This window comes from Molossus molossus, unplaced genomic scaffold (genome assembly GCF_014108415.1).
Source record: "Molossus molossus isolate mMolMol1 unplaced genomic scaffold, mMolMol1.p scaffold_m16_p_6, whole genome shotgun sequence".
NCBI lineage: Eukaryota > Metazoa > Chordata > Mammalia > Chiroptera > Molossidae > Molossus > Molossus molossus.
Genome location: NW_023425399.1, coordinates 20,380,824 through 20,450,104, shown reverse-complemented (window position 1 = coordinate 20,450,104; position 69,281 = coordinate 20,380,824). Strand labels below are relative to the sequence as shown.

Here is a 69,281-nt window from a genome sequence, read left to right as displayed (position 1 = left end):
GCCTCCAAACTTAATTGTCTTAAAGCCTGTTCACTGAATACCTACTATGTGTCAGAAATTATGTTGGAAATGCAAAGGGAAGAAGGAAAGAAAGAAACAGAAAAGGAAGGAAGGAAGGAAGGAAGGAAGAAAGGAAGGAAGGAAGGAAGGAAGGAAGGAAGGAAGGAAGGAAGGAGGGAGGGAGGGAGGGAGGGAAGAGAGATAGAGAGAAAGAAAACTAATATTTAAAACATACCTACTATATGTGTTTCAGACACTATCAATTCACGTCATCTCAACAAAGAGGCATAACATAGGGAGTTCAGAAACCAGCAAATAAATTATCACAGCAAAATGGAATGTGTGCAATTACAAATAAAGGCATGTGGTCAGTAAATTTAATTTATACACCAAATATTTGTTGCACACTTACTTTGTGCGGGCACTGTCCTAGGAATTGGGGATACGTTTGTGAACGGCTTGTGCCTTCTAGGGCCCAGGATCTAGTGGAGGAAGACAGATAACAAGCAATTACAATTCTGGCTCCAATCCACACAAGCATCGTAACCTTGAACAAGTTACTTAATTTTCGGAAGCCTTAACTTGCTTATCTGTAAATGGAGGAAAAAATAGTATCTACCTCAATGGATTGTTCTGAGTCATATATGAGATAAAGCACTTAACACAGGCCCTGGCATAAAGACAGCACTAAAAAATTAGCTATAATTATTACATTATTTTTATCACATGTTTTTTCATCAAAATATGTAAAATTCAAAGGCTTAGCCCTGGCCAGTTTGGCTCAGCGGTTGGAGCGGTGGCCTGCGGTCCGGAGAGAACTGGGTTCAGTTCCCGCTAAGGGCATGTGCCTCTGTTGCAGTTTGTCCCCGGCCCTGGTTGGTTGTGTGGGTGGCAGCCACTTGATGTGTCCCTTTCACATCGATGTCTCTCTCTCTCTCTCTCTTCCTGTCTCTCCCTCCCACTCTATCTGAACAAAAAATGTCCTCGGGTGAGGATAAAAAATTAAAATAAATAAAAATAAAAAAGTAAATAAAAAAACAAAGGCTTAAACTGGCATTTTTAAGGCTTTACACAAGCCACCTCTATCCCTAGGTATTCAACCCTAATTCCCACAGTTCCTCCCCATTCCCTTTATGTTCCAGGCAGACTGAAATCCTTAGAGGACCCTGTCTTGCTGAGGGTAACAGTCCCCAACTCCTGCAAATCCCACATTTTAAGACTAAGTTCCTGCCCTTTTCAGAACTCTGGAAGCATTTCTGGTCAGACTCTTACAACTTAACCCTGGCTCACAAGCCTTTTTAGTATTGTTTTGTAATTTATTCTAGTAGTTTCTTTCCTTCCTGGATAGATTGCATCTAATAGAAGGATAAAGCAGTCAGATTTTCCCCTGTTAACACAGATATATTTCAAAACACACTCAAAGCCTCATTTCCATGAATTGTATCATTATTTTAATAAGGTGCAAAGGCTTGATTCCTTTTTGAAATTCTTTTGGAAAAAATCCACAAAATGTCTCTCTCTCTCTTTTTTAATCATATTTTTATTGATTTTTAGAGAGAGAGAAAAAGGGATAGAAGTAGAAACATCGATGAGAGAGAACCATCCATGGGCAGCCTTCTGCATGCCTCCTACTGGGGATCAAACCCACAACCCAGGCATGTGCCCTGACCAGGAATGGAACCGGGACCTCTCAGTCCATGGGATGACGCTCAATCTGCTGAGCCACACCGGCTGGACCACATAATGTCTTTTAAAGAGAAAGAAAAATTGAAGTAAAAGCCGCTGCCTTTGAGTCTTTACTACAATTCTTTGGAACCTCCTCATAGGTGATAAATTTAATTTTTCTGGTGAAGTCTTACAAATAACCCAAAGTCCTTCTGAGCAGAGCTTAATAAGTAAGTAGATGATTAATACCATTTTTCTGGGTTTTTTTTCTTTTTGACTTTTTATTTGAAATAATTTTAGATTTACCAAAGAGTTGCAAGGATAGTACAAACAGTTCCCTTACACCCTTCAGTCAGCTTCCCCAAACATTAACATCTTACATAACCATCATTTTTTTGTTTGTTTTTAAGCTGCAGAACAAGGAAAAGAAATCCCAGACTGCTTGCTGTGTTTCCATAGTAGAACCCAATCAAACAAATTAGAACAGACTCTATGAAAAAAAGAGAATAGATTCCAACCAGGAATTAATATCAAAAATTTAAAAAGGGAACATCATTTCAAAGGATTCTTAAGCATTAGGAAGATCATAAGAGGATATAATGAACAATTTTGTGCCTATACATTTGAAAATTTATATAGAATGGACACATTTCTAGGGGACATAAGAAGTTATAGAAAACTGGAATAATCCTATATCTATTTTAAAAATTGAATCTGTAATTTAAAAACCTTCCCACAATGAAAATTCTAGTCCTATATGGCTGTGAAATCTACCAAACTTTTAAGGAAGAAACAATACCAAAAATAATACCAATACACAATTTCTTCCAAAGGCCAAAATAAGAGGTAACATTCCCCGAATGACATTACAAGGCCAGCATAACACTGATGCCAACACAGAAGATGGGGTGCAACAAAAATCTTGAAAGTTACTCAGCCATAAAAAAAGATGAAATACTGCATTTGCACAACATGAGTGGATCTCGAGAGTATTATGCTAAGTGAAATAAGTCAGATGGAAAAGGATAAGAAGCACATGATTTCACTCATATGTGGGATGGAAAACAACAAGTGACAAACAAACGAACAAAATAAACAAACTCATTACTCAGACAACATGATGATGGCTATCAGAAGGAAAGGAAAGTAGGAGGAGGATGAAGTGGGTAAAAAGGAGTCAAATATGTGGTGACAGAAAGAGACTAGACTTTGTGTAGAGGTACCACACATCTGCACAAAGGTAAGGATCTCTTACCCTTTGCAGGTGGTAAGCACACAATACAATATATGGATGATGTATCATAATATTGTACACCTGAAATTTATATAATGTTATTAACCAATGTAACCTCAATAAAGTTTTTTAAAAATCTTTAATTTTATTTCACTTAATTCAAACTGCTTTTATTAAGGTCTCATCAATTTGTTGCAACAATGTTGGAAATATCTAGTACCCTGTTTCTCAAACTTGAGCTTACAGCGAATTGCCTAGAAAGCTTGTCAAAACATGTATCGCTGGCCCTACTCCTAGAGTTTCTAATTCAGAAGGTCTGGGGTGGGGCCCAAGAGTTTGCATTTGTAACATGTTCTCTGGTGATGCTGATGCTGCTGGGCCAGGGTCCACATTTGAGAAATAAATCTAGTGGCATATATGGTATATTGAAATCTTGCTGCCATAGCAGTAATGTCATTTGGAACACTTGGATAGTCTTGAAATGCTGAACACTTTTCTCAAGAACTTCCTAATTAATTCTCTAAGTGTTAAAAAAGATATCAGCCCTGGCTGGTTTGGCTCAGCGGTTAGAGCGTCAGCCTGCAGACCCAAGAGTCACGGGTTTGATTCCCAGTCAAGGGCAGGTACATCGGTTTCGGGTTCAATCCCCGCCCCAGTTGGGGTCGTGCAGGAAGCAACCAATTGATGTGTCTCTCTGACATCTATATTTCTCTCTCTTCCTCCCTCCCACTCTGTCTGAAAAAAAAATCAATGGAAAAATATCCTCAGGTGAAGATTAAAAATATAATAATAATTAGTAAAAGACCTACTCAGAAAAAATAGAAATTGGAAACAGAAATAGAGGAAGCTACAAACAAGTGGAAGCATATACTGAGTTCATGGAGTGGAAGAATTAAAATTATTAAAATGTCCATACTACCCAAAGCAACCTACAGATTCAATGCAATTCCCATTGAAATATCACCAGCATATTTCACAGATCTAGAAAATATATTCAAAATATTTTTATGGAACCAAAGAAAAAACCCCAAATAGCCACAGCAATTTTGAGAAAGAAGAATAAAGTTGAAGGAATCACAATCAAACTATACTACAAGGTCATTGCAATCAAAATAGTCCAGTACTGGCACAAGTATAGGCATATAGATCAATGGAACAGAACAGAGACCCCAGAAATTGACCCACACCATTATGGTCAATTAATTTTTGACAAATGAGACAGGCATATACAATAAAGACAGTCTCTTCAATAAATGGTGTTGGGAAAATTGGACAGATATGTGCAAAAAAATGAAACTAGACCACCAACTTACACCATACACATTAATAAACTCAAAATGGATAAAGACTTAAATGTAAGTCACAAAACCATAAAAGTCCTAGAAGAAAACATAGGCAGTAAAATCTCAGACATCTTACCTAGCAGAATTTTTGCCGATACATCTCCTAGGGCAAGAGAAACAAAGGAAAAAAAATAAACAAATGGGACTACATCAAACTAAAAAGCTTCTGCACAGCAAAAGAAACTATCACCAAAATGCAAAGGGATAAGGAGTTAATTTCCAAGAACTTAAAGAACTCATCCAATTCAACAAAAAGAAGACGACAAACAATCCAATTAAAAAATGAGCAAAGGACATGAATAGACACTTCTCCAAAGAGGACATACAGATAGCCAATAGACATATGAAAAAATGCTTAATGTCACTAATCATCAGAGAGACACAAATTAAAACTAAAATGAGGTTTCACTTCACACCTACCAGAATGGCTACCATCAATAACTCAACAAGCCCTGGCCGGTTTGGCTCAGCGGTTAGAGCGTCGGCCTGCGGTCCTGAGAGACCCGGGTTCGGTTCCCGCTAAGGGCGCGTACCTCGGTTGCAGTTTGTCCCCGGCCCTGGTCGGTCGTGCGGGTGGCAGCCACTCGATGTGTTCCTTTCACATCGATGTTTCTCTCTCTCTCTGTTCCTCTCTCTCCCTCCCACTCTATCTGAACAAAGAATGGAAAAATGTCCTCGGGTGAGGATAAAAAAAATAAATAAATAAATAACTCAACAAAAAACAAGTGCTGGTAAAGATGTGGAGAAAAGGGAACCCTACTACACTGCTGGTGGGAATGCACACTGGAGCAGCCACTATGGAAAACAGTATGGAATCTCCTCAAAAAATTAAAAATGGAACTGTTGTTTGATCCAGCAATCCCACTTCTGGGAATATATCCTAAGAAGCCCAAAACACCATTCAGAAAGAGTAGATGTACCCCTATGTTGATAACAGCATTATTTACAATAGCTAAGATCTAGAAACAGCCCAAGTGCCCATAGATAGATGAGTGGGTGAAAAAGCTGTGCTACATCTACACAATGAAATACTACATAGCTGTAAAAAAGAAGGCTCTCTTACCCTTGCAACAGCCATTTATATGTGGAATCGAATGGATAAAATAAACTGATGAACAAAATATTTTGGTTCAGAGCCTGGGATGCATGGAACAGACTGACAGATCTCAGAGGGGAGGGGGGCTGAGGGGGACGGGAAGAGATTAACCAAAGAACTTATATGCATATATGCATAGTCCAAAGGCACAGACAATAGTGTGGTGCAGGCCTGGGGTGTGGTGGATGGTGGGTGAAGGGGGAAAGTGAAGAGAAAATAGGGAACATCTGTAATAATGTCAACAATAAAAAATAACAACAAAAGATATCAGTTAAATAGCTCAATATTGTTATTCAGAAAACAACTTAAAATTTTTTCCAAATGCGATTGCTTTTTAGCTAGAAAACTAAGACTTTCATTCTTGTATTCTTATAAATTACTTTGGACGTTTCTTTAAGAGCACCAACTGGCTTTGATATGAAAAACTAAGTAGTGTGGTAAGTTTTAATCCTGGAAAAGGTTTTTTCAAGGAATTGGCTTTTTTGTTGGCCAAATTATACGGTCCCCCCCCCCACCAAAGTATACATGGATTTCAGCAGGTTCTCTTTGTTTCCCAAAGATTAATAACATATAAAAGAGTGTGTGAAATAACATTGGTTTTAGATGCTTTTAACAATTTTTTTTTAATCCTCACCCGAGGACATTTTCCATTGTTGTTCAGAGAGAGTGGGAGGGAGAGAGAGGAAGAGAGAGAGAGAGAGAGAGAAACATCAACGTGAAAGGGACACATCGAGTGGCTGCCACCTGCACAACCAACCAGGGCTGGGGACAAACTGCAACCGAGGTACGTGCCCTTAGCGGAAACCGAACCCGGTCTCTATGGACCACAGGCTGAGGCTCCAACCGCTGAGCCAAACTGGCCAGGGCTGCTTTTAACAATTTTTAATTAACTTTGTTATATTTTCTTTTTTTAGACTAATTTATTTTTTTTATTATTTTTTAACTTTATTTTTGTTACAGATGTTTCTCCTTTTTTACCCCATTGACACCTCCTCCCCATCCCCCGGTTCCGTCCCCAGCTTTGTTGTCCATGTCCATTGGTTATGCATACATGCATATAAGTTTTGTGATTTATCTCTTCCCTCCCCCCACCAACCCCTCTTCTGGGATTGTCAGTCTATACCCTACTTCCATGTTTCTGGGTCTACCCTATTCCTCAGACTGTTATGTTCATTACATTCCATGAATAAGTGAGATCATGTGGCATTTGTCTTTTTCTGCTTGGCTTGTTTCACTTAGGATAATAACTTTCCAGGTCCCTCCATGTCATCTCAAAGGATAAGAGATCTTTCCTTCTTACAGCTGAATAGTATTCCATTGTGTACATGTACTACAGCTTTTTTATCCATTCATCTACTGATGGACACTTGGGCTGTTTCCAGATCTTAGCTATTGTGAATAGTGCTGCTATGAACATGGGGGTACATATATTCTTTCTGATTGGTGTTTCAGGCTTCTTAGGGTATATTCCTAGAAGTGGGATCACTGGGTCAAATGAAAGTTCAATTTTTAATTTTCTGAGGTAACACCATATTGTTTTCCATACTGGCTGCACCAGTCTGCATTCCCACCAGCAGTACACTAGAGTCCCCTTTTCTCCACACCCTCGCCAACACTTGTTGTTTGATGATTTGTTGATGGCGGCCATTCTGACAGGTGTGAGGTGATACCTCATTGTTATTTTAATTTGCATCTCTCTGATGATTAGTGATGTTGAGCATTTCTTCATATGTCTCTTGGCCATTTGTATATCCTGTTTGGTAAGGTGTCTATTCAGCTCCTCTGCCCATTTTTTAATTGGGTTCTTTGTCTTCCTTTTGTTGAGTTGTATGAGTACTCTATATATTTTGGAAATTAACCCCTTATCTGATGTATCACTGGCAATGATGTTCTCCCATACAGTGGGTTGCCTTTTCATTTTTATGTTTGTTTCTTTTGCTGTGCAGAAGCTTTTTAGTTTGATGTAGTCCCATGTGTTCATTTTTTCCTTTGTTTCAGTTGCCTTAGGTGATGTATCAATGAAAAGTCTGCTGCATATGATGTCCAAAATTTTGTTGCCTACATTTTCTTCTAGAATTTTTATGAATTCATGGGTCACATTTAAGTCTTTTATCCATTTTGAGTTTATTTTTGTGTATGGTGTAAGTTGATGGTCTAGTTTCTTTTTTTTGCATGTAGCTGTCCAATTTTCCCAACACCATTTATTAAAGAGGCTGTCTTTACCCCACTGTATGCTCTTGCCACCTTTGTCAAATATTAATTGAACATATTGCCTTGGGTCCATTTCTGGGTTCTCTATTCTGTTCTACTGGTCTATATGCCTGTTCTTTTGCCAGTACCAGGCTGTTTTGATTACAGTCACTTTGTAGTATAACCTGATATCTGGTATTGTGATCCCACCTGCTTTGTCCTTCTTTTTCAAGATTGCTGTTGCTATTTGGAGTCTTCTTTGGTTCCATATGAACTTTTGAAGTATTTGTTCTAGTTCTGTGAAATATGTCGTTGGTATTTTGATGGGTATTGCATTGAATCTATAGATTGCTTTAGGTAATATGGACATTTTAATGATGTTAATTCTTCCAATCCATGAACAAGGTATGTGCTTCCACTTTATTATATCTTTCTCTATTTCTTTTTTCAATGTCCTGTAGTTTTCTGCAAATAGGTCCTTTACTTCTTTGGTTAAGTTTATTCTTAGGTATCTTAATTTTTTTGCTGTGATGGTAAATGGGATTGTTTTTTCAATTTCTCTTTCTGTGAGTTCATCATTGATGTATAAGAATGCCGTCGATTTCTTGACGTTAATTTTGTATCCTGCTACTTTGCCAAATTCATTGATTAAGTCTAGTAGATTTTTTATGGAGTCTTTAGGGTTTTCTATGTATAATATCACATCATCTGCAAATAATGACAGTTTCACTTCCTCCTTTGCAATTTGGATCCCTTTTATTTTTTCTTCCTGTCTGATTTCTGTGGCTAAGACTTCCAGTACTATGTTAAATAAGAGTGGTGAAAGTGGGCATCCCTGTCTTGTTCCTGTTCTTAAGGGAAATGTTTTTAGTTTCTGCCCATTGAGCATGATGTTGGCTATAGGTCTTTCATATGTGGCCTTTATTATGTCGAGATATGATCCCTCTATTCCCACATTGCTGAGTGTTTTTTTTTTTTTTTTTATCAGAAATGGATGCTGGATTTTGTCAAAGGCTTTTTCAGCATCTATTGATATGATCATGTGGTTTTTATTCTTCATTTTGTTTATGTCCTGTATCACATTTATTGATTTGCGAATATTGTACCAGCCTTGCATCCCTGGAATGAATCCCACTTGGTCGTGGTGAATAATTTTTTTGATGTATTGCTGGATCCAATTTGCTAGTATTTTGTTCAGGATTTTGGTGTCTATGTTCATCAGGGATATTGGCCTGTAGTTTTCTTTCTTTATAGTGTCTTTTTCTGGTTTTGGAATTAGAATTATGCTGGCCTCATAAAACGAGTTTGGAAGTCTTCTTTCTTGAATTTTTTGAAATAGTTTGAGGAGAATGGGTGTTGGTTCTTTTTTGAATGTTCGCTAAAACTCCCCCAGGGCCTGGGCTTTTATTTGCTGGGAGAGTCTTGATTACATCTTCAATTTCCTCAGTTGTTATTGGTCTGTTCAAGTTTTCTGTCTCTTCCCGGTCCAGTTTTGGGAGACTGTATGTTTCTAGAAATTTGTCCATTTTGCTTAGATTGTCGAATTTGTTGCCATATAATTGTTCATAGTAGCTGTTAATGAGCTTTTGTATTTCTGTGGTGTCAGTTGTTACTTCTCCTCTTTCATTTCTGATTTTGTATATGTGGGTTCTCTCTCTTTGTTTCTTGGTGAGTCTAGCTAAGGGTCCATCAATCTTATCTATCTTTTAAAAAAACCAGCTCTTTGATTCATTGATCCTTTGAATTATTTTTTTGGTTTCTATGTCATTTATTTCTGCTCTGATCTTTACTATTTCCTTCCTTCTACTTGCTCTGGGGTTGTTTTTGTTTGTTTGTTTGCTTTCTAATTCTTTAAGTTGTGAGGTTAGACAGTCAATTAGAAATTTTTCTTGTTTCTTGAAGTAGGCCTGTAGTGCTATGAACTTTCCTCTCAGAACTACTTTTGCTGCATTCCATAGATTTTTGTTGTTGTATGTTAATTTTCATTGGTTTCCAGGAAGTTTTTAATTTCTTCCTTAATCTCCATGGTAACCCATTCATTGTTTAATAACATTCTATTTAGCCTCCATGTGTTCAAATGTCTTTGCATGTTTTTGTTGCAATTGATTTTTAGTCTCATGCCATTGTGATCTGAGAAGATGCTTGATATGATTTCAACCCTCTTAAACTTGTAGAGATTTAATTTGTGTCCTATCATGTGGTCTATCTTTGAGAAAGGCCCATGTGCACTTGAGAAGAATGTGAATTCTGTAGTTTTGGGCTGTAATTCTCTGTAGATATCTATTAAATCCATTTGTTCTAGTGCTTCATTTAGAGTCTCTGTTTCCTTGCTAATTTTTTTGTCTAGAGGATCTATGCGGTGGTGTCAACGGGGTCCCCTGCTATGATTGTATTGCTGTCGATTTCTCCTTTGAAGTCCTCCAGAAGATTTTTAATATATTTTGGTGCTCCTATATTGGGTGCATATATGTTTATCAAGGTTATATCTGCCCTGGCCAGTTTGGCTCAGCGGTTAGAGCGTCGACCTGCGGTCTGGAGAGACCCGGTTCGGTTCCCGCTAAGGGCACGTACTTCGGTTGCAGTTTGTCCCCGGCCCTGGTTGGTCGTGCGGGTGGCAGCCACTCGATGTGTCCCTTCACGTCAATGTTTCTCTCTCTCTCCCTTCCTCTCTCTCCCTCCCACTCTATCTGTACAAAAAATGGAAAAATATCCTCGGGTGAGGATAAAAAAAAAATAATAATAAGGTTATATCTTCCTGTTGGATAGATCCTTTCAATATTATGTAGTGGCCTTCTTTGGCTCTAGTTATGGCCTTCATTTTGAAATCTATTTTATCAGATATGAGTATTGCTACCCCAGCTTTTCTTTGCTTTCCATTTGCTTGGAAGATTTTTTTCCATCCCTTCACTTTCAACCTATGTGAATCTTTTGTTGAGAGGTGGGTCTCTTGTAAACAACATATAGATGAGTCATGCTTTCTTATCCAATCAGCTACTCTGTGTCTTTTTATCAGAGCATTAAGTCCATTTACATTTAAGGTGATTATTGATAGGTACTTATTTATTGCCATTTTTGTTTAGTTTGGTTATATTTTTCTTCCTTTTTCTTCTACTAATTACAGCAGTCCTTTTAAGATTTCTTGCAGTGCTGGTTTGGGCTAATGTATTCCCTTAGCCTTTTTTTGTCTGGGAAGCTCTTTATTTGACCTTCTATTTTGAATGACGGCCTTGCTGGGTAGAGTAGTCTTGGATTCAGATCCTTGTTTTTCATGACCTTGATTACTTCATGCCATTCCCTTCTGGCCTGTCGTGTTTCTTGTGAGAAGTCAGCTGATAGCCTTATGGGGGTTCCTTTGTAGGTAACCTGTTGCTTATCTCTTGGTGCTTTTAGGATTCTCTCTTTGTCTTTAATTTTTGGCATTTTGATTACTATGTGTCTTGGTGTGGGCCTGTTTGGGCTCTTCTTACTTGGGGCTCTCTGTGCTTCTTGAACTTAAATGCCTTCTTCCTTCACCAAATTAGGGAAGTTTTCTGTCACTATTTTTTTTCGAATATATTCTCTAACTCTTGCTTATTTTCTTCTTCGGGGACTCCTATGATTCAAATATTATTACGTTTCCAGTTTTCCCACAGTTCTCTTAAACTGTCTTCCTGTTTTTTAATCGTTTTTTTCCTTTTGGTTTTCTGATTGGTTGATTTTTTTGACCCTGTCTTCTAATTCACTGATCCGGTCCTCAGCTTCCTCTACTCCGCTGTTTAGACCTTCCAATGTGTTCTTTATTTCTGATATGTCATTCTTAATTTCTTCTTGGTGGTTTTTAATTTCCAATTGGTTGATTTTCAGCATCTCTATGTCCTTACTCATGCTGTTGAACTTCCTCAAGATCATGGCTATGGCCCTGGCCAGTTTGGCTCAGTGGTTGGAGCGTCGGCCTATAGACCAGAGAGTCCCGGGTTTGGTTCCTGCTAGGGGAGTGTATCAAAAAAAAAAAAAAAAAAAAAAAGATCATGGCTCTGAATTCTAGCTCTGTTAACTTGCCTAATTGCTACATATTTATCTCATCTTCGGTAGAGGTCTCTTGTTCTTTCATTTGGCTTTTGTTTCTGTGTTTCACCATTTTGGCTCTCACAGTGGGCTTTGGAGCCTGCCAAGTTTTTCCTGTGGGTGTTGGTGTTCTGCTGTTTGTGGCTCCCTCTTCTGGGTTTGGATGAGCGAGGGAGGGCCCACGTTAAATACCACTGTCAAGTCTTACTTTCCTGGTTAGAGTTACTAGCCCAGGAATGGTACAGTTATCCTCTAGCTTTTTGCCTGGAGGCTATTAGCAGAGGTTACTTGAAGAGTTTTGGGTTGTCAGTTGATTGAAAAACTCCCTCAGGTGCTCAGGATTTCCCAAGGGCGGGGCAGAAGCTGGTTGTTAGTGAGCCTCAATTTGCATTTCAATGGCCCACCAGGTGGGGTTGAATCTCTGAGGGAGGGGCCGCTGCCTCTCCCCAGAGCCCTGGGAAGGAGCAAGATGGCCACCGTCCTGTGTGGCTAGAACTCAGCAAAACCTCTGAGCACCCTCCAAATCCCGAGTGTCCCCACACAGTTCCAGTCCAGTCCGCCCTCCCTCTGCCAGAGCCCAAGGTGAGTGGCTGTGGCTATTTTAGCATCTGTCCCGGCTCTACGCTGTGGAGCCACTTGGGAGTTCAACCCGAGGGTGCTGCTCACAGCTAAGGCTGCTGCTGACTGTGGGTTCCCAGCCCCCCTCTCGTGCCTCCACAATCCTACCAGGATTGAGTCAATGCCCCTGGTTATATGATTCTCACAAGCTACTTTTCTGTTGCTTTTTCCCGTTGATTTGTCTGTGTTTTAGTTGTAATTCCAGTTTGGTCCTGGGAGACGGTCTGTGTAGCTTCCATTCACTCTGCCGCCATTTTGGAACCCTAGACTAATTTTTATTGACCAAATTACACTTGACAGTTCTGCAAATATTATTAATCCAGTTTTGTTTAAGGAGGTTAACCAAACACATAACAAGACTCTCCTTTAAATGGCTTTACCAGTCATATCAGGCATAAACTAAGTGTGCAGTTTTCTCAAGTGGGATCACAAAACCTATACCAGACTGTAACAACATAACAGGCATTGCTTCAAGTTCTACAAAAACAGTGCAGACTCAAGGAGACATTATGTTATTGCTATGACTATATTGATAGTCACTGATTTACCATTAAGGACTGTACATAACAAAATCACTCCAGAAGAAAATTTTTTTCTCAGGAGCCATGTGAGCAACTTTCTCTTTTGGCACAAAATAAGCAATCCAACCCAACAATAATAAGGCATTCTCATTGACAGCTATATCACGTCTCAGATCATTTGCCCATCACATTATAAATATTTTTTCTGTTTTTGAAAATGTTCAAAGGACTAACTCATAATACATTAGTACATGTCATTTTGTTGCTTTTGCACATTTGATAAAACTATATTTTTAAAAAGCTGTCTTGCCTGGCTGGTGTGGTTAAGTCGTTGAGTGTCAACCCATACACCAGGAGGTCACCAGTTCAATTGTCCGTCACTGCACATGCCCAGGTTGTGGGCCAAATCCTCAATGGGAGGCATGCAGGAGGCAGCCAACAGAGATTCTCTCTCATCAATGTTTCTATCTCTCTCTCTCCCTCTCCATTTCTCTCTCTATAAAATCAATAAAGAAAAAAAATCTGTCTTATGCTTCCCTTTCTTTATAATGAGGCATAAATAAAATCACTGCTGATTAATGTCAATACTTTCCCCCAAATCACTATTCACTCTTCCCATATTTTTCATCTTCTCTTCCTTGTTTTTTGTAGCACTAGAACAATCCATTTAAGGGCAATCTGAACTAATTCAATTAAAGTGCTACATTTCTCATGCATTCAAGATTTTCCTGATTATGAACTCTGAAAAACCACACTGCAGATCCCTGATCAACTCAGTTGAAAATCATGTTGATGTTGCCAAAAATGAATAAGATTCTCCCACACTTTAGTTCACAACTAACTTCATATTATGTTGATACAAAATTAAACAACATGCAATTGAAACAAAATTAAACAACACTTGATTCTCCCATTATAGGGTGATGGTCATATTGATAATCATATAACAAAAAAATTAAATTAGCCCTGGTCAATTTGGCTCAGCAGTTAGAGCATCAGCCCATGGACCAATGAATCTCGGGTTTGATTCCAGTCAAGGGCACGTACTTGGGTTGCAGTTCATCTCTGGCCCTGGTGGGGTCGTGTGGGAGGCAACCAGTATATGTGTCTCTCTTACATGTTTCTCTCTTTTCTTCCCTCTCATTCTATCTGAAGATAAACAGAAAAATATCCTTGGAAGAGGATTAAAAATAATAATAATAATAATAATAATAATAAAAAATTAGATGCCAGGGTGCTGAATAAAACAATCTGCTTTTAGTCAATATGTATGTTTTTTACATCCCTTTTTCCCCCACAACATGATGCAATAAACCTCAGCACTGTGCCAATGTCCTTCGTCCTTGCCAAGAATTCACATCATACACTCTAATACTTTCTAACCCATTCTATTTTATTTTAAAAGTTAGCTGTGACACATTACATTTATTTATTTATTTATTTATTTATTTATTTATTTATTATCCTCACCCGAGGACATTTTTCCATTTTTTTTTTTTGTTCAGATAGAGTGGGAGGGAGAGAGAGAGAGAAACATCGACGTGAAAGGGACACATCGAGTGACTGCCACCCACATGACCAACCAGGGCTGGGGACAAACTGCAATCGAGACATGTGCCCTTAGCAGGAACTGAACCCGGGTCTCTCTGGACCACAGGCTGACGCTCTAACTACTGAGCCAAACCGGCCAGGGCTACATTTATTTCTTGACCCAATAAAGGGTCATAAGCCAAGTCTCAAAAACACTGCTCCAAGGCACTGAACTGTTAATACAGCCAAAATGTTGGTTTAAAAAATACATAAACAGAATAATTTAACTCTCTGCATGCAGAATGTTTCATCTGGTAAACTGATTTCTCAGGTATGGAGTTAGACCACACTGTGCCTACACACGGCTGCTACCTCATGAGGTGATGTGTGTGTCTGTTCTTTTCCTTTTTTTTGCCTGTATTTTTAAGGCAAAATTCATTAAGATATAATTCATATGCCATATGCCATAAAATTCTCCCTATTAAAACATATAATTCAGTGGTTTTTAATATATTCACAAGTCATATAACCATCATCACTATCTAATTCTAGACCAAATCACACACCAAAAACCCCCAAAACACCTATACCCATTAGAAGTACCCCCCCCCCCATTCCTCCTCCCCCTGGTCCCTGGCAACTATAGACTTTCTTTCTCTACGGATTGGTCTATGCTGATGCCTCATATAAAAGAAATAATACAACCCTGGCCGGTTTGGCTCAGCAGTTGGAGCGTCAGACCAGAGAATCCTGGGTTCAGTTCCTGGTAAGGGCACGTACCAAAAAAAAAAAAAGAAAAGAATAATACCGTATGTGGTCTTTTGTGTCTGACTTCTTACACTTAGCATATATTTTCAAGGTTTATGCATGTTATAGCATTTATCAGTACTTCATTGTTTCTTGTCATTGAATAATATAATCATATTCCCTGGTATGGATATACCACATTTTGTTACCCATTTGTCAGTTGATGAACACTTGGGATTTTTCCACTTTGGGCTATTATGAATAATGCTACTATGAATATTGGTGTACAAGTTTTCATGTGGACATGTTTTTATTTCTCTTGGGTATATACAGAGTGTCCCAAAAAATGTATACAGGGTATCCCCAAAAATGTATAAAGGGTGTCTATAGATTCTATTACATTTTGAAAATAAAATGTATTTTAATAAAACACTGGCTTTTTAATTATTCAAAGCCATGCATGCATTTTTGTGGGGATTCCATATATATATATATATATATATATATATATATATATATATATATATTCACACATACACATACATACACACACACACCCAGGAGTGGAACTGGTGGGTCATAGGTTATTTTGTTTAACTTTTTGAGGAACTGCTAAACTTTTTCAAACCAGTTGCTTCATTTTACATTCCCACCACCAGTGTATGGAGGTTCCAAATTCTCCACATCCTCAGTAACATTTATCCATCTTTCTGCAATGGACTGAATATTCTCCCCAAATTCACATATTGAAACCCTAACACCCAAGATGATGCTATTAGGAAGTGATCAATGGGATTAGTACCCTTATAAGAGGCCCCAGGGAGCTTCCTCATCCCTTCTGACTTGTGAGGTTATAGTGAAAAGTCTAGAAAGCAGGCTCTCACCAGACACAGAATCTGCTGGCACCCTGATCTTGGACTTACCAGCCTCCAGAACTACAAGAAATAAATTTCTGTTGCTTATAAGCCACTCAGTTTATGGTATTTTGTTATAGCAGCCCAGGCAGACTAAGACACCATCCTAGTGAGTGTGAAGTGATACCTCATTGTGGTTTTCATTTGTACTTCCCTAATGACTAATGATGTTGAACATTTTTTTCATGTGCTTATTGGCCATCTGTATACTTCTTTGGAGAAATGTCTATTTATCTCCTTTGCCCATATTTGATTGGGTTGTCTTTTTATTGTGAAGCTGTAAGAGTTCTTTATATATTTTGGACACTAGACCTACATCATATATTAGATTTGAAAATATTTTCTCCCATTCTATAGGTTGTCTTTTCACTTAACTGATAGTGTGGTTTGAAGCACAAAAGTTTTTAATTTTGAGGAAGTCCAACTTTCTGTTTTTCTTCATTTGCGTGTGCTTTAGGTTTCTTCTAAGAAGACATTGCCCGATCCAAGGTCACAAAAATGTATGCCTATGTTTTCTTCTAAGGATTTTATGGTTTTAGCTCCTACTTAAGTCTTTGATTTATTGAATTAAAATTTTAATGTGGTGTGAAATCAGAATCCGAATCTTTCTTTTGCAGGTAGGTATCCAGTTGTCTAAACAATATTTGTTGAAAACATTCCCTATTAGATCGCCTTGGCATCTTTTCCAAAAATCAATTGACCATAAGTATAAGGGTTTATTCCTGGACTCTCAATTTCCTTACATTACTTTTTATGTCTAGCTTTAAGCCAGTAGCAGTGTCTTGATTCATGCAGCTCTGTAGTTAGTTTGAAATCAGAACATGTGAATCCTCCAACTTTGTACTTTGTCAAGATTGTTTTGGCTTCTGGGTCCCTTGAATTTCCATACAAATTTTAGAATCAACTTGTTAGCTGGAATTTTGAGAGAGACTGTATTGAATCTGTAGATCAATTTGGGTAGTAATGCCATCTTTACAATATTATGTCTTCTAACCCATGAACATGGAAACTTTTTTTTCATTTATTTAGGTTTAAAATTTTTTTTTTATCCTCACCCGAGGACATTTTTTTTCCATTTTTTGTTCAGATAGAGTAGGAGGGAGGGAGGGAGGGAGGGAGGGAGGGAGAGAGAGAGAGAGAGAGAGAGAGAGAGAAACATTGATATGAAAGGGACACATCGAGTGGTTGCCACCAACACGACACAACCAGGGCCGGGGACAAACTGCAACCCAGGTACGTGCTCTTAGTGGGAACTGAACCCGGGTCTCTCTAGACCGTAGGCCGACGCTCCAACCGCTGAGCCAAACTGGCCAGGGCTAAAAAATTTTTTAAACAGTGTTTCAAAGTTTTCAGTATACAAAGTTTTTTGAACTTCTTTTGTTAAATTTACCTCCGAGTAAGTTATTCTTTTTTATACTATTGTAAATGACATTTTTAAAATTTCATTTCTGGATTGTTCATTGCAAATGTATAGAAATCAACTGATTTTTGAGTATTGATCTTGTATCCTGCAACCTTGTTGATCTAATGTTGTCTTCTCATTTGGGAGAAGTATAAAGGTAATGATTAATTTTACATTTCAAATGAAGAACATGTACCAGTTACAATGGTCTGTGGGTGTATCAGTCAGATACCTGACAGGAAACAGGTGGTTCATTGAAATTAGAAAGATTAGAGGAGGGTTTAATGAACAGGCTATTTACAAAAGCGTGGGCAGAGTGTAGGAGAACCACAAGAGATAACTCAGTAATCTGGGGCTAGTAAGAGCAGAACCATCACCATCCCTGAAAAGGCTACCATTGCCTGAAAAGAAAGGGTTGTACAAAGAAAGCTACTGTAAGAGAAACAGTGACCTTCAATAGAGAGACTAGCCAGCCTGAAGCAACCTTGCTGGAAGGAGCCTGGAAAAGAAATATGACCTCACTCCACTCCCTCTCTCCAGTCTGTCTGGACGCCCCATTGGCTGGGCCCAGTTGGTAGCCAGAAAGCAAGTGAGCCCACTGGTACAGTAGTTCATACAGGACTATAGCAGTAGACAACAATTCATCCAATGGGGCAAAGAGGGTAGACAATGAATCCAGAGGTGCAAATGGAAAGAAATAGGCAGACAAAAAAAGTGCAAATGTAAGGGAAAAGGAGAGCAGAGGGAAAGCAGGCCGAAGTGGCTGACCAGGAACCTAAAGATCTACCTGCGGAAAATGGAGAAACTAAAAACAAGGAGAGTCCAATCTCAGATGAAGCAGGAAAGAAAGAAGCCAGGTCTGATGAACGTCATATACCATGTTTTATCAGTGGTCCCGGTCTCCCTTCTTGTACAATCCAGAGGAATATTGTTATCAACCATTTTGTAAATGCAAGTTTTTTAGCAGCTCTAGAAACATTTTTTTTTTTTGGTACGTGCCCCTAGCAGCAATCGAACCCGGGACTCTGGTCCGCAGGCCGACGCTCCAACCGCTGAGCCAAACTGGCCAGGGCTCTAGAAACATTTTTAAGAAGGAGGGAATTCCCCTCATCCCATTTTTAAAAAGTGCAAATGTTTTTTTAAATAGGTGAAATCATTTGCTGGTTGTTTATTTTTTGGTACAACCAGAAAATAGTGGGATATTGAATATGGGAGGTTTTGATTGTCTTGGGTGTCAGCTTAATGTTCCACAGACCAGGGTAGTTTTTATATCCTGTAATACAAAGCATACTAAATGGCAATTTGGAGTCACGCATTTAATCTGTCTTGAACAATTTAAATTACTTCCATTCCCATGTTTTTGGTATAATTGTTTCCTAAAGAAAACCACTCCGTGATCTTGGCTCTCCCTGTCAGAAGATTATGCATTCTGTCAGATCTTTGGTGTGGTAGTCCAGTTTCTGGGTAACTTTGTTAAGGAGCTGTGAAAGATTGAAAATTCGATTAGTATATATGATATTGAATTGTGAATTAGTGGGACTTTGATGTAACAGCTAACAACATTTGAAGATATTGGTACTTGATACTCTATGTTTTTTCAATTTTTATTAATTTATTCTTGTCACAGATGTTTCTCCTTTTTTCCCCTAGACACCCTCCTCCCCATCCCATACTTGATACTCTATTGAAGAAAATTAATCTCCACATTTTAAGCTGAAAAGTCACTGGATAACAGTTTAGAAAAGAATCACAACTACATGACTTGACATTTTTGGTAAGTATATTAAGAATTGTGGCGGTCAAGATGGCGGCGTAGGTAAACACGGTATCGTGTCCTCCCACAACCACATCAAAGTTACAACTAAATTACAGAACAACCATCATTCAAAACTGTCTGAAATCAAGCTGAATGGAAGTCCTACAACTACGGAGTTAAAGAAGCAGCCACATCGAGATGGTAGGAGGGGTGGAGGCTCAACGGGCTGGTCACACACACACACGTGTGGCGGATAAAAATCAGGACACCTCGGCTGGGAAGGTCCTCCCTGAGGACTGAGGGGTCCCTGTCCCACACCAGGCGCCCCACTCAGGGTTCCAGGGCCAGGAAGAGAAGTCCCCATAACTTCTGGCTGGAAAAACCAGCGGGAACTGAGGCTCAGGGAGGCTGAGGCGGCTGGAGCCCCAGGCAGCTCATTAAAGGGCCCGCGCACGGACTTATCGGACTCTCTCCCTCTGAGCTTGGAGGGGAGGCAGCTTGAGGGGCGCCAGAGACATGCAGGAAAGAACTGAGCTGTTTGGCATTGGAGCGAGGACAGGAGAGGGGACTTTCTCCTGGACAGGCGTGCTGTCAGAGGCCTTTGTTCCTTTGGTGAGCCCTTCCCTGGGGCAGCAGACAGCTGCCATATCTGGGACTCCAGCAACCTGGCTCACATTGGTTGCCCCACCCTGGTGATTCCCTGAGGCCCCGCCCCACCCAACTTTCAGGCCCACCTAAGCTGTTGCCAGTTGCTTAACCATAGGATTGTCCTGTTTTGGATCCTGCTTCAGGTTTTTCCTAAATTTTTTCAAACAAGCATCATCTGGTCTCAGCTAGCCCCATACCGCTTGTTAAATAATACATAGAAACAAACACAGGGAGGCAGCCAAAATGAGGAGACAAAGAAACAGTTCCCAAATGAAAGAAAAGAACAAAACTCTAGGAAAAGAACTAAGCGAAATAGAGATAAGCAACCTAACAGATGCTGAGTTCAAAGCTTATAAGGATGCTCAATGAACTTAGTGAGAACCTCAGCGAACTTAGTGAGGGCCTCAAGAGCATAAAAAAAAGACGAGTCAGAAATGAAGAAGGCACTAACTGAAATAAAGAATAATTTACACAGATTCTATAGTAGAGTAGGTAAAGCCAAGAAGCAAACCACTGATTTGGAATATAAGGAAGCAAAAAACACCCAATCAGAACAGCAAAAGAAAACAGAATCCAAAATAATGAGGATAGTGTAAGGAGCCTCTGGGACAACTTCAAGCGTGCCAACATTCGCATCTTGGGGGTGCCAGAAGGAGAAGAGAGAGAACAAGAAATTGAAAACCTATTTGAAACAATAATGGCAGAAAACTTCCCTAACTTGGTGAAGGAAACAGACATACAAGTCCAGGAAGCACAGAGAATCCCAAACAAGATGAACCCCAAGAGGCCCACACCAAGACACATCATCATCAAAATGCAAAAGGTTCAAGACAAAGAGAGAATCTTAAAATCAGCAAGAGAACAGTTAGTTACCTACAAGGGAGTTCCCATTAGACTGTCAGCTGATTTCTCAAAAGAAACTTTGCAGGCCAAAAGGGAGTGGCAAGAAATATTCAGAGTGATGAAAAGCAAGAACCTACAACCAAGATTACTCTATCCTGCAAAGCTGTCATTCAGAATCGATGGCCATATAAAGAGTTTCCCAGACAAGAAAAAGTTAAAGGAGTTCATCACCACCAAACCGTTATTATATGAAATGTTGAAGGGTCGGTCTTTTTGAAGAAAAATATAAAATATATGAGCAAACAAAATGTCAGTGAATACATAGCTATCGACAATGGAATTTACAAACAAAATGAACAGGCAGAACAGAAACATTCTCATAGATACAGAGAACATTTTGTTGGATGCCAGATGGGAGGGGGGTTCGGTGAATGGGTGAAAAAGGTGAAGGGATTAAGAAGTACAAATTGGTTGCTAGACTGACAAACCTCAAAGAGAAAAGGGTTGGGGGGTGGGAAGATAAACCAAAGAACTTATATGCATAACCAATGGACACAGACAACAGTGTGGGAAAAGGCAGGAGGGGGGCGGGAGTGGGGAGAAGGGGGTCAATGGGGGAAAAATGAGGAACATCTGTAATACATTCAACAATAATGACAAAAAAAAAAATAAGTGAAACAAAAAAAATAAAAACAAAAGTTCTAAAATATTTTTTAAAAAAAGAATTGTGGCCCGGCTGGTGTGGCTCACTGGTTGAGCGTTGATCCATGCACCAAGAGGTCACCAGTTTGATTTCCAGTCAGGACACATGCCCAGGTTGTGGGCTCAATCCCTGGGGGGGGGGGGGGGGGGGGATTATGCAGGAGGAGGCCAATCGATGTTCTTCTCCTCAATGTCTCTCTCTGTCTCTCCCTCTCCCTTCCTCTCTCTCTAAACCTCTCTCAATAAAGGAAAAAAAAAAAAAAGAGTTGTATACAGATTGAAATGTCTGTGAACTTTACCTCAAAACAAATAAATCTCAATTATGAAAAATTAAATAAATAAAAACCTCTGGTAAAACTAATTAAGAAAAAAAGAGAAGGCATGGGTAACTAATATTAGGAATAAAAAAGAATAACTTTATTAAAATACATTCCTATAAAATACAACTTTTTTTTTTTTTTTTACTCAGATGTTTCTTTGTAATGAATTGACCATTACATTTCCCAAGTTCTGAAACGGCCAACAGACCATAGAAAGACATTTCTTTAGACTCCTTCTTGAAACCAGCAGCTTCAGCAAACTGCTGGCCTTGATTCAGGGCCAATATAAAATACAACTTTCTAAGTTAGAAAGAGGATGGGCTTTAGACTCTACCGTGTCGACTGATAATCAGGGGTCCATGAATGCGAGGGTTGGCTGGCCTCAGTCCCAAAAGGGCCCTGAATTATGAATGGGGTGGATTATGGCTCTAAGAGCAGCCATAGCTAATGGTAGTTGTTAGTTTTCAGGTGCTATAATTTCCTCAGCTTTCAGTCAAATCCTGTTAAAAGTCACAGCAGTTCTCATCTCTGCTATGGGGAAGTAAGGATAGGTCTGGGTCCCTATTTGCGACTAAGTAATTAAAGAAAGGACAGTAAGCATCCTGCCTACCAAGGTGACTACAGAGGTCTGCCCTAGAACTGCATAAAAAGATCAGAAGTTGAATTAAGAAATATTTTAGGCAAAAATAAAGTTGGCAAACAAAACCAGAGAAGCTCCTAGTTAAAAGTCATCTTCTCAGCTATTTAGAGAAATAGTAAGTTCAAGAATGGGGCAAAGAGCCCTGGCCGGTTTGGCTCAGCGGTTAGAGTGTCGGCCTGGTCCAGAGAGACCCGGGTTTGGTTCCCACTAAGGGTATGTACCTTGGTTGCAGTTTGTCCCTGGCCCTGGTTGGGTTGTGCGGGTGGCCACCACTCGATGTGTCCCTTTCATGTCAATGTTTCTCTCTCTCTCTCTCTCTCTCTCTCTCTCTCTCTCTCTCTCTCTCCCCCTCTCCCTCTCCCTCTCCCTCTCTCCCTCCCTCCCTCCCTCCTCTCTCCTTCCCACTCTATATGAACAAAAAAATGGAAAAATGTCCTCAGGTAAGGATTAAAATAAAAAAAAGAATGGGGCAAGAAATCAGGAAATGAGTAAGATGAGCCTAGAACATCTTGTTACACCAGAAAGCAAGGAAGCTATCAAAGATGACTAGAATTGTATTAACAGGACTCAGAAGAGGCTTCCACTGGCCAGAAATGTGACCATTTGAGCTTTGATAATGACAATAATTTTAATGGACTGTAAACCATCAAATGTGTTTAAAGAGTTCACAGCATTAAAACACACACACACATGCACACACACACGCACACACAAAATTTCATTGTCACCTTTGGACGATGCTAGAGAATTAAATTATTATTTTGAAAACTGGTACATAAAGGGAAAAATATTTATCATGTTTTCCTGTATAAACAATACTTCAAGGCACCCACACAGCTAATGAGGGAACATCTTTCTTTAGAGCAGTATTCTACTCAAATTAGCATATTACTGTTTTGTAACCCCTTCTGAAATAATGGATCTAGGCAATCATCAACTAATGGCTATTAGGATGACTCAGCTTCTGGTCAAAATGGCAGAATAGGTAAATGCGGTATTGCGTCCTCCCACAACCACATCAAAATTACAACTAAACTACAGAACAACCATCATTCAAAACCACCTGAAATCGAGCTGAATGGAAGTCCTACAACTACAAAATTAAACAAGAAGCCACATCAAGACTGCAATCAAGACTCAATTACAACAGAAGAGTGTAAAGTCTACACAAGAGATGCACCTCGAGGGCCCAGCTGGAAGATCAAGGAGGCTGTGCCATGAACCCCACAGATCATCTACTACAATAGGCCATCCTAGGACCCCACAGATCATCTACTACAATAGGCCATCCTAGGAAGCCCAGGACATAGCAACTCTACCTAATACATAGAAATAAACACAGGGAGGCAGCCAAAATGAGGAGACAAAGAAACAGGTCCCAAATGAAAGAAAAGAACAAAACTCCAGAAAAAGATCTAAACGAAATGGAGATAAGCAATCTAACAGATGCAGAGTTCAAAACACTGCTTATAAGGATGCTCAATGAACTTAGTGAGGGCCTCAAGAGCATGAAAAAGGACCAGTCAGCAATGAAAGAGGCACTAATTCTTATATAAAGAATAATTTACAGAGATTCAATAGTAGAGTAGATAAAGCCAAGAAGCAAACCATCGATTTGGAAAATAAGGAAGCAAAAAACACCCAATCAGAACAGAAAAAAAGAAAAAAAGGATCCAAAAAAATGAGGATAGTGTAAGGAGCCACTGGGACAACTTCAAATGTACCAGCATTCACATCTTGGGGGTACCAGCAGGAGAAGAGAGAGAGCAAAAAATTGAAAACCTATTTGAAATAATAATGACAGAAAACTTCCCTAATTTGATGAAAGAAACAGATATAAAAGTCCAGGAAACACAGAGGGTCCCAAATATGATGAACCCCAAGAGGCCCACACCAAGACACATCATCATCAAAATGCAAAAAGTTCAAGACAAAGAGAGAATCTTAAATGCAACAAGAGAAAAGCAGTTAGATACCTACAAGGGAGTTCCCATTAGACTGTCAGCTGATTTCTCAAAAGAAACTTTGCAGGCCAGAAGGGAATGGCAAAAAATATTCAGAGTGATGAAAAGCAAGAACCTACAACCAAGGTTACTCTATCCTGCAAAGCTGTCATTTAGAATCAATGGACATATAGAATTTCCCAGACAAGAAAAAGCTAAAGGAGTGCATCACCACCAAACCATTATTACATGAAATGCTGAAGGGTCTTCTTGAAGAAAAAGAAAATAAAAAAATATGAACAAACAAAATGGCAACAAATACATATCTATCGACAATTGAATCTACAAACAAAATGAAAAAGCAGAACAGAAACATTCTCATAGATATAGAGAACATTTTGTTGGTTGCCATATGGGAGGGGGGTTGGAGGAATGGGTGAAAGAGTGAAGGGATTAAGAAGTACAAATTGGTTGTTAGACTGACCTCAAAGGGAAGGGAGGTGGGGGGTGGGAAGAAACAAACCAAAGAACTTATGTACATACATGAATAACCAATGGGTACAGACAACAGTGTGGGAAAAGGAAGGAGGGGGGTGGGAGTAGGGAGGAGGGGGTCAATAGGGGAAAAATGAGAAACATCTGTAATACATTCAACAATAAAGATAAGTTTTTAAGAAAATGGCTCTTAGTAATAGAGACAACCAGACATATGTGTCTCCTAATTGAATTATACAACACTGCTTAGGAACAATTCTTGCAAAATAAAACACAATTTAAAAATCTGAATCTGATAAAGCCTGTAGAATGAATATATATATATTTGTTTATTTGTTTGTTTATATTTAACAACACCAGGGAAATGAAATAATCAAAACACATAATATGGGAAACTCTAAAAAAACCCAGTTTTTTTAACAAACAAATTGCAATGAAAGCAAGTGAGAATTCAAGAGAAAGAACACACAAGTCACAGACTGGAAGAAAATATTTACAAGACATGTATGATAAAGGACTGTTATCTAAACTATACAAAAATACTTAAAACTCAATAATAAAAAACAAACAATTACAAAATGGGCCAAAGACCTCAATAGACAGCTCACCAAAGAAGATACACAGATGGCAAATAAGTATATGAAAATATTCTCCACATCATATGTCATCAGGGAAATGCAAATTAAAATGAGCCAATTAAACCACAGCACCAAATGCTGACAAGGCTGTGGAGCAACAAGAACTCTCCTTCACTGCTAGAAAAACAAAATGGTACAGCCACATTGAAGACAGTGTGGCAATTTCTTACAAAATTAAATATACTCTTAACATACCATCCAGCAATCACACTCCTTGGTATTTATTCACAGGAGTTGAAAACCTGTACACAGATATTTATAGCAGCTTTATTCAAATTGCCAAAACTTGGAAGCAACCAAGATGTCTTTCAGTGGGTGAATGGTTCAATAAACTGGTACCTCCAGAAAATGTATTAAAAAGAAATTAGTTACCAATCCATGAAAAGACATAGAGGAATCCTGGCTAGTGCAGCTCATTTGGCTGAGCATCATCCAGTGCACCAAAAGTTTGCTGATTCAATTCCCATTCAGGGCATATGCCAGTGTTGCAGGCTCAATCCCCAGTAGAGGGCATACAGGAGGCAGCCAATTGCTGTGTCTCTCTCACATAGATGTTTCTGTCTTTCCTTTTCCCTCTCCCTTTCCCTCTCTCTCTAAAGATCAATAAAAAACATTTTTGTACGAAGACATAGAGGAAAATTTTTTTTAAATTTATTTATTTATTTTTTTGTTACAGATGTTTCTCCTATTTTACCCCATTGGCACCCCCTCCCCACCCCACACCCACCCCGTCCCCAGCTTTGTTGTCCATGTCTATTGGTTATGTATACATGCATGTAAATTCTGTGGTTTATCTCTTCCCACCCACCCCCACCCCCTCTTCTGACAGATGTCAGTCTGTGCCCTACTTCCATGTTTCTGGGTCTACCGTATTCCTCAGACTGTTATGTTCATTATATTCCGTATATAAGTGACATCATGTGGTATTTGTCTTTTTCTGCTTGGCTTATTTCACTTAGGATAATACTTTCTAGGTCCCTCCATGTCATCTCAAAGGATAAGAGATCTTTCTTTCTTACAGCTGCATAGTACTCCATTGTGTATATGTACCACTGCTTTTTTATCCATTCTTCTACTGATGGACACTTGGGCTGTTTCCAGATCTTAGCTATTGTAAATAGTGCTGCTATGAACATGGGGGTACATATATTCTTTCTGATTGGTGTTTCAGGCTTCTTAGAGTATATTCCTAGAAGCGGGTTCACTGGGTCAAATGGAAGTTCAATTTTTAATTTTTTGAGGTAACACCATATTGTTTTCCATAGTGGCTGCACCAGTCTGCATTCCCACCAGCAGTGTATTAGAGTCCCCTTTTCTCCACACCCTCGCCAACACTTCTTGTTTGATGATTTGTTGATGGCGGCCATTCTGACAGGTGTGAGGTGATACCTCATTGTTATTTTAATTTGCATCTCTCTGATGATTAGTGATGTTGAGCATTTCTTCATATGTCTCTTGGCCATTTGTATGTCCTGTTTGGAGAGATGTCTATTCAGCTCCTCTGCCCATTTTTTAATTGGGTTCTTTGTCTTCCTTTTGTTGAGTTGTATGAACACTCTATATATATTGGAAATTAACCCCTTATCATAATATCATTGGCAATTATGCTCTCCCATACAGTGGGTTGCCTTTCCATTTTGATGATTGTTTCTTTTGCTGTGCAGCTTTTTAGTTTGATGTAGTCCCATGTGTTCATTTTTTCCTTTGTTTCTGTTGCCTTAGGTGAAGTATCAATGAAAATTCTGCGTATGATGTCCGAAATTTGTTGCCTACATTTTCTTCTAGAATTTTTATGGATTCACGGGTCACATTTAAGTCTTTTATCCATTTTGAGTTTATTTTTGTGTATGGTGTAAGTTGATGGTCTAGTTTCATTTTTTTGCATGTAGCTGTCCAATTTTCCCAACACCATTTATTAAACAGGCTGTCTTTACTCCACTGTATGCTCTTGCCCCCTTTATCAAATATTAATTGAACATATTGCCTTGGGTCCATTTCTGGGTTTTCAGTTCTGTTCCACTGGTCTATATGCCTGTTCTTGTGCCAGTACCAGGCTGTTTTGATTACAGTCACTTTGTAGTATAACCTGATATCTGGTATTGTGATCCCACCTACTTTGTCCTTCTTTTTCAAAATTGCTGTGGCTATTTGGGAACTTTTTTGGTTGACATAGAGGAAATTTAAATGCATTTTACTAAGTGAAAGAAGCCAATCTGATAGGCTACATACTGTATGATACTCTGGAAAAGGCAAAACTATGGAGATAGTAAAAAGATTATTGATTGCCGAAGATTGAAAGAAGAAGGGATAAATAGGCAGAGCATAGAGGAATTTTAGGGCAGTGAAACCATTTTAAGTCTTTATTTTTTTGTTTAATCCTCACCTGAGGATATTTTCCCATTATCTTCTGATAGAGTGGGGGAGGGGGGAAGGAAGAGAGAAACATCAATGTGAGAGAGACACATCAATTGGTTGCCTCCCACATGACCCCGACCAGGGCCAAGGAAGAACTGCAACCGAGGTTCGTGTCCTTGGTCAAAATTGAACCCATGACTCTTTGGTCCGCGGGCTGACACTCTAACCACTGAGCAAAATCAACCAGGGCTATTTTAAATCTTTTCTTTTTGAAACACATTTCCTTCTCAGTGACCTAGTGTGAGTATAAATAAGGTTGGCCATGAGCTGACTGCCTTTGGAGCTGGGTTTGTTGAAGTTGGGTATTGAGTACATGGGGGTTATTATTCTATTGTCTCTCGTTTATTGTAAATTTTCTATCATTAAAGATTTTAAAACTCACTTCCTCAGAGGCCTTCCCTAACTACCTTATCTAAGGTAGATTACCTCTCCCCATGATGTTCTAGAATAGCATCCTATTTCCTTCCTTCCTTCCTTCCTTCCTTCCTTCCTTCCTTCCTTCCTTCCTTCCTTCCTTCCTTCCTTCCTTCCTCCCTCCCTCTCTCTCTCTCTCTCTCTCCTCACCAGAGGACACTTTTCGATATTTTGTTCAGATAGAGTGGGAGGGAGGGAGAGAGAAACATCGACGTGAAAGGGACACATTGAGTGGTTGCCACCCGCACGACCCAACCAGGGCCGGGGACAAACTGCAACTGAGGTACGTGTCCTTAGTGGGAACCGAACCCAGGTCTCTCCGGGCCGCAGGCTGACACTCTAACCGCTGAGCCAAACCGGCCAGGGCTTCTTTTTTTAAATGTTTGGTTTTTTTTTTTCTTTATTGATTTTAGGGAGAGAGCAAGGAAGAGGGAGAGATAGAGACATCGATGAGAGAGAACATCAACTGGCTGCTTCCTGCATGCCCCCTACTGAGGAGTTGGCCCACAACCTGGGCATGTGCCTTCACTGGGAATCAAATCTGCGACCCCTTGGTGCATGGGTTAATGCTCAACCACTGAGCCACACTGGCCGGGCGCACCCTATTTTCTTCATAGCACTTATCACAAAGGTATTTTATATATTTACTAATTTATTTCTCTTCACTAGAATTTAGTTTCCACGAGAATAAAAACTGTGACTTGTTCGCCACTGAACTGTAGGGCTGGGGCTGGCACACAGGTGCTCATTAAATCTCTGTTGCATGGAAGGACAGATGGATAGATGAGAGGACTAAAGGACAGAAGCACATGAACTAATGAAGAAATACATTTATAACAACACCCTCTTCAAGGATACCAGAAAAGGGGAAACTTGAAAGGAAGGGAGATCCAATTCTCAATCCCTGGGATCTTTGGAGCCAGCAGACTTCAGGTTTAGTTTTTTCCTCAACTGTGTGAGAACAATCAACTAGATTCACAATTGTTTTTAGCCACGAACCCTTTCTTTGAATGAAATCTCCTGAAACAACTCAATATATAAAATAGAAAAACATGATAGTCAAAAGCAGGTTTATTGTTATAGTTTAGTTTCAAAAACAGAACAAGAAAATCATCCAGTGGTTATGAGGAATCCAGGAAAACCTGTCCCAGCAATGCCAACTTCGAGGTAAAGGGCTGACTAGGGCAGCTGAGAAGTGGGATTCTCTGCTTGGCAGGCTTCTTCTCCCTCGCCCTGCTGTGGTTTTCAGGCGAGGAGAATGTTCCTGGCCCTGCTGGGGGTTCCCAAGGCCCTGAGCTAATCGTTTTCTGCACTCTTGACCTGCTCCGTTTGAGAGAATAGAATTCCCTCATCAAGTCTTCCACTTCCCACTGCTCTTCCTTTAGTCTCCGGCAACAGTGCAGGGCAGCGGGGTCGATGGGGTGTGCTTCTGTGTTGAAGATGTAGCCCCCCGCCCCCAGGATGCACTCCCCATAGGGGGTGATCACTGCATCGAAGGTGGAACCATTGTTGTGAATGAAGTTGGTTGGGTCAAACAGAAGGTAGAGGTATTTCACAGTCTCAGCCAGGAAGAAAGACTCCATGCGGTTGTCGAGCTTGTGGTCTCGCAGATCTTTGATCTGCCATGAGGGAGAGAAGAAAGTCAGAAGAGCATCCCAGTGCAGCAGAAAGGGTCAAGGGACCCTGTTAGGAATTCATGGTCTGCCACTAAGCAGCTGAGGGCCTTTGGGCAAATTATCACCACAAATCCAACTGGGCTTCCTGCTTCCATTCTTATCCTAAAGTGTATTTCTATCACAAGTCTTACCTGACATTCTCCACTGAAAACCTCCAGTGGACACCTCATTCATGGAGACTGAAAACCAAAGGCCAGCCCTGGCCAGTGTTGCTCAGTGGTTAGAGAGATGGCCTGTACCCTGAAGGGTTGCGGGTTCGATTCCCAGGCAAGGACATGTACCTGGGTTGCAGGTTCAATCCCTGGCCCCGGTTGGGTGGGTATGACAACAGGTCAATGTGTTGTCCCTCTTACATTGATGTTTCTCTCTCCCAGTCTCTCTCTCTCTCCCTCTCCTCCCTCCCATTCACTCTCTAAAAATCAATGAAAAAAATATCCTCGGGTGAGGATTAAGAGCAAGAACAAAACAAAGGCCAGGGCCTAACAGGTCCTTGGTGATTTGGCCCCTCCCTCCCTGACCTCATCTCTTACTGTCCCTTTCTCTTGCAGGGCCAGCCACAAGGCCTTTCTGTTCCGTGAGCCAGCAAACACACTCCTGCCCAGGTTCTTTCGGCCTGGAGTGCTCGTCCTTCAGACATCCTCACAGCTTGCTCCCTCACTTCCTCCCGGTCTCTGCTCAAATGCTGCCTCTTCACATGGGTCTTCCCTGACCTCCCTACCTGACCCGACAATTCCTATCCTCTTGATCCTACCTTTTTGTGACTATGAACACAGATCTAATCATCCCCTTTAACGGCATTGTACAAATATAACATCATTTACTTAGCTAATCCTCTCTTGACGAGTGTTAGGGTGGCCACCAAGTTTTTGCTATTGTAAACAACTAATTAGGAGTCTTATGAAGAAAAGTTCATACCGAGTGTATGGTTACAGATGAATTAGTTTACTTGCTACAAACATTTATTTTAGCTTCTCAGAGTTAACAATATATTTTTTAAACAAAACGAATTCTCAGTGGACATCTATTTTACACATAAAAAATGTAACTAAAATACAGACTTAATGTAACAAGAATTATTATTCTCTTGTCCTGTCTGACAAAGGCCAAGGAGTCAGATGCTTGTTCACATCACTCACCTTGGAAGACCTCCAAAGGGCTTCATTTCCATGGAAATAAGTTGAGCATTCCTAAAAAGGCCCCGATGGGCTTATCCACTTCGGCTTTTCACACAATATATCATATTGGAAACTAAAACATAGCCATTGCTTTATTTTTCCCCTACGTATATATGTATTTTCTTAAATATATGTGTCTATGTTCTATTTATAGACTATAATCACATAAAATTTTGAAAAAGAGGGATTCTTATTTGTTTGTTTGCTCATTTGTTTGTTTTTTATCCTTAACCCTAAAAACAACAACAAAAACACACCAAAAACCTTTGTAGGCTTTTTGGTGAATTTTCTTCCAAGCTATTTTCTTATACATGTGGTTTTCAAATGTTTTTAATGACTATTCACATCTTGCCTGCTTGGGTCTCAAAGGGTGTGGCATGACTCTCACTCTTAACCCTTTCAAGCCATTCTCCACAAAATAGCCCCAGTGATCTTTCTACAGTAAAATCAGATTATGTCACTGATGTGCTGTAAAGTCTACAGGCTGAGGCAAAACAAGAGCCAAAGTCCTCCCCAAGGCGTACACAAAGCCCTACGTGACCTATGCCCTGCCTACCACTGGGACTTCACCTCCTCCCACTTGCCTCCTTGCTCACTCTACTCCTGCTCCACCAGCCTTCCTTCTGTCTCCCAGATACTTGTTCATGGTTTTCCCTACTAAAGTGGTAGCTCAGGGCTTGGTCTTTCTTCATCACTACCACCCTCTCAGCCTAGCACAGTGCCTGGCCCATGAAAAGACATTCAATATATATCTCTGAGACTAGTAAGGCTGTTTCATTAAGGATCCCCAGGTTTGAATATAAGGCACGGGCCTCTGAATTTCCCTTCTAGAATCTATTTTGTAGGCCTTTTCACAAAGCTCATCCTTGCAAAGTAGCCTATTCCAACAGCTGGAGGATCTCTGATGCAGGGAGAACACCAAGGGCATGGAGTCAAGACCCCGGGAACCAATACTAGCTCCACTTTTACTAACTATGTGAACTTTAGCAAGGCTCTTAGCTCTGTTCCTCAGTCTCCCCATCTATAAAATAAAGGCATTATGTACATCTCTAAGTGCGAATATTCCGGAACTCCCAATGTTCCACCCTTAAAGAGGCTCTTTGGCAGCCGGGGAGACATTTCCCAATTCTTGGAACCATGGAAACACTTACTGTTGCAAATCCACACTCCACCTTGCTGATTTTTTCAATGGACTCCACAGCATCTCTTCCAAGTTCTAAGAGGGTGGGATCACCCGTAGCACGGTAGAGGTACATGGCGCTCTCAATGAGTTCTGCAAAATCCAAAGCAAACCTTCTTCACCCAGTGGCTGATCAGGAAAGGTCTGGGCCCACTTAGGGCAGTGACTCTTCCCCTTCATACTTTGTCTACAGGGCCCACAGTAGGAGGAACATGGGATAACTCACTCAGTGCTGAGTTTCCAGAGCCAAAAGACCCAAAGCCTGAAGCTTACTGAAGACCAGCATTAAAAATGGCCAAGGAAGAAACAGGTAAGCCAGTCTCTGGGACAAAGGACATGTTAGAGGCGGCTGACTCTCTCTCAATATCTGTTTCCTCCTCCTTCCTTAGTAACAGAATCTCTAACTTTTGCCAAGTATATGGTTGCCAAAACTTATGTCAGGGATTAGGGTCCCTGACACAATAGAGAGCCACAGATAAGGCCAGAACATGAGAGAAAGATTTCTATCTTAATCAAGCTACTCCTTTTTTTCCTGTCACTCACAGCCCAAACTAGTCCTAAAACTTAAAAAAAAAAAAAGAGTATGAGCTTGTCATAATAAGGTGATGGGATGGAACCAAACATGGAGACCAACATATTCAAGAGCCAACCTTCAATCTTAACGAAGGTACAGCCATCAGTTCACTGTGCCTAGAACAAGGCGACAGTCTTGCCCTAGTCTGCACACTGGAATTTGATCTGAAGATGAATATTAGCCAACAGGAGTTGGTCCAGATGAGAATATTTATTCTGGAGAAAGAAAAACCCAGGAAAATGTGCTTACTGTTTTCAACTATCTGAAGAACTATTATGGAAATGAAAGATTTGACTTCTAGGGTGGCCCCAGTAGGTGAAATCTACCTCTCAATAGACTGTTCTAGCTCTTCACCTGTCTTTTCTCAGGGAGGAAAGAACTCTCCTCTCCCTGTACCAACCTCTCCTCCTGATTATGCCCTTCCCTGTTTCCTCCTTGATCAGCACTTTCCTCTCTTTTGATTTATTACTGCAAACTCTATTTCTTATTTTCAGAGAAAAGATCTCTATCTCCCCAGTTTTCTCTTCCTTCTCCTCCCTTACCCCAAAGGCCTCTAGACAATTGCTAATCTATTGCTCATATTCTAAGACAGACCAGGACATGTCCACTGGTAGGTGAACACACTGTGTGTTCAAGGAAAGAAAAGAAGCCTCCCTTCTGCTTCTAGCAGCTGGCTGGATCAGTGCTCCTAGGGCCGACCATTGGTTTCCTCTCCCTCACACATGGGCCTACATTTGCTAGTAACTGCTTTAATTTCCTGTATATCCAGCCAACTCTCTAGAAAACGGTGACAGCCAAGGTTTAGATCTGGACTTGGGGTGGGAGGGTAACGGCCCTCTGTGCGTCAACACAGCCGATCAGATTCATGTACCAGAGTGTAGGCATCAGCTAATCTAATTATAGAGCAGTAACTTATCTTCCATTTGCTATTGTTTTGGGGTCGGAAGGGTGAGTGTACTAAGGTATTCCTGGATTCCTAAATGTGGTGCAGTATTTTCCACTGATGCTTTCCTGCCAGCCTACCCTGTGAATGTAACAGGTTGCCTCTGCAAGCAGTGAGCTCCCTGCCACTGGCAGTGACCATATAAAGACTAGATAACCACTTGGCAGGGCTTCCATGAGGGAATTTCAGTTAGAAGTCCTCTCAGTTTTTCTCTAACCCTGAAAAATGCACAAGCCTAAGTCTCACATTTAGCCCCAAACTCTGTCTTCATTTTATCTATTGGTAACCTTGGAAATAATACCTTCTGAGAGTTTTCTTTAAAAAAAAAAAAAAAAAAAGCCATGAGAATAAATACATGAGAAATACCCAGAGAGTGGCCTCTAAGGAGTCAAAAGTGACTAATTTGTTCTTCCCAATGGCTGTTTTACTCCCTCTTCTCCCTCTCCACAACTCCTTCAACAATCACTTGTGTTGGAAGAGGAAGGAAATGGGGCAGAGGAGGGCAGAATGGGCAGACATCACTATAAGGCCTGTCCTACAGCTAAAAGGCATTCAGGTGGGAAGGTGTGAAAAGTCTAAGACAATGGTGACATACCTGTTTTGGGGTGGGGGCTGACTGTGTGTGCTGACTAAGCAAGCTTCCTTCCTCTGTCCCCCTTTCCTTTCCCCTCCTCGTGACGTTTAACTTTCCTACAGTGATTCAGAGGATCAGAGCTGGAAGGAAACTTATGACATTTATCTAGTGAGTAGTCCCTTCTCTGTATCTTGATTTCTGGGCTGTAAGTGAGGTGGGTGAGATCAGATGATTCATTCCTAAAGTCCATTCCAAAGTTCTAACATTTCTTACTATTGAAGCATAATTTACCTGACCCAATGACTTAGGAAGTTTGCCTAAACTTGCCTAAACTTCTGAAATCTTGATGACAGGAACTCCAAAGGCGTCAACTTGGCTTTTTCCATCTTACTCACTTGCTCAAGTTAAAAGAGCATAAGATTTAGTTAGAAGATCTGGGTTCCAGCCCTAGCTCCTATACTTACAGCCTTGGGCAAGCCATTTCAACCCACCAGGCCTCAGTTTCCTAATGTAAAAAGATGAGGTTAAATAATTCCTAGCAGGAAAACCATCCAGAGCCACTGGAAGTATCAAATAGGGTTAAAAAAAAAAAAAAAAAGGGACTTGTGAACACTTGTGAGGCATGGAAACTTCTAAAAACATGAGGATTTGGGGTCCAGAGAACTAAACCTGAGGTCAGAGATGCTGCTTACCAGGCCGAAGTGGGTAACCCTCTCGCTTATCCACTGTATATCCCTGAGGAATGTTGTAGAATTCCGGGAGCCCCCCAAACTGCTTCCACACAGTGTAGTAGTTAAGGAAGGTCTTCATGGCATTGTCAATGTCCCCAATGAGACTCTGTAGGAGAGAACTGGCTGTCAGGCAGGCAGCCACCAGGCATAAAACCCCACAACCTCAGGGAAAAGAAAAGTAAAAGTTTTAGAGCCAAAAAGGCCTGCAATCAAACCCTGGGTGGGCCACTTACTCACTGGACCGACACTTACCTTCTCTGAGCCGCATCTATAAGATATAAAATATGCTGTGAGGGACAGAGGTTGTTTACAAAGTCCCTGGCTGCCGGTACGTGCTCAGTCAATGCTGATCACTATATAATAGTTTTTATATAGGTAAGTCAGCCATCTGGTTCCAAATCTTTTTTTCTTTAATCCTTACCTGAGGATTATTTTTCTATTTATCTTCAGATAAAGTGGGAGGGAGAGAGAGGGAGAGAAAGGGAGAGAAAGGGAGAGAGAAAGAAACATTGATGTGAAAAGAGACATCGACTGGTTGCCTCCTGCATGACCCCGACCAGGGCTGGGATGAACCACAACTAAGGTATGTGCCCTTGGCCAGAATTGAACCCACGACTCATTGGTCCACAGGCCAATGCTCTACCAAACTGGCCAAGGCTGGTTCAAAATCTTAAGAACAAGAAAAAGGTTGCCCTGGCCAGTTTGGCTCAGCAATTAGAGCGTTGGCCCGCGGTTCAGAGAGACCCTGGGTTCGGTTCCCGCTTAGGGCACGTACCTTGGTTGCAGTTTGTCCCTGGCCCCGGTTGGGGTTGTGTGGGAGGCAGCCACTCGATGTGTCCCTTTCAGGTCAATGTTTCTCTCTCTCTCTCCCTCCCACTCTATCTGAACAAAAATGGAAAAATGTCCTCGGGTGAGGATAAAAAAAAAAAGAAAAAGGTTGACTGTACTAAGTCACTCCTACCCTACACCCCAGCATATACTCATTTTAGATTAGTTTGTAAACATAAGCAAATATGTATGAGTACATATATATTATTTCTCCCACATTTAATATAGCTGATTAAATAGACTGTTCTGCAGTTCCCTTTATTCATTTAACAATATATCTTAATTTTTTTGGTTTTTTTTTTTCACTTAAGTACATAAAGAGCTCCCTCCTCTGACTGCATAGAATTCCACTGCTTGGACCATAATTTAATTAGGTCCTTATGAAGAGCCAGTTGGCTTGGTTCTAATCTTTCACTATTTGCTATATCAATGCTACAACAAATAACCTTGTACATATGTCTCCTCAAACATATGCAAAGTGTATCTGTAAAATAAATTTCCAGAATTAGGATCACTGGATCAGAGGATATATGCATTTGTAATTTTACTAGCTGCTGGTAAGTAGCTATTAATATTACTATAAGCTCACAGGGAAACAGCAGACCTTCTTGACATCTCCACTGGATGTCTTAAGGATAGAACTTGACTTTTCCCAAGCAAAATTCTTGGTTCACTCACTTTCCCACAAAGCTGTCTCCCTACTCCTGCCTTCCTTCTAGTAAATGGCACCAGCATCTATCTACTGAGTTACTCCGGTCAGAAACCTGTTGGTTGTCCTTGACATCTTCCTTATCCCACACCCCACACCCATTCCATCAGCAATTCCTGTCAATTCCATCTCCAAAACATCAAGATTTTTCTCTCTTTATCTCTAGAGCCACCACTTGGTTTGGTCACCAGCATCTCATGCTGGGATGACCTCAAAGGCCTCCTTGCTCATCCCCACTTGCCCTCTCCAGCCCACTGTCCCCACGGCAGTCAGAGTAACCATCTTATTACACACACCAGATCTCAGGGCTTCCCACAGCCCAGCACAGAGTTGAGACGACTCACCATGGCCCTCAAGGCCATGCATACTCTGGTCACTGCTGACCTTTCTTCCATTGATGCTTTCCTTCTCTGGACTGTGGCCATACTGCTTTTCTTTGTTTCCGATAAACACCCAACTCTTTCCTGCCTCAGGACCTTCACACGTGATATTTCCTCTCCCTGGAACATTACCTCCCCTCTCCCCCCACTACCCAATTCTTCAAGTATCGGCTTTAATATCATTACATCTGAGAAGCCTTTTTGTCTCAAGTTGGTCCCCATCCAATATTCTATTTTAGTCTCTGTTTCCTTCAATGCAATTTATATTTTTATCTATTTATGTTTTAAGTTTTTCTGTGTCTCATCCCCATAAACTTCATGAGGGCAGCAGGACCCGGAACACAGAAGGCATTCAAATATTTGATGAGTAAGTAAATGAACAAATTTAGCACCTCTAAGGCTTTCTTCATTTATGAAACAACACTTAGCTCAGTATGTTGTGATGATTCTTAGTAAAGCACCTGGCACATAAATCATTTTTTTTCATAAATATTTAATTTATCATGAACTACTTAAAAATTAGAAGCCCCAAAAATCTCATTAAGAAATACATTTCCAATAAAGATGCTTTTAGGTTTTATAATTATTTATCAAAAAATTATAAGCACCCGGCCAGTGTGGCTTAGTGGTTGAGCGTTGACCCATGCACCGGGAGGTCACTGGTTTGATTCCTGGTTGGGGCACATGCCCAGGTTGTGGGCCTGGTCCCCAGTGGGGGGCATGCAGGAGGCAGCCAATCAATGTTCTTTCTCATCAATGTTTCCATTTCTCTCTCTCTCCCTCTTCCTTCCTCTCTCTCTAAAATCAATAAAGAAAACAAAGTGTAAGCTATTAATGTTATTTTAATCATTTATAAATAAACAATAACTAAATCCAGAAGAAAACTAATTGAATACTCAGAACCTATGGTCACAGGAAATTTTAAATATTTTAAAAATGTTTTTATTGATTTTTTTAGAGAAAAAGGAAGGGAGAGAGAGAGAGAGAAACAACAATGTGAGAGAAACATCTTTCGGCTGCTTCCTGTACGTCCCCCACTGGAGATAGAGCCTGCAACCTGGGCATGTGCCCTGACCGGGAATCGAACCTCTCAGTCTGTGGGATGATGCTCAATCTGCTAAGCCACACTGGCCAGGCTTAAATATTTTTAATTTCTATGTACTATATCCAAATTTTGTTATAGAGACATATGATAAGGTATCAATACATTCTTTTCAGCATAAAATATAATAATTAGGATAAAATTCTGTTGAGGGAGTAGAATGGAAATTTGAGTTCAAGGAAAAAAATGAATGATAAGCAAGTATTCAAACACATAAGATTAAAAATACGCCCTGGCCGGTTTGTTTCGGCAGTTAGAACCGAAGGGTCGTGGGATCAATTCCCGGTCAAGGGTATGTACTTGGGTTGTGGGTTCAATCCTCAGTCCCTGTTGGGGTCATGTGGGAGGCAACCAACTGGTGTGTCTCTCTCACATCGATGTTTCTCTTTCTCTCTCCCCCTCCCTTCCTTCCTTCTACTGACTCTAAAAAATAATCAATGGAAAAATATCCTTGGGTGAGGATTAACAAAAAAAAAGCAAAAAGCACTTCAGCTTTTCAAAATTCTTCTAGGGGGGCACTCAAGCAATAAAATTTGAAGATCCTAGGAGACCTGGACCAATATTTAATATTATCAGTAAGTACTTTCTGAGCCCGTTGCCCCATCTGTATAATAACAGGGTTGGCTAAAAGTACATAATGAGGGACTAGTTAAATAAATTACAGTGTATCTATGCAATGGAGTATATGTAGCCATTTTAAAAAGGTAAAACTAGCCCTGGCCATTTTGGTTCAGTGGTTAGAGCATTAGCCTGCGAGCCAGTAAGTCTCAGGTTCGATTCTGGTCAAGGGCACATACCTCAGTTGCAGTTCATCCCTGGCCCTGGTTGCAGTCATGCAGGAGGCAACCAGTCGATGTTCCTCTCTCTCCCTCCCACTCTATCTGAACAAAAATGGAAAAACATCTTCAGCTGAGGATTTAAAAAAAAAAGGTAAAACTAAATATATAGTGTATAAACAAAGAATGATCTCTAAGATATACTCAGTGATAAAAGAATATGTGTATGTTCCTATATATAGAAAGAAAAAAGAAGAATATAAATATTCATATATTTATGTATATGGATTTCTGGAAAGATATACAGAAAACTGAGAGGGTCTGTGGATAGGGGCTAAAGACTTACTTTTCACAGTATTCCCTCTTGTGCTTTTTAAATTTACCATCACATCCATGTTATTACCTTTTATTAAAATTTTAAAAAATCTAATTTATAAAAATATTTTGGTACGCCCAGGGGTCAATTAGATAGGCTCTAAGATCCCTTCCAGCTGCATGTCTCAGAAGGTGTAATGGAAAAACAAAATGATGGTGGACATCACGTCATCTGATTTCACGTCCTTTCTCGGGCCTGCTGTCAACAATGAGGAGATCTGAGAGAAATGTCCAGTGGAGAAACAATTGTTGCCAATGTCTGTTACTGCCCAGGCTGGAAAGACTCTCCACCTATATTAACATTCCATAGCAAATTGGAAGCTAGGTTCCCGACACCTTAAAGCTTGTCTTGGAAAATTCACTGAGACAGAATCTTAAATCTGTCTAATTCACTCTCTCTCCCATCCCCAAGCCATCCCTCCAAAAAAAGTATTCAAGCAACTAAGCTACCTTCTTTTACTTTTTTTTTTTTTTTTATCCTCACCCGAGGATATTTTTCCATTTTTTGTACAGATGGAGTGGGAGGGAGAGAGAGGAAGGGAGAGAGAGAGAGAGAGAAACATCGATGTGAAGGAACACATCGAGTGGCTGCCACCCGCACGACCAACCAGGGCCGGGGACAAACTGCAACCGAAGTACGTGCCCTTAGCGGGAACTGAACCCAGGTCTCTCCGGACCGCAGGCCGACGCTCTAACCGCTGAGCCAAACTGGCCAGGGCTATTTTTTGATTTTTTGTACAGATAGAATGGGAGGGAGAAAGAGGAAGGGAGAGAGAGAGAGAAACATCGATGTGAAGGGACACATCGAGTGGCTGCCACCCGCACGACCAACCAGGGCCGGGGACAAACTGCAACCAAAGTACGTGCCCTTAGCGGGAACCGAACCCGGGTCTCTCCAGACCGCAGGCCGACGCTCTAACCGCTGAGCCAAACTGGCCAGGGCATACTTTTACATCAGAATAGGATTGCTTTGCCAGTTCCATAGAAAAATGACCCCCCCTCTCTGATGGTTCCTACCTGAAGACCAGGCCAGTAGGCCTCCAAAGACTGGAAGACTGGCATCGACACAGTCCCCTTGTACATCTGCACCCACAGGTACCAGTCATCAAAGCGGGTGTAATTCCGAATGGCTTTGTTGTATTCTGCAGTGGAGATGGAATAATGGACAAGTCAGTGATTAGGAAGACAATAGGCAACCCTTGGCAACAGAAGCATGGACTTAAACTTTTGAAGGATCTTATGATGGTCTAGCCTCAAAGCAGACTGGGATGCAATGAGGCAGAGAGGAAGGAGCATGGGCTCTGGAGTCAAACGTTCGGGCTCAAACTCTAGCTCCAGCTTTACCACTTGCTAGCTGTGACCTTCAGCAAGTTTTTCCCTCTTAAACCTCAGGCTCATTATCTGTAAAGTAGGGAGAGTAATTTTATACACCTCATGGGGTTGTTCAGTCATTTACTTACCCGACAATACTCACTAAGCACCTACTACATGCCAGGTACCAAGGGGTGGCTAACAAGACTAAAAAGGTTCTCAGCCTTCAGAAAGCTTACATTCTAGTAAGAACTTGAACGTATACCTCCACCTAAATTGTAAATCCATGAAGGCCAGGACTTTGTTTTGTTGGTTGTAGAATCCCCAACACTAAGGCAGTACATAATAAATATGCACAATATTATCTGAATGAATAAAGCATCAAAAACACATGCAAATAAATAAGACAATCTCAAATAGTGTTGTAAGGAATAAATAAAATTGTCCATGTTCAGTGCCTGGCACGGTGCTCGACACATCAATAGTACTCCGTAAATATTTACTGAACAAACGAATGGTAGCTATAATAATAATTACTAGGTGCTCAACAATTCCCCAATATCATTATTACTAGTATCTAAGGGTCTGGATGGTAAAGCTTTTATCCAACAGACATTAATCTACGACCTACTTCATGCAAAGCATTGTAGGAAATACAAAGATGAAAAAGGCATGGATGTTATAACTGTGGATGACAGGTGATGGCAAGAGAGAGAGGCTGAAGGCCCTAAATTCTGAGGAAGGATTATATTACTTCTTGGCAAGGTGACATTTAAGCTGGGCCTTGAAGGGTAAATAGAATTTGGACACATGATGATAGAAAATAAGGTATTCCAGGCAAAGGAAACACACGTGCAATGGCCAAGAAATAAGAAATCCAGGGCCACACACAGATAATGCAGTATGGTTCAGTTGCTTCTTGCAAGAAGGCAACAAAAAGTGTAGTGAGCATCACATGGGCAGTGTGTGTCCATGGTGGCACTGAATGCACATTCAGGTATTCAGAACTGATTCTCTAGGCACTTGGGGGCAACTGAAAGTTTATAAATAAACCACATATCAACAGGAAAAATCATTAGGAAAACCCCCTTACCCGGCCTTTACCTAGAAACATAGTCATGAGCTTCTTATCCTGAAGCAGGATGGCTCCTTTCACCAGGTACTCGAAGTAGGAGTCCACGCCAGCCCCAATGCCCGCGTCCTGTGCCACCCACTTGCCAGTGAGCACATCAATGTGGTTACCGACCTAGGAAAGAGATGAGTAGTCCCAACAGAGGGCCCAAGATGAAACAAAGATCTCCCTGCACCCCTTACTGCATAGTGAGATGCACAGCAGGCACCACAGTGCTTTTTGGGAGACATGCAGGTTAATGGGGTATAGGCTGGTGGTTGGTGGGTGAGGCTGGATCATGGCCACCTCTCCTGCACAGTGGAGATGCGTGTTGTGCATGTTTATGGGGACTTAATATCCACACTAGGCAAAAAATGAAAAAGAACAATGATTGGGAGTGTTTATGCCATCCAGAGTGAATGTGAGCTGCGAGATAAGAACACGCTGTTCCCACAATCTGTCTCAGATCTCTCAGAACTCTACATGTTATTTCAGTGTCTAAAGACACAAGACATACTTTACGCATTTCCATAAATCAACTCAGGGAGTACAACCAAGAAACTGATGGACTCATTGCATATAAGGAGAGGACTTCATGGATGTTACTGGGTACTTTTTTGTGCCCTTTGACTTGTGAACCATATGACTCGTAAAACCATTTTAAAATAAAATGTAAAATATTTAAATGAAGAGATATGTTGTCCATATCATTTAGACCCTGATGGAAGAAGATAACTTCATCTGTTACTCAATCAAAGAAACTGCTAATTGTTCTATGTTAGTTTGTGTTCCCCGGGGAGCAGACCCTCAGCAAGGAAAACTATGAGTAGTTGATTTTGAAGATGAGTCCCTGGAAACACTGGAAGAGGAAGGGGAAAGGGAGGCAGGGGAAAGGGAGGCAGGGAAGGAAGGAAGCCCATAGAGGGTGTGTCATCGGGCAAGTTGCCACTGTGGGAACTGGAGCTCAATCCCAAGGGGCAGCTTTGGGAGTCAATATAGAGCATGAGCCTCAGCATTATTTCACCCAAAAGGCAGAGAACTGGGGTTATTATCCACAGATTCCCATCAGTATCAGTCACTGATTAAGAACTGCTCCAGGGTTAGCATTAAGTCCTGGTACTTCTAGTCAAAGGAAAACAGCAGGATCCAGACACCAGAAAAAGCTGGTAGGCAAAGAGAGACACGGATGATGGTGGTCAGAAGACAGGACAGTGTGCATGAAAATGGAAAGGGCTGAGAGGATAGGAGAATCCACTATGGTTCCAACGCTAGAGAAAAAACTGTGTTGGACTTAATAACAGAGTTATTATAGGTCTCCAAAGGGGCACCTTCTTAGGGGACTTTCAAGAATTCTTCACAAGAGTTTCACTTTTCAAGCTGACTTAAAACTAGACTCTGCATAAAATGTGCCTCCATCTAAATCACTTTCAGTTGATATTACAATGACTCAGCAAAGGAGGTATGAATACATCAGCATCACTGCTAAACAGAGAGGCAGTCAAGTTGAGTGACTCACTTAGGTCACAGTTTCACTGTAGCAAGGCCTGGGCTCACACCAAGTTCTGACTATATGTAATGCTATTTCCTAGGCAGCTTTGGCTCAATTACTTAAGTTTCACTATATTATCCAGTTTAGGAGCTGAAAGTGACCTTAGAGATCAACTGGCCCAAGTGTGTTAGGTGTCCTTGGGTTAACAAGTATTAGAGAGGAAAAGAAAGATCTAGGGTCAAATAAGTTTGGGAAATGTTGAGTTTAGCAAAGTTGAACAGATTTATCATCAGATTTAATAACCTTTAACCTGTTCATGTTCATTATGACTCTCCAAAAAAAAAAAGATTTTATATACAGTATTCCCAAACTTAATTGACTGGGAATCATTTTTTCCTGGAATAGCCATTCATCATCTCTCAGAACTACTGTTCTAAGATGCACCATTTTACAAACAAAAATAGACTGAAAATGAAGGCCAGACGGGTTGATGATCTAAGGTCACCAAATGAGTTAAGAACATGAAACATATGACACAATCCCTAGCAATTAGAGAAGTTTAAGAAGTCAAAGCTGAACACAACTCCTTTTCCCCACCAGAGAATGTTCTCTCATGCTCTCTTCCCCTCTGTGCCAAAACATGAATTGGATGCTTGGTCTACTTTCGGTGTCATGAGACTAAGTCCTGGACCCCTCCAAGGTCACCTCAGTTGCCTTTGGCTGGACTGCAACTTGTGCTCAGAGCCCTGAGCCTCATAAGCAGGACCAAGTGGCCCACTTGACTCAGACAGGAAGGGTGTGGCCAACTTACCAGCCCAATATCTGACCGGCTCTCCCAGAGACGCATCAGGGCCACTCTGGCCTTTTCTTCAAACACAGAGTCACCAGTGAGACTGCTCAAGGTGGCGAATTCCACAATGAAGGTCCCAATCCCCGCCGTACAGGTTACAGGGGTCTCTCCCGGGTTCACACCATGAAGCAGGTTCACTGTTCCATATGGCATGCCGGTGGGTGTCTGAAAGGCTGAACAATCACAAAATTATGACCCCAGTTAAGAGCCAGAAGGTAAGGATGGTTGGATACAGGCTCGAAACTTGAGGCCTTGGCCAGTACTTCCCTCCTTATCTCCTGGGTGATCTACTAGAGACTGAGCCAGAGAAGGAAATAGGTCACTAGAGGGCCCTTAATGGCCCCCTAAGCCAGATGCTGTCAAACGCAGCTCTTGCCCGTGATGAAGAGGAAAACAGTGGGCTGAGCTCTAGGTTGTCACATGCCACACATACTCATTTTAGACACAGCAGCTCTACTTTTACTTATTTCACACTTTGCCTTCAGAGGCCAGGCAGGCAACTTAGTGTAAAGCAGGTGGGGTTTGCCATTGGGAGCGGTGGGGCTTCTGGCACACTGAAGAGCATGCCCCATAAGAAGCCACTCATATATTTTTTATTTTCTTTCAGTTGTATTGAGATAAACTGATATACAGCATTGTATAATTTTAACATATACAGCGTAATGGCTTGTCTTACATATATCGTGAAATGATTGCAATAAGTTTAGTTAACCTCCATCATCTCATATAGATACAAAAAGAAAAAAATGTTTTTCTCCTTGTGATAAGAAATTTTAGGATCTACTCTTCTAACAACTGACAAATATGACATATGTCAAATATGTCAAAATATGTTAAGCAGTGTTAACTATTGTCATCATGTTGTATATTTCATCACCAATTCTTATTTATCTTATAACTGGAAGTTTGTGTCTTCTGATTACCCTCATATACTTTTTTTTTTTTTATCCTCACCAGAGGACATTTTCTGTTCAGATAGAGTGGGAGGAAAAGAGAGAGAGAGAGAGAGAGAGAAACATCGACGTGAAAGGGACACATCGAGTGGCTGCCACCCGCCCAACCAACCAGGGCTAGGGACAAACTGCAACCGAGGTATGTGCCCTTAGCGGGAACCAAACCCGGGTCTCTCTGGACCACAGGCTGACACTCTAACTGCTGAGCCAAACTGGCCAGGGCTCCCCTCATATACTTTTTAAACACCATTTTGACTAAATCAGACATATCTGCAGGTCTGAACACAGGAGTCAGTTTGAGATCCCAGCTTTAAATAAAGAGTTTAGAGGCCAAATTATTATTATTTTTTTTATAGGCATAAAACACTATATTGCTGAGGTGGTCCAACCTACAATTTACAGGTAGGAAAAGTTATGCTTGCAAAGAAGTGACTCATAGGTCACATGGAGAGAGCCATGTGATGGCTGCCATGTACCCATGGGATAGGAATGCCTGCCACATACCCACTCCCTTTCCTTCTCCCCACGAGCCCAATGCTCTGCCCACCCCACCCCAGTGCTTTCCGATTCAAGGCAAGGAACCAGAGAGGCAGCCAGAGGCAGAGATTTCCTCTCCAGGCCAAAATGTTAAACAACCCAGAGCAGACAGTGCATCACCAAAGTGTGAATAAAGTCATCACAACTTCCAAGAACTATAAGCTTTAGCAACTGTGCTATAGACGAGAAACTTGCTATCTGGCAGGCATGAGTGACAAACAAGGAGAATGTGAGTCACAATCAAGAAGGGCTCAAAGGAATATTTCAGAAAAACCAGGCAATGTTAAAAAGAGGGGAAGTGACAAAATTCTCTCTCTTGACCTAAATGGTAGATACACTGGTACTGGCTCCAATACACTTTTCAATATGGATATTTCTTAATACAAAATTTTCTTAAATGACATACAAAAGAAGGGAGCAACCAGGAAGAGTTTCCTCTAGGGATGAATCACATTGGACATGATGTTTGTAAAGAGACACTCAGGCCGTGATCCAAGAGTGAAACTTGAGCCCAGATCACTCACTCTCCTCAGTTCTTCCCCAAGTATGAGAGGCAAGTACTGTGTGAAAGGCAGAAATGAGATGGCCAAGAGGCTGGTGGAAAGCACAGTGTAATGTGTTTGGGTATAAACGACCCTCAGTGTCCGCCACACCCTGAAGAGAACACAGTGTGCAGCTGATGCTGCCAACACCAGCTACTACTTCACCAGACAAACACACTGAAGCCTGACCTGCAGCCCTGCACACAGCTTAGCTAAAAACAAGTCCCTCTCGTTTCAATGGTATTTGAGGTTCTCCAAGGACTTTCTTCTTTCTGACCTCATTTCATGCCTCCCAAAAACCTAATGTTACTAAACAATAAATGAGTTAACAATGAGATCAAGGAAGAAATCACAAGATACCTTGAAACAAATGAAAATGAGAACACAACAACCAAAAATCTACAGTCGGCCCTCCTTTATCGTGGTTAATCAGTTTCAGACTCCACTGCAATAAATGAATTTCCGGCCCTGGCCAGTTTGGCTCAGCGGTTAGAGCATCGGCCTGTGGTCTGGAGAGACCCGGGTTCGGTTCCCGCTAAGGGCATGTACCTCGGTTGCAGTTTGTCCCCGGCCCTGGTCGGTTGTGCGGGTGGCAGCCACTCGATGTGTTCCTTTCACATCGATGTTTCTCTCTCTCTCTCTGTTCCTCTCTCTCCCTCCCACTCTACCTGAACGAAAAATGGAAAAATGTCCTCCGGTGAGGATTAAAAAATAAAAAATAAATGAATTTCCGTGAAGTAGGATTCTTTATTTATAGTTGTCCCTTGCCGCTTTTCGACATTCGCGGCTTCACTCTATCATGCTGAAGCCACGAGCATTGAATTGCAAAGTGGGGAGGGACGACTGTATAGGACACAGCGAAAGCAGTCCTAAGAGGGAAATTCATAGCATTATAGGCCTATTTCAAGAAACTAGAAACATCTCAAATAAACAATCTAACTTTACATTGAAAGCAACTTGAAAGAGAACAACAAACAAAGCCCAAAGTGAGTAGAAGAAAGGAAATAAACAAATAGAGTCTAGCCCTGGACTGGCTCAGCGGTTAGAGCGTCGGCCCGTGGACCACAGAGACCCCGGGTTTGGTTCCCACTAAGGGCACGTACCTCGGTTGCAGTTTGCCCCTGGCCCTGGTTGGGGTCATGTGGGTGGCAACCAGTTGATGTGTCTCTCTCAGACACACTGATGTTTCTCTCTCTCTTTCTCCCTCTCTCCCTCCCGCTCTATCTGAGGATGAATGCAAAAATGTCCTCAAGTGAGGATAAAAACTTTTTTTAAATAAATAAATAAACAAATAGAGTCTTAAAAAAGTACAAAAAGATCAATGAAACCAAGAGCTGGTTCTTCAAAAAGATAAACAAGATTGACACACCTTCAACAAGATGCATCAAGAAACAAAGAGAAGCCCTGGCCAGTTTGGCTCAGCGGTTGGAGCGTTGGCCTGCAGACCAGAGAGTCTTGGGTTCGGTTCCCGGTAGGGGCACATACCAAAAAAAAAAAAGAAACAAAGAGAGGATTCAAATAAATAAAATCAGAAATGAAAGAGGAAAAGTAACAACTGATACCAAAGAAATACAAAGGATTGTAAGAAAATAGTATGAACAGCCTGGCTGATATAGCTCAATGGATTGAGCATCATCCCATGCACTGAAAGATCCCAGTTTGATTCCCAGTCTGGGCACATGCCGGGTTGTGGGCTTGATCCCCAGTAGGGGGTGTGCAGGAGACAGCCAACTGATGTTTCTCTTTCATATCAATGTTTCTATCTCTCTTTCCTTTCCTCTCTAAGAAAATCAATACAAATATATTTTTAAAAAAGAAAATAGTATGAACAACTATATGCCAACAAATTGGACAAACTGGATAAATTCCTGGAAACATATAATCTTCCAAAACTAATCAGGAAGAACCAGAGAATCTGAATAGACAGATTATAATTAATGAAATTGAAGCCATAATAAGAAAAACTCCCAACAAACAAAGTCCTGGACCAGATGGCTTCACAGGTGAATTTTACCAAACATTCTAGAAAGAACTAACACCTATCCTTCTCAAACTATTCTAAAAAATTCAAGAGGAGGAAGACTCCCAAGCTAATTTTACTTATTTATTTATTAAATATGTTTTTATTGATTTTTAGAAAGAGAGAAGAAGAGAGAGAAAGAAACATTGATATGAGAGTGATACAGCAATCCCTGTTTCCTGCACGCCCCCCACTGGGGATCAAGCCCACAACCAGGCATGTGCCCTGACCAGGAATCAAACCGGGACATCTCAGTCAATGAGATGATGCTCAATCCACTAAGCCACAGTGACTGGGCCCAAGCTCATTTTACAAGACCAGAATTATCATAATTCAAAAACCAGATAAAGACACTACAGAGAAAAAAAATTATAGGCCAATATCCCTGATGAGCATAGATGCTAAAATCTTCAACAAAATATTAGCAAACCAGATCCAGCAACATATTGAAAAGATTATACACCATGATCAAGTAGGATTTATTTCAGGGTGCAAGGTTGGTACAATATTCGCAAATCAATAAACACGATACATCACATAAACAAAATGAAGGATAAAAACCACATGATCATATCAATAGCTATAGAAAAAGCATTTGATAAAATCCAGCACCCATTTATGATAAAAAACTCTCAGCAAAGTGAGAATAGAGGGAACATACCTCAGTGTAATAAAGACCATATATGACAAACCCACAGCCAACATCATACTCAGTGGGCAAAACTAAAAGCATTTCCCTTAAGACAGGGAAGGAAATAGGGATGTCTGCTCTCACCACTCTTATTCAACATAGTACTGGAAGTCCTAGCCACAGCAATCAGACAAGAAAAAATAAAAGGCATCCAAATTGGAAAGGAAGAAGTAAAACTGTCATTATTTGCAGATGACATGATACCGTATAAAGAGAATTCTAAATATTCCACCAAGCCCTGGCCGGTTTGGCTCAGCAGTTGGAGTACCGGCCAGCGGACCAGAGAAGCCCGGGTTCAGTTCCCGCTAGGTCACATGTCTTGGTTGCGATTTGTCCCTGGCCCTGGTTGGGGTCATGTGGGTGGTTATGGTTTGTTCCCGGCCCTGGTTGGGGTCATGTGGGTGGCGACCACTTGGTGTGTCTCTTGCGCGTCGATGTTTCTCTCTCTCTTCCTCCCTCTCTCCCTCCTGCTCTATCTCAAGAAAAATGTAAAAATGTCCTCAGATGAGGAAAAAAAATTTTTTTTTAAATATATATTCCACCAAAAAACTGCTAGAGCTGATAAGTGAACTCAGTAAAGTAGCAGGATATAAAATAAATATCCAGAAATCATTTGCATTTTTATACATCAATAATGAACTATCAGAAAAGGAAACTAAGAAAACAATCCCTTTTACAATTGCTTCCAAAAACTACCTAAGAACAGATTTAACCAAGGATGTAAAAGATCTGTACTCAGAAAATTATAAGACACTGAAGAAGGAAACCGCAGAATATACAAATAAGTGGAAATATATACCGTGTTCATGGATAGAGTTAAAATCATTAAAATGTCCATCCTACCCAAAGCAATCTACAAATTCAATGCAATTCCTATCAAGATACCAATGGTGTATTTCATAGAACTAGAACAAATATTCCAAAAATTTATATGAAACTACAAAAGATCCTGAATAGCCACAGCAATTCCAAGAAAGAAGAACAAAGATGGAGGAATCACTCTACCTGATATCAAACTATACTACAAGGCCTCAGTAATCAAAACAGCATGGTATTGACATAAAACAGACATACAGATTGATGGAATAGAACAGAGAGCCCAGAAATAAACCCACACTTTTATGGTCAATTAATATTTGACAAAGGAGGCAAGAACATACAATGGAGCAAAGAGAATTATTCAATAAATGGTGTTGGGAAAATTGGATAAGTGCAAAAAAATGAAACTAGATCACCTTCTTACACCGTACACAAGAATAAACTCAAAATGGATAAAGGACTTAAATGTTAGACTCAAAACCATAAAAATCCTAGAAGAAAACACAGGCAGTAAAATCTCGGACATTATTTTTTTCTGATATATCTCTTTGGGCAAGGGAAATGAAAGAAAATATAAACAAATGGGGCTACATCAAACTAAAAAGTTTTTGCACAGCCAAGAAAACCATCAACAAAATGAAAAGACAACCCAATGAATGGGAGAACATATTTGCCAATGATACTTCTGATAAGCGGTTAATATCCAGCACTGCCACTCTCATCTCAGCAAGGGAAGCAGGACCTACTGGACTTCATCTCCCCCCATCTCAGTGCGGATCTTACCTGGGAGGAGTTTTCGGGCTGCTTCCTCAGCCATCCTCAGGAGAGGTCCAGAGCAGGGCCATCCAGCCTCCACTTCCACCCCAGCCTTCTTTGACAGCAGGTGAGCAGACAGAAGTCCTCCTACCACTACCAATGGCACAAAACACAAATGTCAGAGTCCCAAGGTTCAGTGTTTCCTTTGTGCAAATTAAACCTAAACAATCTCATTGGTGGCTTACTGGAAAGGGGCTAGAGCCATCTAGTGAAAGAAAAGTCCCTTAATCCCACATGTTGGTACAGTGTTAAGTTTACAAAGTTTTATTCTCTTGGTGGGCCACAAAAACAATGGCTATCATTTTTTAAATTTTAGTCCCTACTGTCAACCAAACACCAGGTACTATTGTCCTCTTTTTAGACAAAGATAGGAGGTTCAGAAAAGTAAAGGGACTTTCCCTGGATAATCTACCAAGTGGAAGAGCCAAGTCTGTCTGACTCCACTTGGTCGCTCTGTCTCCCAGTCCCCCACCAAGACCTGCCAGGGGGAGAATGGTGGGCAAAGCAGTTTCAACCTTCATTTTATCCATTTATCTATGTCAATTTATTACATAATATTTAGGACTTATAAAAAGACACAAAGGTTCTGTATCTGGAAATATAACTAAATAAATATCCTGAATACCCCTCTCACTGACAAAAACTGGTAACCTTGAGCTTCAGTCTCCCCTCTTTAGGCAGAAGGGGAATAAGAGACAAAGGCAAGAACTACTCAAGGTGGGGAGTGTGATCAAAGTTCCCTCCATAAAGTTGGGATCTGAAAGAATTACATACTCTGTGTAAGGACGAATTAGAAATAAACCCTACACACCTCCCATAGTTATGGCAAGGAAAATTTCATGCCTCAAATCTTGATGCCAAGTGAAGGGTGGAAAAATATCCCCTAAAAATTGGTAACTACAAGCTGGTACTCACTAAGTTTTACAGCCTGAATTCACACTAACTGGGTAGTCTAAAAAATCTCAAATCTTTAACATAAAGTGGTTTTTGGAAGAGTACTTCCAGTCACATGGTAGAAATAAAATCTATATCTGGAAGAACACACCATCAACCCAGGCCTCAAAGAATCCCATAGGTAAAGTCTAGGGAATGAGTACACATTAAAAACTACATAAATGACTTCCGGTCAAGATGGCGGCGTAGGTAAACGCGGTATCGCGTCCTCCCACAACCACATCAAAGTTACAATTAAACTACATAACAACCATCATTCAAAACCGCCTGAAATCAAGCTGAACGGAAGTCCTACAACTACGGAATTAAAGCAGCAGCCACATCAAGACTGGTAGGAGGGGCGGAGGCACAATGGGCTGGTCCCACACCCATGTGTGGTGGATAAAAATCAGGAGGCTATCTAGGCTGCGAAGGTCCTTCCTGAGGACTGAGGGGTCCCCGTCCCACACCAGGTGCCCCGCTCAGGGTTCCAGTGCCAGGAAGAGAAGTCCCCATAACTTCTGGCTGGAAAAACCAGCAGGAACTGAGGCTCAGGGAAGCTGATGCGGCTGGAGCCCCAGGCAGCTCCTTAAAGGGCCAGGCATGGACTTATAGGACTCTCTCCCTCTAAGCTTGGAGGGGAGGCAGCTTGAGGGGCTCCAGAGACATACAGGGAAGAACTGAGCTGTTTGGCACTGGAGCGAGAGCTGGAGAGGGGGCTTTCTCTGGGACAGACATGCTGTTGGAGGCCTTTGTTCCTTTGGTGAGCCCTTCCCTGGGGCGGCAGACAGTCGCCATATCTGGGACTCCAGCAACCTGGCTCACACTGGTAGCCCCGCCCTGGTGACTCCCTGAGGCCCTGCCCCACCCAACTTTCAGGCCCACCCAAGCTGCTGCCAGTTGCTTAACCATAGGATTGGCCTGTCTTGGATCCTGTTTCAGGTTTTCCTAAGTCCTTTCAAACAAGCAACATCTGGTCTCAGATAGCCCCATACCTCTCATTAAGTAATACACAGAAACAAACATAGAGAGGTAGCCAAAATGAGGAGACAAAAAAACAGGCCCCAAATGAAAGAACAGAACAAAACTCCAGGAAAAGAACTAAGCGAAATGGAGATAAGCAACCTAACAGAAGCTGAGTTCAAAATACTGCTTATAAGGATGCTCAATAAACTTACTGAGGGCCTCAAGAGCATTAAAAAAGACCAGTCAGAAATGAAGGAGGCATAGTCAGAAATGAAGGAGGCATTAACTGAAATAAAGAATAATTTACACAGATTCAATAGTAGAGTAGGTAAAGCCAAGAAGCAAACCATTGATTTGGAATACAAGGAAGCAAAAAACACCCAATCAGAAGAGCAAAAAGAAAAAAGAATCCAAAATAATGAGGATAGTGTAAGGAGCCTCTGGGACAACTTCAAGCGTGCCAACATTTGCATCTTGGGGGCGCCAGAAGGAGAAGAGAGAGAACAAGAAGTCGAAAACCTATTTGAAACAATAATGGCAGAAAACTTCCCTAACTTGGTGAAGGAAACAGACATACAAGTCCAGGAAGCACAGAGAGTCCCAAACAAGATGAACCCCAAGAGGCCCACACCAAGACACATCATCATCAAAATGCAAAAGGTTCTAGACAAAGAGAAAATCTTAAAAGCAGCAAGAGAAAAGCAGTTAGTTACCTACAAGGGAGTTCCCATTAGACTGTCAGCTGATTTCTCAAAAGAAACTTTGCAGGCCAGAAGGGAGTGGCAAGAAATATTCAGAGTGATGAAAAGCAAGAACCTACTACCAAGATTACTCTATCCTGCAAAGCTGTCATTTAGAATTGATGGACATATAAAGAGTTTCCCAGACAAGATAAAGTTAAAGGAGTTCATCACCACCAAACTGTTGTTATATGAAATGATAAAGGGTCTTTGTGAAGAAAAAGATAAAATATATGAACAAACAAAATGGCAATGAATACATATCTATCAACAATGGAATCTACAAACAAAATGAACAGGTAGAACAGAAACATTCTCATAGATACAGAGAACATTTTGTTGGTTGCCAGATGGGAGGGGGGTTGGGGGAATGGGTGAAAAAGGTGAAGGGATTAAGAAGTACAAATTCATTGCTAGACTGACAAACCTCAAAGGGAAAGGGGTTGGGGGGTGAGAAGAAATAAACCAGAGAACTTATATGCATAACCAATGGACACAGACAATAGTGTGGGAAAAGGTGGGAGGGGGTTGGGAATGGGGAGGAGGGGGTCAATGGGGGAAAAATGAGGAACATCTGTAATACATTCTACATTCAACAATAAATAGTGAAGATTATATCCCTCTAAAAAAATAAAATAAAATAAAAACTGCATAAATTACAAAACATACAAAGAAACAAAGCATTATGTGTAAGAGCTAGCAGAAATGACAGAACAAGACTTACCAATACTTCAGACACTGGAATGATTAGACACAGAATATAAAATTATTCTGAATAGTAGAGGATAGGGCAAAAATAGATTTACAGTTGTGAGTATATAAAATAGTTTACTTTTGTATTATTATTTATTAATTACTATATTATTTTCCATACGAACAACTGTAAATCTATTTTTGCCCCACCCTGTATGTTTATTATTTTATTTTTCTTTATTGATATTAGAGAGAGGGGAAGGAGAGGGAGAGACAGATAGAAACATCAATGAAAAAGGATATCGAGCCCTGGCCAGTTTGGCTCAGCGGTTAGAGCGTCGGCCTGCGGTTCGGAGAGACCCGGGTTCGGTTCCCGCTAAGGGCACATACTTCGGTTGCAGTTTGTCCCCGGCCCTGGTTGGTCATGCGGGTGGCAGCCACTCGATGTGTCCCTTCACATCGATGTTTCTCTCTCTCTCTCCCTTCCTCTCTCTCCCGCCCACTCTATCTGTACAAAAAATGGAAAAATATCCTCGGGTGAGGATAAAAAAAAAAAAAAAAAAAGAAAAAGGATATCGATTGGCTGCCTCCTACTGGGGATTGGGTCACAACCTGTGCATGTGCCCTGACCAGGAATTGAACTGGTGACCTCTTGGTACATGGGTCAATGCTCAACCACTGAGCCACACTGGCTGGGCCCACCCTGCATGTTTAAAGAAATAAAAGAAAGGTTGGAACATATGAGCAAGTAGCTAGAAATTATAAAAATGACCAAGCCTAGCCCTGGCCAGTCTGGCTTGGCAGTTGAAGTGGCGGCCTGCAGACTAGAGTCACAAGTTTGATTTCGGTCAAGGTCATGTGCTTCAGTTGTGGTTCAATCCCCAGCCCTAGCTGGGGTCGTGTGGGAGGCAACCAATCGATGTGTCTCTCTCACATTGATGTTTCTCTCTCTCCCTATCCTTCCCTTCTTCCCTCCTACACTATTTAAAAATCAATGGAAAAATATCCTCTAGTGAGGATTAAAAAAAAAGACCAAGCCTATTTATAAAAGAACTAAGTAGAATTTCTAAAAATGAAAAAAATACAATAACTGAAATTTAAAATTACACAGATAGGCTTAATAGCAGATGTGATATAGCTGAAGAATTAGTGGACTTGAAGACAGATTCACAAAAATTATCCAAAATGCAACAGAGACAAAATGACTTTTATTTATTTATTTTTTTTTTATCCTCACCAGAGAACACTTTTCCATTTTTTATTCAGATAGAGTGGGAGGGAGAGAGAGGAACGGAGAGAGAGAGAGAAACATCGATGTGAAAGGAACACATCGAGTGGCTGCCACCCGCACGACCAACCAGGGCCGGGGACAAACTGCAACCGAAGTACGTGCCCTTAGCGGGAACCGAACCAGGGTCTCTCCGACCGCAGGCCGACTCTCTAACCGCTGAGCCAAACCGGCCAGGGCCAAAATGACTTTTAAAAAGTACAGAAGTTGTCTGGTCGGTATGGTTCAGTGGTTGAGTGTCAACCTATGCACTAAGAGGTCAGCAGTTCGATTCCTGGTCAGGGCACATGCCCAGGTTGTGGGCCCAATCCCCAGTGGTGTACATGCAAGAGGTGGCCAATCGATGTTCTCTCTCCTCGATGTTTCTATCTCTTTCTCCCTCTCCCTTCTTCTCTCTCTAAAATCAATAAAGAAAATTTAAAAAATGAAATAAAAAGTACAAAAGGCCCTGGTCAGTTTGGCTCAGCAGTTAGAGTGTTGGCCTGAGGACCAATGAGTCGTGGGTTTGATTCTGGTCAAGGGCATGTACCTTCGTTGTGGTGTGGTCCCTGGCCACACCACAATGGGGTTATGGGGGAGGCAACCAGTCAATGTGTCTCTCCCACATCAATGTTTCTCTCTCTCTCTCCCTCCCACTCTATCTGATGATAAAAAAAAAAAAAAAGTACAGCCCTGGCAGATTTGGCTCAGCGGTTAGAGCATCAGCCTGCGGTCCACAGAGACCTGGGTTGGGTTCCCACTAAGGGCATGTACCTTGGCTGCGGTTTGTCCCCGGCCCTGGTTGGGTCATGCAGGTGGCGGCCACTCGATGCGTCCCTTTCACATCGATGTTTCTCTCTCTCTCTCTTCCTGTCTCTCCCTCCCGCTCTATCTGAATAAAAATTGGAAAAATGTCCTCGAGTGAGGATAAAAAAAAAAAGTACAGAAGAAGGTATAACATATATTTGGTTGGAGTTCTAAAAAGAGAAGAGGGAGAATAGAGGGGAGAGGCAATATTTTAGGAGAAAATAGTTACAAAGTTTCTAAAACTAAGGAATGTCTCCAATTCTCAGATCCAGAAATCTCAAGAAAGATAATAAAAAGAAATCCACATTTATACATATCACAGTAAAATTGCAGAACACCAAAGGGAACAAAAAGATCTCAAAAGCAGTCAGATTCCATGTAATAATGACTGTTAAAGCTCAGTGATGAGTACATCTAGTTCATTATGCTATTTTCTCTACTTTTATGTATGGTTGAAAATTCCCATAATAAGAATTTTTTCAAAGAGGGGATTGCCAGCATAAATAAAACCAATTATCTACAAAGACATACTAATTAGATTGGTAGATGACTTCCTTTTTTTTTTTAATCCTCACCCGAGGACATTTTTTCGATATTTTGTTTAGATAGAGTGGGAGGGAGGGAAAGAGAGAGAGAAACATCAATGTGAAAGGGACACATCGAGTGGTTGCCACCCACACGACCCCAACAGGGGCTGGGGACAAACTGCAACCGAGGTACGCGCCCGTAGTGGGAACCGAACCCGAGTCTCTCCGGACCGCAGGCCAACGCTCTAACCGCTGAGCAAAACCGGCCAGGGCTTCCTTTTTTTTTTTAATCCTCACCTGAGTATACTTTTCCATTTACCTTTAGATAGAGTGGGAGGGAGGGAGGGAGGGAGGAAGAGGAAGAGAGAGAGAGAGACAGACAAATAGACAGACAGACAGACATTGACATGAGAGACACATATCGATTGGTTGCCTCCCACAAAAGCCCAGCCAGGGCCGGGGACCAAACCACAACCGAGGTACGTGCCCTTGACCAGAATTGAACCTAAGACTCTTTGGTCCACGGGCCATCGCTCTAACCACTGAGGCAAACTGGACAGGGCAGTAGATGGCTTCTTAACAATTACAATGAAACCAGAAGGCAGTGGAAAAATTTCTTCAAAGTATTAACAGAAAACAAACATACCCTACAAAAATACCCACCAAAGGCCAAACAAATGCAGTGAGACAGACATTTTCATAGAAATAAAAGCTGAGAAAGTGTGCCAAGAACACACCTGCACTAAAGGACATTCTAAAGGAATGTCTTTAGATAGAAGGAAAGAGGTCACAGATGTAAGGTCTGTGACACAACAAGGAAAGATGGTCAAAAACATAATAAATGTATTAATAAATCTAAACTTCAACTGTAGAAAGCAATAAGGCTTCAAACAAAGAACTAAGATACATAACTACAGCATATAGGTCAGGATATCTTCAGAGCCAGGTTTTGTATTATTCAGGAAAAGAATAAAGATTTTCATTAATTTTAGACTCTGTTATGTTTATTAAATTTTCTAGGAAAACTATTTAAAAAGCTTGATATTGTGCATAATATCTAAATTAGCAAAAGGAAAATGAAATGAGGGGAAAATCCATCTTAAAAAGGGAGAAGAAGAATATGGAGATGATAGGGCAAATAGCACAAAATACCACAGAAATGAGTGTAAATATATTGGTAATTATTGTAAATGTAAATGAATTAAGCACTTCAGTTAAGAGATTGTCAGAATGGACAAATAAACAAAATATAATATGCAATGTACAAAAGATATAGCTTATCATAAAAATACAAAGATTGAAAGTAAAAGGGCAGAAAAACATATACAGGGCAAATGCCAAACAATAGAAAGCTGGTATATGTCCTGGCCGGTTTGGCCCAGCAGTTAGAGCATTGGCCTGCGGTCCAGAGAGACCTGGGTTCGGTTCCTGCTAAGGGCACGTACCTCGGTTGCAGTTTGTCCCCGGCCCCGGTTGGGTCATGTGGGTGGCAGCCACTCGATGTGTCCCTTTCACGTCAATGTTTTTCTCTCTCTCTCTCTTCCTCTCTCTCCCTCCCACTCTATCTGAACAAAAAAATTGGAAAATGTCCTCGGGTAAGGATTAAAAAAAAAAAAAAGCAAGCTGGTATAATTATATCCACATCTGAATCAAAGGTATAAGGACTACCTCAATATGCAGATGACAAATCGGGCTCAGTTGTATGACACAGCAATGAACATGGCCTCCAACTCAGGTCTGATTCCTAAATCAGGACTTTATACCATGCTGTCCTTCTGCAACCTAATCTTTTTATAAAATTTTATTTACCACATTTCTGTAATATAAGTTTCACTTATATTACAGACATACAAAAACATACAAAATAAAGATGAGCAAAATAAGGGGGAAAACTTAACTCTGCTATGCAGAGGTGACAGCTGTTGAAGCCACTGGTGGTCCAGAGGTTCACTGAAAATAAGGGCTATGCTAGCTTCATAAGAGTCATTGGAAACCTGCTAAAAATAGCGATTCTAGGACCCAACCCAGAGATCATGGTTAAATGGTTTAAAGTGGAACCAAAACATTTAAACTTTTTATTTTTTGATATATTTTTTAATTGATTTCTTAGAGAGAAAGGAAGGGAGAGAGAGAGAGAAACGTTGATGTGAGGGAGAAACATCGATTGGCTGTCTCCTGCACAACCCTCACTGGGGATCGAGCCTGCAACCCAGACATGTGCCCTGAACAGGAATCAAACCGGGACCTCTCGGTCCACGGGACAACGCTCAATCCACTGAGCCACATTGGCCAGGCAAGACATTTGAACTTTTTAAAAGGTCCCGAGTGGCCCTGGCCGGTTTGGCTCAGCGGTTAGAGCGTCAGCCTGTGGTCCCCAGAGACCCTGGTTCGGTTCCCGCTAAGGGCACATACCTCAGTTGCAGTTTGTCCCCGGCCCTGGTTGGGTTGTGCGGGTGGCAACTACTCGTTGTGTCCCTTTCACGTCGATGTTTCTCTCTCTCTCTCTCTCTCTCCCTCCCATTCTATCTGAACAAAATATCAAAAAAAAATGTCCTCGGGTGAGGATAAAAAAAAAAAAAAAAGATAAAAGGTCCCAAGTGGTTCTGATGGACTACTAGGTTTGAAAACTTAATACTCGATACTTGCCCTGTGTACTACAATAATCATTAACTACATGTCATTATTCAATTCAAAATTCATTAAAATGAAGTGAAATTAAAGATTCAGTTCTTCAGTTGCAGTAGACACATTTCAAACGTTCAACAGCCATATGTAGCTTGTGGCTACCTCACTGGACAACATAGATATAAAACATTTCCATCGTCACAGAAAGTTCTATTGGGTAGTGCTTCCTACACAATAAACTGTAAGAAGGCAAGGATTATATCTTTCTTGTTCATGGCTATATGCTTAGCATGAAATATATGTTAATTACATGAGTAATTCTGGTATAGTTCTTTTCAGCCTTTACTCTGTCCCCTGCTCATGTCTGAAACTGATGAGGGATCCTGAGACCTCCCCACCCTATCCTCCAGGAGAGGAGAAGAGCTGTCAGTTACTCGTTTGGGCCAAATGCCTTTGCAGGGCCAGCCCTCAAGATCCAATTTACCACCTCCTGATTTATACAGAGAAAAAACTCCATAAAACTCTTTTCTTCCAAAGGTCAAAGAAGGCAGCCCTTACCTCGGATGTTGGTTTCAAACACAGAAGCATTCACATCAATATCAAAGTCCAAGTTGTCCTGGAGCACTTCAACTACTCTTTGGAATTCTGAGACATTCCCCAAAATCTAGGAGGAAAGAGAGACAGGACAGTGAGGCTTTCTCAGGCGTGAAGGTATTGAAAATGTTTGATTAAGAGTCTGAGATCCACCTTGGCTGGTTTGGCTCAGCAATTAGAGCAACAGCCCGCGGACCCAAGGATTTCAAGCTCAATTCCCAGTCAAGAGCATAAACCTGGGTTGCAGGTTCCATCCTCAGCTCCTGTCAGAGTCATGCAGGAGGCAACCAATTGATATGTCTCTCTCACACCCATGTTTCTCTCTCCTTCCCTCCCTTCCACTCTTAAAAAAAAAAGAGTCTGGGATCCTATGCCAGGTGTGGCCCTCACTTATTCAACTTATAACCTGTGGTTTCTGGTTTCTGTTCTAGGACTGGTAACAGAAAGAAAACACTGAGAGCTAAAATTCACAGAGACCCAACATAAAGAGACAGGTTAGATAAATTCTTAGGTACCACAAGAGTACCCATTTAAACAATACAAACTGTATAAAAACAATAAAGACTATAGAACACATTAAGGAAATCTTAGTTTGCTATTTGCCGTGAATATCTGTTGTTTTTAAACTTTTCTTCACATTCATCCTTGTGGGAAATACTGCAGGTTGGTTGGCCCAACACTGATTCCCCAATCTTCTTTACCCTTGCAGACTCCCAGCATAGGGGCTGGAATTCCAGGTATTTGCTGTCTTAGCCTCCTTTGCTGCTAGAAGAGACTATGTTACCCAGCGAATTCTGCGCCTTGAGAAGTCTATTGGGGTCACTTCTAGGAAACCTGTTTTCTTAACAAAAAGGCACAGACACAGCTGGCATGGCTTTTACTATTCCTGTCTTTCTACCTTGAAAACAGAGTCTATTTCTGGAGTTGTGGTAGCCATCTTAGACCACAAGGTACTAAGCATGAGAATGAAAGTCAATACACTAATGATAGAATGGAAAGATACAAAGATCCTGGGTCTTGTAGCCACTCATGCTTCTTTTTCTCATAACTCCTTCAGATGACGAGGCAGAAAGGAGAAACAAGTATAAACAAGAGGTCACAGCCCTGGCCGGGTAGGTCAGTTAGTTAGAACATCATCCTGATACACCAAGGTTGCAGGTACAATCCCTGGTCAGGACACATACAAGAATGAACCAATGAATGCATAAATAAGTGGGACAACAAATTGATGTTTCTCTCTCACTCCCTCTCTTTCTTTCTCTCTTAAATCAATAAAAAACAAAAACACAAAGAGCCTGGGTCTCTGATGGCATAGTTAAGCTGCTGATCCAATGTTAGAAATTACCTCCAGTCCTAGCTGGTTTTCTCAGTGGTTATAGCATCGGCCTATGGACCAAAGGGTCCTGGGACTGATTCCAGTCAAAGGCACGTACCTGGGTTGCAGGTTCGATCCCCAGTCCCAGTCAGGGTTGTGAGGGAGGCAGCCAATCAATATGTCTCTCTTACATCAATGTTTCTTTCACTTTCTCTCTCTCTCTCTCTCTCTACCTCCCTTCCACTCTGTCTAAAAAAAAAAAAAAAATCAATGGAAAAATATCCTCAGGTGAAGATTAACCAAAAAGAAAGAAAGAAATTACCAAACTGTTTATTACTTGAGAAAATTAAACACTTTTTGTTTAAACCATCAGTGAAATGCAACCCTTATCTTTTTTTTTTTTTTTACCATAGCACCCCACTTTTCTCTTGAGAAATCACCCTTCTTCCATAGCTAGCCTTACAGTTTGGGAGAGCCTGCCTCCATCCCTTCAGCTGAAAAAATAGGCATCTGACCTGAACCAGACTTGGTCAAGTGAAGAATCATTTTTTACCAACAGTCAAGCTGCAAGAGGAAAAGCAATAGATAACATACTTACCAGCAAGGTGTCCAGAGCATCAATTAGAGTCAGAGAAAAGCTGTAAAAGGACAGAAATCTCAGCTTAGTAAGAAAATCAAACACCACATATTAAGACTGCCCAAGATCAGAACCCAAAAAACTAATACGTGCCCTGGCCGGTTTGGCTCAGCAGTTAGAGCATCGGCTCGCGGACCAGAGAGTCCTGGGTTCAGTTCCTGATAAGGGCACGTACCTTGGTTGCAGTTTGTCCCCGGCCCCATTGGGGTCATGTGGATGGCAGCTATTTGATATGTCTCTCTCACATTAATGTTTCTCGTTTCTCTCTCTCTATTCCTCTCTCCCTCCCACTCTGTCTGAAGATAAATGCAAAAATGTCCTCCGGTGAGGACATTTAAAAAACAAACAAACAAAAAAAACCCTAAAATGTGAGGCACCTCTGCCTATCCCACTTCCAGTCACAACAGAGAAGCCTTAGTGAAAAATGCCAGAAACCTCTGACCTATTTAATGCACCTGGGATAGTGGATTGATGTCAGCTCAACTGTAGTTAAACACATCACCTGTATTCTCTGGCATTCTTCTCTGCCATAGGGAGGCAGTATGAGATTGTAGCAAAGAATACAGGCTTTGCCACATCTAGAAACTTATCTCACAGTGCACAGAACTGTATGCTTGAGAATGAATGCTCATGGCAGTATTGTTTAGAACAGCAAAAAGCTGGAAATAACCCAAAGGTGGACCAGTTGAAAAGTGATTACTTACATCGTAGTACAAACAACGAAAAATTATAAGGTTGTCAAAAAGACTTTTTTTTTTTTTAAAAAAAAAGAGTTCTATTGGCTTATGTTAACATACTCAAATTATATTGTTAAATGAAAAAGACAAGGTACAGAATAGGCAGTGTGGTGTTTTTCTAGCTGCATTTGCAAAAAAAGACATACAGACAGAAAACTGATTAGCAGCTGTCTGGGCCAGTGATGGTAGAGGGATTAACTATCAACGGGCCCAAAGGAACTTTTCAGGGTATTCTGTATCTTGACTGTGACATCAGAACATCAGAAATGTTCTACATGTTGACTGTGATAGTGGATATTATGTACTTAAAATGGGTGTATTTTATTATATGTAAATTATACCTTTAAAAATTTTTAAAAGATACCTATATGATGATATAAACCAAAAATATTTCTGGAAGGATACACAAGAAAAGTGGTTCGAGTTCTAGGGGATGGGAGATATTTATTTTATTTATATGATCTGTACTCCTTGAATTTGCCATTTACTTGTATTAATTTTTTTTCAGCTAAAAAACAAAAACCAGCACCGACTTTGTTGAGTTTATATAACTTCTCCAGTCCTTAGCATACTCATTTATACAATGGAGATAACAGCCCTTAACTCCTAGGAGTGTTAAGAGAACTAAATGAGATGACATGGGTGAAATGCTTAGCACAGTGTTTAATCAATGTCAGCTTCCATGAAATGCAATGATTTCTTCACCCAGCAAGGAACAAGACAGAGAATTCCATCTCACAGATTTTTATTCTAGTGTGAGAAAAACAAACTAGCAGACAAGTGAAAATGATAGTATCTGAGAGTGAGCGGTGCTGAGAAGAAAAAAACCGAGTGATTTGTGAGAGTAACCTGGAAGGGGTGGGTAGTTAGGGAAGCTGATGCTGAAGTGACACTTTGGTCTGAGATCACAAGAAACAGTCAGTGATGAGAGGATAATGGGGGAAGTGTGTTTCGGCTTCACTAATAACAAAGACTCTTAAGTTTCATGTTTGGAAGTTACATCCCCTCCTGTGCTTGTTTGTCCACCTGTAAAGATTGGGTCTGCTGACTTCCTGGAGCCTTTTCATGATATCCTACAACTCTAGAAAGTTGCCCAAGTCCCCACAGCTGGTGCCTGTTACTGCTGTGGCTGGAGTCCAGAGGTTTAGTCCACTAGGCTAACCCAGGGCTTTTTCCACTTCGGAATCCAAATTTCCAGGAGGCTGGGTGGATCCGGGTGGTGTTGGCCTGAATGAGGGGGAAACGGCCTCGTTCTGGCTAGGAGCTTTTCCGGACCCGGAAAGGAAACCATGAAGCCACCAGCCCTAGAAGTCACACCCGCCTAGGACCAGACTGCCAGACCCCAGCCTCCCCCTCGCTCCTCCACTCGCACTACCTGCCCCAGGTGTCGTGCCCGTCACAGGTGAGAGGTCGCAGCTCGTCGTAGGGAAATGCATTCTCCAGGTAGCTGTTGTAGGCGTGGTAGAACATGGCCTTGACTCGCTCCCTGGTACAGGGTACGAGAAATTAGGTAGGGAGCTAGAAAACGAAATCAAGCAGGGGAAAGGACAAGAAATAGGCCTTAAGTGGAAATCACCCCGATTCTGCTGGGAACTCAGTGGTGGAGTCCGAACAAGTGAGGGAAGGGGGTGGGTTCTGGGGTGGAGGGAAATAGATGGGACCCGGTCTGCTCTTTCCATTCCCCGACTATGGAAGGGCAGGGAGCCTGTCTGCTTCACCTGTAGTGGGCGGGGTCGGGCGCAGTGCCTTCGGGGCCCGGCGCACCATGGTGCAGTGGCAGCAGCAAGCACAGCAGGCCGAGCGGGACCAGCAGCCGGAAAGGCATAGAGATCGTGTCCTGTCAGCACCGCCGCCGGGGCAGCAGCCACCACCAGCCTTTCATCCTGGGAGACTCTGGGGTTCTTCCGGGAATCCGCGTCACTGCGCCTGCGTGCTGACGAATCACTCACTCGCTCACTCACTCACTCACTTCCGAACTACAAGCCCCAGAATGCAACTGGTGGCGGAACTCAAGCAAAGAGCATCTTGGGAAATATGGTCTGGAGAGGAGGTTTACGTGTCTTAAAATTGTGTCTCTTACAACTACTTAAGTTAATTGTTGTAGTAACATTTGTTGAGCACTTATTGTGCACTAAGACTGTATGGAGCAGTTAAATAAGTTATATTTTAAAAAACCACCTTATTAAGCATGAAGACAGGGACCAGCAGGGACTCGAAATTTGTCGAGTGGACATATTTATATAAATATGGATGAAAAATGTTGCGCCTTTACCATTATTAGGCATAATGAGTTTCCCACACGAGTTCCCTGTTGATTGTGTAAGGTATAACTTCCATTTTTTTTGTCCAAAACTGCACTGTGGAGATTTCCACAAATTCCATCAGTCCTAGAAATTCATGAGTTCTTGACATTCCTCTCCTCCCATTTGGGATGTGGTTACATCCTAATGGTCTCTTTGGTCTCCATCCCAGCACAGAAGCTTCCCCACCTCAATCTCCTGGGCTGTCTTAGTAGCTGCCGCCTTGTAGAGTATCCCAGGTGAAGAGTATCCCAGGTGAGAACAAAGACCCTGAGGCACTATAGCTTTGAGAAGATTTAGAACCCATTTTTCCATTTTCCTTCTTGCAAGTTCCCAGAGTTAGGTCAGCATTTAAAATCACAGCAATAACTTTGGGCAGTGTGATGTGCAGTAAAATCAACCCTGAATTTGAAGTGAGACCTAGACTTCAATTCCACTTCAAGTCCATGGAAAGCCTCTAAATATGATCTTGGACACTGCCTCTCCTTCTCCTGGCCCAGCTTCCTTATCAATAAAATGACGGGTTTGAACAGGTGGACCTCTGAAACCCTTAAACATGAGCTTAATATGATGCAGTTAGGCATGGGCAGAGTAGGAATTGATAGGCCAGGTGCAGAGGGTCACCAGGGTGGAGACGCTGGAGTGCCTAGCAACCGGCAGAACTACAGGCCCTTGCAAACCACTCCCTTAAGCATTAACTCATAGAATTGACTTCTAGGCCTCAGCTGTGTTTCTGCTCCAGGCCCAGAGAAGCATTGAAATCAGGCAGAGGAACACAATGGCTGACATCAGGACCAGATGCAATGACTGATGACCTCCTGGAATGGACCAATTAGTGGAGACCAGGACCCTGAAGAGACACCAGGAAAGCTAATGAATATTCTTTTGATATTCTCCCATGAGACCTCCAGATAAAAGCCCTCAGGACTGAGGACCCTGCTCAGCTCTCTCTATGGAGTAAGCCCATGCCTTTCCCCATCCCCTTCTTTCCCCAGGGCATTCTCTCTCAACCCCTGACTCATTTCCTGAGCCCATTTCTTTTACAGCTCACTTCTTCTACCTCTGTGACTTTCTAAATAAACTTTCTCTTATAGTTTGAGTCTTGGCTCTCAATTCTTTCTTAGCACAACTCAAGTACTAAGGTTGCTGAACCAAGGTCCGGTCTGACTCCATCAGTGTAACACCTGGTGGCATTTTTCCACCACTAACAATAAGGTTGGTCATCCTCCTCTCTTTGGTGAAAAAGTCGGATAGAAGTGGCAGCTTAGTTCCTTAAGCTGGAATGCAGACAAACATGATCTCCTTTGGTCAAGCATCTTTGAAAATATCCCTCAGATCAATATCCTTAAATGCCATCAGTTTATATGAGAATTAAAACCCTGACTTAACCGAGAGAGCTTGAGGTAGTACAGTATAGAGGTTAAAAGTACAGTATATACTATCACCTATTAGGAGTGTGACCCCACCAGTTTTTCTTCTGAGCCTCATTTTACTCATCTGTAAAATAGGAATAATACTGTTACCTACCTAGTGGTATTATTAGGACTAAGTTAGCTATTGCATGCAAAGTGTTTGTCATAGTGCCTGGCAGAAGAAACACTCAAAAAATATTAGGACTCTTCTTGAAAGTGCCAGATGGATGGGAAACTGAGACTTGGGTCACAACACAGAGACTACTATATTAGTTTCCTGTGCTTCTGTAACAAATTACCACAAACTTGGTGGCTTAAAGCAACAGAAATTTATTTTCTCACAGTTTTGGAGGCCAGAAGTAAAAAATCAGTTTCACTTGGCCAAATTTGAGATGTTGGAAGGGCCACACTCCTTCTAGGCTCTAGGGGAGGCTCTGCTCCCTGTCTTTCCATCTTGTCCTGGAGAATGTTGCTGCATTCCTTGGCCTGTGGTTGTATCATTCCAATTTCTGCCCCTGTCTTCAGATCACCTCCTCCTCTGGGTGTGTATCACATCTCCCTCTGCCCCTCTCTTATAAAGATACTTGTGATTGCATTTAGGGTCCACCTGGATAATACAGGACAATCTCCCCTCTCAAGATTCTTAGTTTAGTCACATCTGGAAAGACCCTTTTTCCAAATAGGTAACATTTACAGATTCTAGGGATTAGGACCTAGTTATCCTTAGGGGGCCATTTTTTAGCCGAGCACAGGTTTCAGGTATGGGCTTTCCCTGCTGTGAAATTTGCCCAGGCCTAATGGTTCTCCATATAAGTCCTATAGCTTAGCTTTTTGTCCCCCATTCAAAACTTTGGTATGGATAAATATTTGCAGGGAGAGTGGAGCCAGGTTGCTTGGTAATGACAGGTCTCTTTTTATGTGCAAGATTGAAATAGTCATAATTTTTCTTTGTTTTTATTTTCTAGCTTGGTGAAAATATGCACTTTGCAAACTGTCACAGAACAAATACAACTACGGCTTATAATTTCACAATTTATGTGGTTCATTTCATAATTATGTCATGAGGAAAAAACATGGTTTTGCCCTCTGGAAAACATTAGGACTCTTCCTTGCTGACTTCACCTCTCACTCTGGGTTTACTATATTGGATTCTAGAAGGTTGAAGTCCACCAGAGAAGTGTCAAAATTGAACATTTACTTGTGAAGAGACTCAGTGTAAATTGCCTAACCTCTCTGAACCTTAATTTCCTGATTTGAGATGTGGAAATTGACAAAAGGATTTCTGGGAATTAAATGATGGGATGGTAGTAAAAATTCTCAACACTGTGACTGAGACATATTAAGTTCTTGATAAATATCTTTCCTTCCCCTTATTCCTCTTTATTTTCTTAAATGGGGAGGGGTGCATTTATTACTTCTATTTACTGACATCTGCCCCTAGCAATCCAAGGTGTTATAGGCAATGCTTCCTGCCTTCAAGAGTTTGAAGCATAGGTATTCGAGGCTGGGCGAGGGGCTGTGCGGGGTGGGAATCTGTCAGTGACAGCGGGTGGAGGAGGGGGCTGGAGGGTGTCCCGGGAATGGGCTCTGAAATGAGAAAGAGAGGAGGAGAAAGAGAGAGAGAGAGAGAGAGAGAGAGAGAGAGAGAGAGAATGAATGAGAGCGAGAGAGAGAATGAATATATATTTAAAAAAAAGAGTTTGAAGTATAGTGCTGTACACATGACAAAGTTTCCAAGGAAGTCAAGCCACAGTCCTTTCCTTTGAAGTGCTTGAAATTTTGTTAGAAAAGAAAGACATCTATTGGTGAATACTTGGAATCATAGAGTGTGCAAGTCTTCCTATAGGTCAATAGAGTTTGGAAGATGCATGGGTTGTATCAATACCCAAGGTCAATAACACTTGGACTCTGTGCTGAGTGGAACAAGCCTGGAACTAGTGGTCAGCCCTAGGTTCCATGATTGGTTTAGCCACTGTCTCTGTGTGGTTTTAGGCAAGTCACTTCCCTATTGGAGAATTCCGTTTCCATATCTGGAAAATGAGAGCATGAGACTCTCTCTCTCAGAACAAGGAAAATATTACCAGATTCATACAGAGTTATTGCGCAAAAAAAAAAAAAAAAAAATCAGAAAACAGAATTTAACACACATTTACTGCAGAAATTTTCCCTAGAAACAATCATGAAGCAGAAGAAAATGGTAGGACAACACTCTAAATGAAATTTGACTATTTGCCAAATGAATCATAATATCAGTAATGCTAAGAAAATTGCCAAAATGTATCAATAATAGCAAGCATTTATATAGCACTTACTATATTCCAGGCACTGTTCTTAGTACTTTACATGCATTGTCACCATTAATCCTTACCATAACCCTCTGAGACAGTATTATGATCACCATTTTTCAGATTTATAAAATTGAAGCACAGATTTTAAAAACTGAAGGGAGGTTGAGTAACAACCAGTATCTCACACTGAATAAGTGGTAGAGCCAAGATTTGGGCCCAGACGATCTATAATCTTCTGCATTAATGAAATTAATGACAAGTATATGAATAAAAGTCAAATACAGAATTAAAAAGTGAAAATGTGCCCTGGCCGGTGTGGATCAGTGGTTAGAGCATCAGCCCTTGGACCAAACGGTCTTGGGTTCGATTCTGGTCAAGGGCACGTACCTGGGTTTTAGATTTGATCGCCAGCTCCAGTTGGGGCTCGTGCAGGAAGCAACTAATTCATGTGTCTCTCTCACATCGATATTTCTTACCCCCTCCCTTTCTCTCTGTCCCTTCCACTCTCTCTAAAAAAATAATCAATGGAAAACATCCTCTGGTAAGGATTAACAACAAAAAGAAGTCAAAATCTGACTTCTGCAGTGTCCTCTAGCTTTAGCTTCTCATGATTCTACATTCAACATCCCCCTCCTTTTTACTGTAAAGTCAGAACAAAAGTTGAATTCCCTGAAGCTGGAGTCCAAGGCACTGTAGTTCCCTTTGTCTTGTACTCTTGACTATTTTCAGCAGGGAAATATCTGGGAATTCCTTTCCTCACATGTGGGGATCATTGTGGTTCAAGTGGAATCTCCCAACTCTCAGAGCAGAGCTTACATGCTACATACTTTGGGACTGCCAAGAAACAACCAGTTTATCCCTGGGAAACTTCCCATGTGTTGCTTTGTAGAAATGTTTGAATTACCCCTGACCATAGCATATGTGAACATTTAGAGCGCTGACTCCTTGGTCAGAGCCCCAGAACATCTATTATAATGCTCATGTTCCAAGTGAACTTAGACCTGTGACTACATTTGCCTAATGAAACCTAGCCATCTGAGTGTATTTAGGCAAAAGTACAGGATCAAGAAATGACCACAGATGGTCTCATTGTCTGGTCAGACACAGGCCCTGAGCCAGATCATAATCTTTGAGATCTCAAGCCCTGAAAATGGTGCCCA

The 69,281-nt window shown here is 41.2% G+C and overlaps 1 protein-coding gene and 1 non-coding gene across 3 annotated transcripts; both read right to left on the bottom strand.

The window, feature by feature from the left end:
* Positions 1-21,720: 21,720 nt before the first annotated feature.
* On the bottom strand, positions 21,721-21,857 carry LOC118619466. The gene has a single exon (XR_004957240.1). It is a non-coding gene; the product is annotated as a small nucleolar RNA SNORA2/SNORA34 family (small nucleolar RNA).
* A 7,313-nt stretch (positions 21,858-29,170) lies between these two features.
* LOC118619301 (ER degradation-enhancing alpha-mannosidase-like protein 2) lies at positions 29,171-64,027 on the bottom strand. Of its 2 annotated transcripts, none has more exons than XM_036245986.1 (11): positions 63,840-64,027; positions 63,497-63,607; positions 61,346-61,385; positions 59,397-59,502; positions 50,248-50,373; positions 43,864-44,075; positions 41,557-41,698; positions 40,159-40,283; positions 34,933-35,077; positions 32,121-32,242; positions 29,171-29,737 (listed from the first exon to the last, which is right to left on the bottom strand). In XM_036245986.1, the coding sequence occupies exons 1-11, from the start codon at positions 63,944-63,946 to the stop codon at positions 29,240-29,242; spliced, it is 1,734 nt and encodes a 577-aa protein (XP_036101879.1). In that variant the 5' UTR covers positions 63,947-64,027; the 3' UTR covers positions 29,171-29,239. The 2 variants fall into 2 exon arrangements, with proteins under 2 accessions (XP_036101879.1, XP_036101880.1); XM_036245987.1 differs by having other exon boundaries at positions 63,497-63,639; positions 63,840-63,929.
* Between the last annotated feature and the right edge of the window lie 5,254 nt (positions 64,028-69,281).

What these genes read in the sequence shown, in the direction of transcription:
- LOC118619301 (XM_036245986.1), bottom strand. Translation starts at nt 63,946, where the DNA reads ATGCCTTTCCGGCTGCTGGTCCCGCTCGGCCTGCTGTGCTTGCTGCTG. An exon ending in GGGCACGACACCTGGGGCAG is followed by an intron (nt 61,386 to 63,496) that starts GTAGTGCGAGTG and finishes GTCCTTTTACAG; the next exon opens with CTTTTCTCTGACTCTAATTG. An exon ending in CCTACTGGCCTGGTCTTCAG is followed by an intron (nt 35,078 to 40,158) that starts GTAGGAACCATC and finishes TCTCTCCTACAG; the next exon opens with AGTCTCATTGGGGACATTGA.